We start from the raw sequence: 72089 nt of genomic DNA, 5'->3' as shown, positions 1-72089 counted from the left end.
TGGATTAATGGTGATAAATTATGGTTATTATTGTGCTTATTGTTGTAGGAGTCATTCAAGATCATCATAGCCATCACTTACTTGTTGGGTTGTAATTAGAAGTTTCCTTTCAAATGCTCACATGATATATATGTATATAAGACATGTTTATTGAAGTTTAGCTCCTTCCATTGTTATATTATTGATTTATGTATTGTTATTTGTCATGAACCAAGAATACCATTGAATTCTTTGATAAGGAGCTAATACTCTATTGTTGCCTACCAAGTATTTGTTGAAATGCCTCAATGAAATTTCCCATGATCAAAGCCAACTGATAGTTAATTCATGCATGTCATTGGCCAATTTAATGATTATGATTATCTCTCACAAATTTGATATATATTTGTAGAACCCGATTTCAGTACACGTATAACCCATGCATTTATTTAAATTATTAAAGCATTTAATTAATTTTAAAGAAGTTTAGTCATGCATATTATTTAAATGCATTATTTTTAATTTAATTACGTTTATGCAATGCACGTTAAAATATATTTTTCGAGTTTCATGTTTCAGGCGATTATTCGAGGCGGGATTGAGGAAAAGACCCGGGGACGATTTTTGGCAATTTTAAAAGTGGTATTTTATTTTTAGTTGAGTTTGGGGGTATTTTAAATAATTTAGTGAGTTTTAGTATTTTGAGCCTAAACATTTAATTAGTGATTTTTAAACTTTTAAAGTCTAGTATGGTGTGTGAAATTTTAACTAAAGAGCTTTATTTAAAAGTTAAGTGTGAGTTAGTGTTTTGGATTAGTAGACTATTATTTTAATTAAACAAAAGTTAGTCTCCTAATATTTTAAAACACACGCTACACACACAAATTACACACTTTTACACACACCTGTAGCGCACAAAACACACACACAAGTCTCAATTCAAGTTTCATTATTTTGAGAGAAAGAAAACCTAGGGTTCTTAGCCTAGAGCAGCCGCCCCCTTCCCCCTCAAATTCCAGCAGATTTCGGTCAATATTATTGCAAGAAAACGGTGCCACGTTCGTCCCGGATCAAGCCCCTCTCTATCTCCGCTTCGGTGACGCCGTTTCGGTAACGTTTGATATCATAAGGCACGTATATTCTGTTCTTGCTGTATCGATCAAGTCATATTATGTGTTGCGTTGATTTTTATGCGTAAAAGTTATGTATCATGTTAGTAGTTTGAGCGGATTATAGATCGGATCAATTTCGAGGGTAAAATTTTAGATCTAAAACTCGTTTTTGCTGTCTTTTCAAATACTGCGAATTTTCTGTTCATATTTTGGGAAAACTTTCAACGGCAAAAACGTAGAACTTTTCGATACCTTCGATTTGATATAAAGTACGAGATTTTTGGACGAAAAATGAGAGAGTTATGATATTTTTCGTGTGACTGCTCAAACTGTAATTTTAAGAAAAGTTTGGTATCATTGTATTTTTGAAGTTTTATGTTGCAGGCTTCGTTGGAAATCGACGGGCGATCGTTGCTGCGTATAAGTATGTTAGTATTGAGGTTTGTTGTATTTTTCATGGTTTTCGTTGGACGTCGTTAGGCGTTTGAATCGGTTTAAAGTCGTAGGAAATCGATTGATGTCAATTGCATAATTGGTGTTGCATTGTGTTGTATAGTGGGCGTCGTATTTTTGAGGTGTTTGTATAAGTTTGATGCAATGTTATAGTGTCCTAAGAAGGGTCTTAAAGTGTTGAACCATTATATTCAAGTGTCAACTTGGGTGTGTAGACAGTGTATAAGATTTCTCGCAGGTTTCGACGTACAGTGGCCACACGGACCCGGACACGGACCTGAGCACGGGGTCCGTGCCGTTACTTTTCACTTAGTGCGTCTAGGCAGTACGTACACGGACCCCCACCCGGACCCTCTCACGGGGTCCGTGTCTTCATGTTTCAGTCGATGCCTTCTTCCAGAGCCTACACGGACCCCCATCCGGACCCAAGCACGGGGTCCGTGCCCCTTCTTGTTCACGGCACGTATGATACAGTAGGTAGACGGACCAGTACACGGACCCGGGCTAGGGGTCCGTGTACACACTGTTTGGGGAGAATATTATTTTTGGTTCCAAGGTTTGATGTCATGGGTTAGTGCAAGGATTGTTAAGGTCATGTCATGGGAGATTATAGAAGGTCCTAAGATATGATGGAGCTCGAGAGTAAGCATCATTTCTCTACGTTTAAGTTATGCAAGTTAAGATTGAAATTCATGTTAGTATGTCGCAGCGACGGCCCCAGTCGAAGTCCAACGAATCCCACAGCGCCAAGTAAGTATGTATGACGTGCAAGAAAGTATTTTAAGCTTTGAGGTATGCTAATTGTCTTGTGACCAACGAAAGTTAAGGATTGGAAAGCGTTAAATCATGAACGGGGACCAATCCGCCCGTTAAATTATGAACGGGTTAGATCGTGGTTGTGAAGCGTTAAATTATGAACGTGGATCAACTGGCCTGTTAAATCATGAACAGGGATCTTATGTATGCGACAGTGGATACGTCCCTGTCAGCCCAGTACTGTGGTGAGTCTGATCAGGCGTTTATCATGTTAAGGGTCACTTGCTTTGAAACATCCTCCACGTAAAATTATGCAGTTAAGTATGTTGAAGTATGAAAGCATGTTTAAGAAAAGTTTATGTTCATGGCACGTCGTAGTATGTATGTTCAAGTTCAAGCTTATTTCAAGTTGAAGTTTATGCAAGTCCAATTTAAAGTTATGTATGTCCTATTTTAAAGAAGCATGCGATTTTTATTATGTAGTACTCGTTACTTCCAGTTTATACGTGTTGAGTCTTTAGACTCACTAGACTTGATCGATGCAGGTGAGTACGATGCGCAGGAGACAGGAGGTGGCGACCAAGGGGCAGGCTTGGGCTGAGTGGCAGGCTAAACCCGAGGACCGCGAGCTTATGTTTATGCAAACTTTTAAACTACTCTGATGTTTTGTTTTTTTTATGTGAGACGTTTTGAGACAGCATTCTTTTAGCAAACGTTTATTGGATGATGGAATATTTTAACGATATTTATGTGAATGTTGGGTGACGTCCGTACAAACGTTTTATTTGAATAAAATTTTTAATTTTTCCGCAAATTCCAAGTAGTTAAGTACGGTTCGTTACAGTTGGTATCAGAGCGGTGTTCTTGTAAAGGGTTACGCCTACTGCCAGTCGCAAGAAGCTCTCGAAGTCACACCTCAAGTCTGTAAGTTTTAAAAGTTTTGAGTTATGCTATGTACTATGCATTAAGTCATGATTTCAGCATGTATATGTTTTAAGTTCAAATTACGTGCATCTTTTGTCATTGGTATTATAATCATGCATGTTGGGTTTACGTGTTGGGTAAATTATGTTAAACAGTATGCCTCCTAGACGTGAGATTAACCGGGAAGATAGGGAGGAGGACAGAGAGCCTCGAGGCGAGGAGAGAGCCAATCCTCCACCACCTCCACCACCCGACATGCAGGCCCAGATGATGGCCGGAATGACTCAGTTCTTTGCCCAGTTTATGGGTAACCAGACAGTGGCTGATGCAGGGGCGAGACCCAGAGCTGAGGCTGTCTATGAGAGATTCAGCAGGATGCACCCAGACAAATTCTCAGGGACGACGGACCCATTGATAGCAGAGGGATGGGTTAAATCCATCGAAGTAATCTTCGATTTCATGGAGTTGCAGGATACTGATCGAGTGAGGTGCGCTATCTTTCTACTTCATGGGAGTGCAAGAGTTTGGTGGGAGAGCGCATCCGTGATAGTTAACCTACAGACTCTCACGTGGAATGGGTTCAAGGAGGTGTTCTACTCCAAGTACTTCACTGAGGAAGTGCGTACAAAACTGATTGGAGAGTTCATGACACTACGACAGGGAGATAGCAGCGTAGCTGATTATGTGCAGAAGTTTGAGAAGGGTTGCCAATTTATGCCCTTGATCGCCAATGATGCTCAGGCCAAGGTGAGACACTTTCTCCTTGGGATGCGGCCGATCTTGCGCCGTGACGTGAAGGTGGTAGGGCCTATGACCTATGAGGTCGCAGTAGCGAGGGCGTTGGAGGCAGAGCAGGACATGAGGGAGATTGAGAAGGACCGCCTGGGCAAGAGGCCCTTTCAGGCACCGCAACAGCAGCAACAGTATCAGCAGCGGCCACCATTTAAGAAACCTTACCAGGGGCAGCCTGGAAAGAAACCTCACCATGGCCCACAGAAGGGCAAGGGTCCGATGCAACAGCAGGGGGCGCCTCAGAAGCCCGCCGCTTACCCAGTGTGTCCTAAATGCAACCGCCAACATCCAGGACCATGCTTGTATGGATCAGGCAAGTGCTTCAAGTGTGGTGCAACCGACCACATGCTTAAGGAGTGTCCGCAGTGGAAGCAACCAACCCAAGGGAGGGTTTTTGCCATGCATGCTCAGGAGGCAGATCCAGACACGACTTTACTGACCGGTAAACTTTTCTACCTAAGCTCAGTAGTATTTTGCCTTGCATGTGGAATTTTACTTGGGATTATTAGGATGCTAGTGTTGTTAGGATATATTTGGGTCATTATCTTGTTAGCATTTTGGGAATGACATAGGACATTGAATTTTATTATGCGTAAGGTTAACGTTAGTATTTTGGATATAAGTCGTGTTGTGCTAACGTATCTCAGGGAACATTTTTATAAAGAGATTAGCTACCACTGCACTGATAGATTCAGGAGCCACTCACTCCTTTATATCAGAGACCTTTGCTAATCACCTGGACATCAAGTCCATCGGTCTAGACTTGAACTTCTCAGTGACAGTCCCATCAGGGGAAGAGTTGTTAGCTACCAGTGTGATCAGGGATATCGATCTAGAACTACAGGGCCACCTAGTGTATGCAGATTTGATCGTTTTGCCGATGCCAGAGTTCGATATCATTTTGGGTATGGACTGGCTGACTAAGAACAGAGTTCTAATCGATTTTCAGAAGAGGTCAGTGTTGGTCAGACCGCTCGGTATGGAGCAGTTTTTATTCGAGCCGGTTAGATGGAGAAGTTTTCCTCGTATGATTTCGTGCATGCAGGCGAGGAAATTACTTTCAAAGGGATGTCAGGCTTTCTTGGCCAGTGTTATAGCAGCGCCTGACGTGCCCACTCCTTCTATTTCGGAAGTGCCAGTAGTCAGTGAATTTCCAGGCGTCTTCCCAGACGACGTCGCAGGCCTTCCAACAGATCGAGAGGTGGAGTTTGCCATTGACCTCATGCCAGGTACAGTGCCCATCTCTAAGGCACCGTACAGATTAGCTCCAGCAGAGATGCTAGAACTCAAACAGCAGATTCAAGAACTCTTAGACAAGGAGTTTATCCGCCCGAGCTTCTCACCGTGGGGCGCACCAGTACTCTTTGTGAAAAAGAAGGATGGGAGCATGAGACTGTGCATCGATTACCGTGAGTTGAACAAGGTAACGATCAAGAATAAGTACCCGTTGCCTAGGATCGAAGATTTGTTCGATCAGTTGCAGGGAGCTGTCGTGTTCTCCAAAATCGATCTTCGATCAGGGTATCACCAACTGAGAGTAAAGGATGCAGATGTGCATAAGACAGCTTTCAGGACCAGATACGGGCATTACGAGTTCTTAGTGATGCCGTTTGGATTGACCAATGCTCCAGCTATTTTCATGGATCTCATGAACCGAGTATTCCAGCCGTTCCTCGATCAGTTCGTCATAGTGTTCATTGACGATATCCTCATATACTCGAAGAGCCATGAGGAGCACGACCAGCACTTGAGGACAGTTTTGCAGACTTTGCAGAGCCGTAAGTTGTATGCAAAATTCAGTAAGTGCGAGTTCTGGTTGCAGAAAGTCGCGTTTTTGGGGCATATAGTGTCTAGTAGAGGGATTGAAGTGGATCCAGCCAAAGTGGCAGCTGTCAAGGAATGGGTAGAGCCAAAGAATGCATCAGAGATCCGCAGCTTTTTGGGTTTAGCGGGTTACTACCGTAAGTTTATTCGGGGATTTTCGTCTATAGCAGTGCCACTCACTTCACTAACCAAGAAAAATGCTAAATTTGTGTGGAGTGATGAATGTCAGAAGAGCTTCGACACCTTGAAGCAAGCTCTCATTTCAGCACCGGTGTTAGCCATGCCATCAGGGCAAGGGGACTATGTGTTATACACCGATGCATCTAAACTCGGTTTAGGAGCAGTGTTGATGCAGCAGGGTAGAGTTATAGCTTATGCTTCCAGACAGTTAAAGGTGCATGAGAAGAACTACCCGACTCACGATTTGGAATTAGCCGCAGTTGTCTTTGCATTGAAGATTTGGAGACATTACTTATACGGCGAGAAGTGTCAGATTTTCACCGATCACAAAAGTCTCAAATATTTCTTCACGCAGAAAGAGCTGAATATGAGACAGAGACGGTGGTTAGAACTTGTGAAAGACTATGATTGCGAGATTAGCTACCATCCGGGAAAAGCTAACGTCGTAGCAGACGCTTTGAGCAGAAAAGTGGCAGTCATAGCACAATTGTCAGTTCAGAGACCTCTTCAGTCTGAGATTCAGCGGTTTGGTCTAGAGGTTTATCATAAGGGCAGAGCTCCTAGACTGTCTAATCTGACAGTCAAATCTGACTTACTAGACCGCATCCGAGCAGGACAGTCTTCAGATGAGCAACTACAGAAATGGAGACTGAAGGACGAAGCTAAGGGCAGTGTTTTGTACACAGTGTCAGATGGTATCGTGAGATACAGAGGCAGGATGTGGGTGCCTAGTGTTGATTCGATCAGACAGGATATTCTGACAGAGGCGCACGCATCTCCGTATTCTATTCACCCAGGAGGTACCAAGATGTACAAAGACCTGCAGATTCTGTATTGGTGGCCAGGGATGAAGAGAGACATCCGCAGATTTGTATCTGAGTGCCTCACATGTCAGCAGGTAAAGGCAGAGCATCAGAGGCCAGCAGGTTTGCTTAAGCCCCTCCCTATCCCAGAGTGGAAATGGGAGAACATCACTATGGATTTCGTCGTTGGGTTACCTAAGTCAGTCAGAGGTTTTAATTCTATTTGGGTTATAGTGGACCGACTCACTAAGTCAGCGCACTTTCTGCCAGTGAAGACGACTTTCTCCATAACGCAGTATGCGGAGCTTTATATTAAGGAGATAGTCCGTTTGCATGGTTTCCCAGTTTCGATTGTGTCCGACAGGGACCCAAGGTTTACATCGTCCTTCTGGAAGAGCTTGCATGCTGCCATGGGGACGAAGCTACTGTTTAGTACGGCTTTTCACCCGCAGACAGACGGTCAGTCTGAGCGAGTGATCCAGATTCTGGAGGATTTGCTAAGAGCCTGTATGATTGATTTTCAAGGAACTTGGGAGTCTAGACTACCTCTAGTGGAGTTCACATACAACAACAGCTTCCAAGCATCTATTGGTATGGCTCCCTATGAAGCGTTGTATGGTCGGAAGTGCAGATCGCCAGTTCATTGGGACGAAGTTGGTGAGAGAACAGATCTAGGCCCAGAGATAGTTCAGCAGACTGCAGAAGTGGTGGTCAAGATTCGTGACAGAATGAAGACCGCCCAAAGCCGTCAGAAGAGCTACGCCGATAAGAGGAGGAGAGATCTTAAGTTTGCCGTTGGGGACCACGTTTTCGTCAAGATAGCACCCATGAAGGGTGTTATGAGATTTGGGAAAAGAGGCAAGTTGAGTCCGAGGTTTATTGGACCGTTCGAGATTCTTGACAGAGTTGGGACATTAGCCTATCGTGTAGCCCTTCCGCCGAATCTGGCCGGGGTACACAATGTGTTCCACGTCTCGATGCTAAGGAAATATTTGGCTAACCCTTCGCACATTCTGAGTTATGAGCCTTTGCAGCTTGCTCCAGATTTGTCTTATGAGGAGAGACCGACTCAAATTCTCGACAGTCAGGAGCGCAGGCTCCGGAACAAAGTGACTAAGCTAGTCAAAGTTCAGTGGCTGAACCAATCAGTGGAAGAGGCCACTTGGGAGTCAGAGGCAGATATGAGACTTCGCTACCCGGAGTTGTTCGGTAAGACTTAATTTCGAGGACGAAATTTATATAAGTGGGGGAGGAACTGTAGAACCCGATTTCAGTACACGTATAACCCATGCATTTATTTAAATTATTAAAGCATTTAATTAATTTTAAAGAAGTTTAGTCATGCATATTATTTAAATGCATTATTTTTAATTTAATTACGTTTATGCAATGCACGTTAAAATATATTTTTCGAGTTTCATGTTTCAGGCGATTATTCGAGGCGGGATTGAGGAAAAGACCCGGGGACGATTTTTGGCAATTTTAAAAGTGGTATTTTATTTTTAGTTGAGTTTGGGGGTATTTTAAATAATTTAGTGAGTTTTAGTATTTTGAGCCTAAACATTTAATTAGTGATTTTTAAACTTTTAAAGTCTAGTATGGTGTGTGAAATTTTAACTAAAGAGCTTTATTTAAAAGTTAAGTGTGAGTTAGTGTTTTGGATTAGTAGACTATTATTTTAATTAAACAAAAGTTAGTCTCCTAATATTTTAAAACACACGCTACACACACAAATTACACACTTTTACACACACCTGTAGCGCACAAAACACACACACAAGTCTCAATTCAAGTTTCATTATTTTGAGAGAAAGAAAACCTAGGGTTCTTAGCCTAGAGCAGCCGCCCCCTTCCCCCTCAAATTCCAGCAGATTTCGGTCAATATTATTGCAAGAAAACGGTGCCACGTTCGTCCCGGATCAAGCCCCTCTCTATCTCCGCTTCGGTGACGCCGTTTCGGTAACGTTTGATATCATAAGGCACGTATATTCTGTTCTTGCTGTATCGATCAAGTCATATTATGTGTTGCGTTGATTTTTATGCGTAAAAGTTATGTATCATGTTAGTAGTTTGAGCGGATTATAGATCGGATCAATTTCGAGGGTAAAATTTTAGATCTAAAACTCGTTTTTGCTGTCTTTTCAAATACTGCGAATTTTCTGTTCATATTTTGGGAAAACTTTCAACGGCAAAAACGTAGAACTTTTCGATACCTTCGATTTGATATAAAGTACGAGATTTTTGGACGAAAAATGAGAGAGTTATGATATTTTTCGTGTGACTGCTCAAACTGTAATTTTAAGAAAAGTTTGGTATCATTGTATTTTTGAAGTTTTATGTTGCAGGCTTCGTTGGAAATCGACGGGCGATCGTTGCTGCGTATAAGTATGTTAGTATTGAGGTTTGTTGTATTTTTCATGGTTTTCGTTGGACGTCGTTAGGCGTTTGAATCGGTTTAAAGTCGTAGGAAATCGATTGATGTCAATTGCATAATTGGTGTTGCATTGTGTTGTATAGTGGGCGTCGTATTTTTGAGGTGTTTGTATAAGTTTGATGCAATGTTATAGTGTCCTAAGAAGGGTCTTAAAGTGTTGAACCATTATATTCAAGTGTCAACTTGGGTGTGTAGACAGTGTATAAGATTTCTCGCAGGTTTCGACGTACAGTGGCCACACGGACCCGGACACGGACCTGAGCACGGGGTCCGTGCCGTTACTTTTCACTTAGTGCGTCTAGGCAGTACGTACACGGACCCCCACCCGGACCCTCTCACGGGGTCCGTGTCTTCATGTTTCAGTCGATGCCTTCTTCCAGAGCCTACACGGACCCCCATCCGGACCCAAGCACGGGGTCCGTGCCCCTTCTTGTTCACGGCACGTATGATACAGTAGGTAGACGGACCAGTACACGGACCCGGGCTAGGGGTCCGTGTACACACTGTTTGGGGAGAATATTATTTTTGGTTCCAAGGTTTGATGTCATGGGTTAGTGCAAGGATTGTTAAGGTCATGTCATGGGAGATTATAGAAGGTCCTAAGATATGATGGAGCTCGAGAGTAAGCATCATTTCTCTACGTTTAAGTTATGCAAGTTAAGATTGAAATTCATGTTAGTATGTCGCAGCGACGGCCCCAGTCGAAGTCCAACGAATCCCACAGCGCCAAGTAAGTATGTATGACGTGCAAGAAAGTATTTTAAGCTTTGAGGTATGCTAATTGTCTTGTGACCAACGAAAGTTAAGGATTGGAAAGCGTTAAATCATGAACGGGGACCAATCCGCCCGTTAAATTATGAACGGGTTAGATCGTGGTTGTGAAGCGTTAAATTATGAACGTGGATCAACTGGCCTGTTAAATCATGAACAGGGATCTTATGTATGCGACAGTGGATACGTCCCTGTCAGCCCAGTACTGTGGTGAGTCTGATCAGGCGTTTATCATGTTAAGGGTCACTTGCTTTGAAACATCCTCCACGTAAAATTATGCAGTTAAGTATGTTGAAGTATGAAAGCATGTTTAAGAAAAGTTTATGTTCATGGCACGTCGTAGTATGTATGTTCAATTTCAAGCTTATTTCAAGTTGAAGTTTATGCAAGTCCAATTTAAAGTTATGTATGTCCTATTTTAAAGAAGCATGCGATTTTTATTATGTAGTACTCGTTACTTCCAGTTTATACGTGTTGAGTCTTTAGACTCACTAGACTTGATCGATGCAGGTGAGTACGATGCGCAGGAGACAGGAGGTGGCGACCAAGGGGCAGGCTTGGGCTGAGTGGCAGGCTAAACCCGAGGACCGCGAGCTTATGTTTATGCAAACTTTTAAACTACTCTGATGTTTTGTTTTTTTTATGTGAGACGTTTTGAGACAGCATTCTTTTAGCAAACGTTTATTGGATGATGGAATATTTTAACGATATTTATGTGAATGTTGGGTGACGTCCGTACAAACGTTTTATTTGAATAAAATTTTTAATTTTTCCGCAAATTCCAAGTAGTTAAGTACGGTTCGTTACAATATTTATATCAAATAGATACTATCCACAGGTCACAAAATTATCATTTCCTTTCCTTTAATTCATGCCATGAAATACCATCTATGTCGTTTTGTTATCTATTGTACATTGAAGATGAAATTATTAATTGTTCATTGCCATTGCTATAGCCTTGTTTCAAGCCAAGCCATGTCTATACATTTGTTATGTATAGCTTTCTACTTAGTTTTATCTCATTCTAATTAATGTCATGTGATGCAGGTGAAAAGAAAGATTGATAAAGATTGTCCAAGATGGAAGAAGTCATATGGTATTTAAAAAGGGGACAACTTTTGATTATGCATCTTTATTTTGGGTGATGTACATTAAGAGTCGTTGATATTTTGTATTTTGTTATAAATTAATCTTATTTTGGGTGCTGAAATTTTTATGTAAATGGTATTTAATTTCTTCCCTTTTTATTAAAAGGCTTCCGCATATGTGATTTATTTCTTTAAATTCAAATGTCATGGGAGTGGGGTGTTACAATTTGCTTGTTCCTTGCCGCCTCAAAGACAAAAGATTTCACACTAGGCGATCGAATAGTCACTGATATCTCACGAAATTCTATCGAAGCTCCATTCATTGATAACCAATCCATACCAATCATGATGTCAAATTCAGGCATAGGGAGTACGATAAGATCTTCACGAATCACATCTTTAAATAAACGAAGCTCCAGATTCTTCAAAATACTATTTTTTCTCCGGAAGGAATAGAAACTTTGATACCCAAACCCATATCCTAGGAATAATATTTAGTCGCTTGATGAAGGTTTCAGATATGAAAGAATGTGTAGCTCCTGAATCTAGCATTGCATAGGTAGCTACACCTAGAATGATTATCCTCCCGGTGATAAGAGTCGGGTCGAGCTCCTCTCGGCTTCCTCAGCATGCATAACATAAGCTCTTCCCATAGTGGGTGCATTCTTCTTTGGGCAATATGCAGCTTTGTGCCCTTCTTCCTTGCATATGAAGTATCTAAAAGATCCCCCCACATGCACTTGCCATAATGTAAACGATTTCACTCCTTGCATGGTAGCCTCTATGCAGCTTTTGGTGCTCCAGGTTGTGGTGGCTTTGGTAGCCCTAGCTTCTTTGCTTGACCTTGGGGCTTTTGCTGCCATTGAGGTCTAGGAGGTTCCATGTATGGCTTCTTATTCGGCTGAGAGTGCTGATGGTGTTGCAGTATTTTACGCTGCATCTCAAAATCAATCTCTTTCAAAGCTAGCTCGGCTTGAAATGCATTGGCAGTAGCAGCAGCATAATCCAAGGGACGCATCAGTAACACATCACAAGGTGTAGTAGGTCGTAGACCATCTCGAAAGTGCCTCATCTTCTCAGCAGTGTCCCTAGAAATAAGGGGTACAAAGTGACAACCACTATCAAACATCCTCACAAACTCAGCCACAGTAGTGTCTCTCTGACGGAGAGTCATAAATTCCCTCTTCAATCGTCTTCGGACGTCAGCAGTGAAGTACTTCTCATAGAATATATTCTTGAATTGCTCCCAAGTAAATGTAGCGAGATTAATACCATGCTTAGCTCATTCCCACCATGAAGAAGCATCATCCCTAAGCATATAAGTAGCACACCTCACGCGATCAACATCTCCCATATCCAAATAGCGAAAGTGCACCTCAAGTGCTCGAATCCAAGCCTCAGCAACAAATTGGTTGGTGCTGCCAGAAAATTCCTTCGGACCTCGGAACTGATCATAAATGTCGTGTTGTATCATAGGAGCCTGGTGAAACTTTCGCTCAAAGAAACGAGCCATGCCCTCATGCGTACGCGTAGCAGCATCCCCATTAGGATGCGGGGGTGCATTAATGTGACGTCTCGAAAATTTGAGGTCCACATGAACCACGTGCGTTCAAGTTATTAAATTCCTTATGTATTTTATTAAATGATTTTAATGCATGTTTATTTTATTAATCGGTGTTTTAATTCATGATTTATGAATTTTCATTATTTTAAATTATTATGCGTTTAGTGGGTACACGTTAAAATGTTTTCTTGAGTTTCTTGGTTCAGGCGATTATTCGAGGCGGGATAGCGCAAAAGACCCGGTGACGATTGTTGGCAATTTAAATGTGGTATTTTATTTTAAGTCAAGTAAGGGGCATTTTAAATGATTTATTTAGTTTAAGCATTTTTAAAGCCTAATTTAATTATTAGGTAAATTTATGATTTTAAACTTTTAAAATGTATCACTTGTGCATTTCATTTTAAATTAAGGAATTTTATTCAAGATTTATAGGGATTGATATGTTTAATTAATCTAATAATTTAGTTAGTATTTTAAGTAGCCACCTAATTAGCCTTTCATTTTTAATTAGTATTGTGAATGAATAATTAAGCAAAAATCATTCCCTAATCTATTTGTTGACTCACGCACACACACCTACACACACATGTATAACACAACACACACCACACAATTTCCTATCATCATTTTAAAAGAAAATAGGGTTCTTCGAGATGGTAGCAGCCGCCCCTCCTCTTCGAATTCTCCAGCAACTTTTCTTTAATTTCATTGCAAGAAAATAGTGCCACGTTCGTCCCGATCAACCTTGATTCTATCTCCGCTTCGGTGTCGTCGTTCGATAACGTTTAAGATTCAAAAGGCACGTATATTCTTTTCTTTCTGCATCGATCTTGTCATATTATGTGTTTTGTTATTTTTATGCGTAAAAATTCATGTGTGACATTCGTCGTTTGAGCGGAAAATTGTTTGAATGCGTTTTGAAATACTTTTTAGATCTGAAATCTCGTAACTTACTGTTCTGTTGAAAACTGAGATTTGTCCGTCAGGATTTTGAGAAAACTTTCAACTAGAAAATTGTAGAACTTTTTTATGCCTTCGATTTGATATAAAATTCGAGATTTTTGGATGAAAATTGAGTGAGTTATGGCACTTTTCGTGGGACTGCTCAAACTGCGACTTTTACGAAAATTGTGTTCTTGAAGTTTCTATGTTGCAGGCTTCGTTGGGGATCGACGGGTGATCGTTGCTACAACTAGGTATGATTAGTATGATGTTGGGATGTTAATTGATACGTCGTTTAGTGTCGATAGGCACTCGAATGCATTAGAAGTCATAGGAATTCGAATTGTGTTGTTGGTTGTGGATTGTTACTCTTGGGGATATTTTTAATGTTCACTTGGGTTTGACCTAATGCCTTAGTGTTCTAAGAAGTGTCTCGTGGTGTCTATTCGTAGTCCGTACGATTGAGTTTAGGTGTTAAGCATATCAGGTTCAGAATTTTCACGTGTTGGCACATCCCGCAGGTACACGGACTCGGGGACGGACCCTGGCACGGGGTCCGTGCCTTTGTTTCTTTTCGGTGTATTTTTCCAGAGTCTACACGGACCCCCACACGGACCTTGACACGGGGTCCGTGTCCACCCTTCTTTTCGAGCCCTTTTCACCCGAGCCTACACGGACCCCTACACGGATGTAGGCACGGGATCCGTGTCCTTCATATTTTGGGATAAATATTATAACATGTTTGAGGTTTGATGTCATGGTTTAGTGCAAGGATTTATCAAGGTCGTGTCATGGGAAATTTTAGAATGTCCTAAGTAGTGGTCGAACTCGAGAGTAAGTATGATTTCTACGTTAAGTTATGCAGGATAAGTATGCAAATTCATGTTAGTATGTGCAGCAACGGCCCCAGTCGAAGTCCAACGAATCCCTCAACGCCGAGTAAGTATGTTGACGTGCAAAAGAAAATATTTTAAGTTTTTGAGGTATGCTAATTGTCTCGTGACCAAATTATGAATGGGTTTGAAAGTCGGTGAACGTGGCCAAGGACCTCTCCACCCCGTTAAATTATGAACGGGTTAGATCGTGGTTGGAAAGCGTTAAATTATGAACGGGGACCAACCAGCCCGTTAAATTATGAACGGGGATCTCATGTATGTGGCAGTGGATACGTCCCTGTCAGCCCAGTACTGTGGTTTGTCTGATCAGGCGTTTATTATGTATGGGTCACTTGCTTTGAAACATCCTCTACGCAAAATGAAGTCATGTATGTTCATGTATGTTTAAGTATGATCAAGTATGTAAGCATGTTTATGAAAGCTTTCAAGTTATGGCATGTCTATGTACGTACGCAAGTTCAAGTTCATTTCAAATCCAAGCTTCATGTATGTATGTTCTACTTTAAAGTGGCATGCAATTTTATTATATAGTACTTGCTATTTCAAGTTTATACGTGTTGAGTCTTTAGACTCACTAGACTTGATCGATGCAGGTGAGTATGTTGATGAGGAGACAGGAGGTGGCGACCAAAGGGCAGGCTTGGACTGAGCGGGAGGCTGATAAACATAAAATTTGTACATTAATTAAATGTTTTATAATATAAATTTATAGTTTTTGTTTTATTAAATGTTTAAATATTATATGTTTTATAATAAATTGTATAAAATATAAGTTGTTGTGTAATTATAAGTTTTTACTATTTTTTACAGGTTCGATAAAGCAAGAATAACCTTGGCATTGCAAATGGGATTAAGATGATTCTTGAACCTGTAGAAAGTTGATTATAAGATCTACAATATTGTTGCCAAGCATGAGATACAAATCCTCTCACAAGTGGGATCAAATTAAGCAACAATTAAAGTTACCAAAGGAGTGGCAGTTTTACCATGCTCTAGTATTTTGACCATATCTCTCAAATTACTTGGTCAAATATTCTGAAAAAAATACCACAACTAGACAACTCAATTATCCACATGTTTCATTTTATTTGAAGAAGCAAATTCGGAGAAGAAGATTTTCAAAAGTGATGTGTAATAATATTAATTTCTTGGAACACCAATGATGACTTATGTGTAAAAAATAATATTTTATTTGTGGTTGTCTCCCCAAATTTAGCTATAAATAGGGGTGCATTGTAATGTATTGAGATATCCCTCATTCTATGAACAAATCTTTGAGTTCATAATATTTCTCTCTATATTTTTCTTTTATTTCTTCATTTAAATATAATTAGCATGTTAATTTCATATTCAAAGTTTTACACTTTGAATAATGAATAGCTAACTTCCTAAAGTTGAGATGATAAGGTGAAGCTCTTGGCATGATAATAAGGTTATTATAAGGTAAGAATCTATGTTTTATATTATTTAATCATTATTTATTGTTTATGTTATATTTATTTCTTTAAGCATTTTTATACCCTACTTATAAGTGGGAGTTTTGATTTATTGTTGCTATATGTTACACTAAATTCTTGGAACCATTTAAATGTTAGTTTGGTATTACCAACCATTTAAAGTGGATGCCTTGAGTTATTATATATAAATATATTATAATATTAAATTCTTGGAACCATTTAAATGTTAGTTTGGTTTTACCAACCATTTAACTTGAATTCCTTGATTTATTATATATGAATATATCATAATATTAATTTATTGGTACCATTTAAATGTTTGTTTGGTTTTACCAACCATTTAAAGTGGGAACCTTGATTTAGTGTTTACAAATATATATAGCACAATAAATACTTGACCACATTTATAAGTTTTGGTATATATTATATACTTATAAGATAATAATTTATAACATAATATAAATATGATTATTTAATATATTGGAACCATTTTATTAAGTGGATTTCAATATTGTTCGTTAATGTTAACTTTATTAAAATACCAAGAGTGGATCCTTTAATCTCAACTACTTAAATTAAAATTTGAAAAAAAATTACCAATTAAAGATTCAAACAACTAAAGAAAAAAATAAATAAAAAGACATTGTAGTGGACTTGTAATTACCTTAGCTTCCTCGTGGATACGATATTCGGACTCATCAAATTATATTACTTGTGGACAACCTGCTCTTGGGAGTGCAACAATCAAAGTCGCAACAAGTTTTTGGCGCCGTTGCCGGGGAAGTATAATTTAATTTCAAGTCTATTTAATTTTGTTTATAGTTTATTTTTATTTATTTTAATATTTATTGCTTTCGTATGTTTTTATTCTTTTGCATTTGCATTTGCATGAGCATTTGGTCACGTACACTTAGTGGTCGACTCATTCGAAATAACCCTTTATTTTTACAAAACATGGCGGAAGAACTCATCCAAGAAAATGAAGATGAAATTCAATCTCAACATGATCATGATAGACGAAAAACACTTAGAGATCACATGAATCCTACACGTACTAGTGCACCTTCATGTCTAGTTTTTCCCCCTGATGCATCTCATTTCAATTTTAAGCCTGGTATTATCCAACTTTTACCCAACTTTCATGGCTTAGATTCTGAAAATCCATACATGCATCTCATAGAACAAATTCTTTCAAAAGGCAAATCATCACTTTCACTCAAAAACAAGGAGAAACTTTTTATCAGTGTTGGGATAGATACAAAGAATTGCTTAATCTTTGTCCACATCATGGTCTTGAAATTTGGAGAGTTGTTTCTCAATTTTATGAAGGCTTAACACCTAAAGATAGGCAAATGGTTGAATTTATGTGTAATGGAACATTTGAAGATAAAGATCCAAACGAGGCAATTGAGTATCTCGATTCATTAGCTGAAAATGCTCAAAATTGGGACACTATAGGTACAATCGAACCCTCAAAGATTCAATCTCCTACATCTGGTGGAGGTATGTACACTCTGAAAGATGAACATGATCTTCAAGCTAGATTTACCTCTTTGGCAAGAAAAGTTGAGGCACTTGAATTGAAAAAGAATGGTCAATTAAAATCTGTTCAAGAAATTGTGTGTCACATCTGTGATACAAGTGATCATTTTACAAAAGATTGTCCCACTTTGCCCTCTTTTAAAGAATGTCTCCATGAACAAACCAATGTTTTGAACAATTTCAAAAGGCCAAATTTTGAACCATTTTCTCAAAATTACAATCCAGGTTGGCGAAATCATCCAAATTTTAGTTGGAGGAATGATAATGCTGCACAATTTTCACAACCACATTTCCAAAATCAACAAAATTTTCAAAATTATGCACCTTATGTTCCTCCACCTAAAAGAAATTTGGAAGATACATTGAATTCTTTCATTGCAAAGCAAGAGTCTATCAATACTCAAACTGCCCAAACCATGACAGATTTGAAAGATACTCTTGCTAAATTTGCATCTGCACTTAATGTTCATGAGAAAGGTAAATTTCCTTCACAATCTCTGCCTAATCCCAAGGATCATCATTCACAAACTGGAACTTCTGGAACTCAACCGATGGATCAGGTAAAATCTGTTATTACCCTTCGAAGTGGTAAGGTTGTGGAAAAATCCATTCTTGAACCTTGTGAAGATGATGATAAATCAACTTCACAGGGTAAGGAAGTGGAACCCATAACTTCCGAAGAGGAGGTTCAACAGACAGTGTCACCACCATTCCCTCATGCATTGAAAAATACAAAAAAATCAAATTTGAATTCTGATATATATGTTATTTTTAAACAAGTAAAAGTTAATATTCCTTTATTAGATGCAATAAAACAGGTACCATCATATGCCAAATTTTTGAAAGACTTGTGCACTGTGAAAAGAAAATTGAATGTGAAAAAGAAAGCATTTTTAGCAGAACAAGTAAGTGCAATCATTCAAAATAATAATGCTTTGAAATACAAAGACCCTGGTTGTCCTACTATTTCTTGTATTATTGGAGAACGAAAGATTAAAAAAGCCTTGCTTGATCTTGGAGCTAGTGTGAATTTACTTCCATATTCAGTTTATCAAGAACTCAATCTAGGCGAGTTAAAAGCTACTTCGGTAACACTTTTACTTGCCGATAGATCTGTTAAAGTGCCAAGAGGTATGGTAGAAGACGTGTTGGTCCAAGTTGATAACTTTGTATATCTTGTCGATTTCATAGTTTTAGATACACAACCTATCGAAGCTTGTAATGCAATTCCTGTAATTTTGGGTCGTCCATTTTTAGCAACTTCTAATGCTCTTATAAATGGCAGGAATGGAATAATGAAGTTGTCATTTGGTAAAATGACCTTGGAGCTCAATGTTTTTAATCTTTGTAAGCAACCACATGACAAAGGAGATGAAAGTGAAGATGAAAATCTTATTGAAACTCTTGTGGAAGAAAACATTCAAGAAAGGAGTACTCGTGATCAATTAGATATTTGTTCAATTGAAACTGTTAAAGAAAATATTGAAATTGATCTTGATGATTTTATCAGATATCACTCGTTAACAGGATCAGAGAAAGAATTTGATGCAAAATATGAGAACAAAGACGAACCACCAATATTGGAGTTAAAACCCTTGCCAGAAGAATTGAAGTATGCATTTCTTGGAGAAGATGAAACATATCCAGTGGTAATTTCTTCCAAACTAGAAAGTGATCAAGAAGGTAAATTAGTTGATATGCTTAAAAGACATAAAAATGCAATTGGTTGGACACTAAAAGATCTCAAGGGCATTAATCCACTAATTTGCACTCACAAAATTCACTTAGAAGAAAATGCAAAAACATCTCAACAACCACAAAGGAGATTAAATCCACACATGAAAGATGTTGTGAAAACTGAAGTTCTCAAACTACTTGATGTTGGGATTATCTACCCTATTTCTGATAATAAGTGGGTAAGCCCAACACAAGTAGTTCCAAAAAAATCTGGCATCACAGTGATAAAAAATGAAAAAGGTGAATTGTTAACAAGTCGAGTCCCATCTAGTTGGCGGATGTGTATTGATTATAGAAAATTAAATGATGCCACTAGAAAAGATCATTTTCCATTACCATTTTTGGATCAAATTTTAGAAAGAGTAGCAGATCATCCATACTACTGTTTTCTTGATGGATATTCAGGTTATTATCAAATTCCCATTGCACTCGAAGATCAAGATAAAACTACATTCACATGTCCTTTTGGAACATTTGCATTTAGAAGGATGTCATTTGGATTATGCAATTCCCCTGCAACATTTCAAAGATGTATGCTAAGCATTTTTTGCGACATGGTTGAAAATTGTTTGGAAATTTTCATGGATGATTTAACTGTCTTTGGGAATACATTTGATAATTGTCTTGAAAATTTGGAAAAAGTTTTAAAAAGATGCGAGGAAAAAGGTCTTATTTTAAATTGGGAAAAATGTCATTACATGATTACTTCTGGAATTGTTTCGGGACATGTCGTGTCATCTCATGGAATTGAAGTTGATAAAGCAAAAGTTGATGTCATTGCCAATTTACCCCCTCCAAAAACCATTAAAGAAATTCGCTCATTTTTGGGATATGCTGGATTTTATAGGAGGTTTATAAAGGACTTTAGTTTAATCTCTAAACCCATTTGTAACCTCTTAACAAAAGACACTGCATTTGAGTGGACTCAAGAATGTCAAAATGCTTTTGATAAAATCATTCGACATTTAACATCAGCTCCTATCATGCAACCTCCTGATTGGTCTTTACCATTTGAAATCATGTGCGACGAGAGTGATTATGCAGTCGGTGCAGTACTGGGTCAAAGAAGAAACGGTAAGCCTTATGTGATATATTATGCAAGTAGAACTTTAAACAATGCTCAAATGAATTACTCCACAACTGAAAAAGAACTACTTGCTGTAATATTTGCATTAGATAAATTTCGTTCTTATTTGATTGGATCAACGACTATTGTGTTTACTGATCATTCTGCTATTAGATATTTGTTGACGAAACAGGATGCAAAGCCACGACTGATACGATGGATTTTGTTGCTCCAAGAATTTGACATTGTGATCAAAGATAAAAAAGAAACCGAGAATGTCGTAGCCGATCATTTATCGAGACTAGTAACATGATCATCTTTTGAAATGACACCAATTAACGATAATTTTCCTGATGAACATCTATTTTCAGTTACTACTACACCTTGGTTTGCTAACATAGTAAATTTTCTTGTGACAGGAAAAATGCCACCGCAATGGAGTTCCCAAGATAAGAGAAAATTTTTGAATGAGGTAAAAAACTTTTATTGGGATGATCCGTATCTGTTCAAGTACTGTCCAGATCAAATTTTTCGACATTGCATACCCGACAATGAGGTAAGTAGTGTCATTAAATTTTGTCATTAAGAAGCATGCGGAGGACATTTTTCTTCAAAGAAAACGGCTGCAAAAATTTTGCAGTGTGGATTTTATTGGCCCACTTTGTTTAAAGATACCCACGAAATCTGCAAGATCTGTGAAAATTGTCAAAAATTGGGTGCAATTTCAAAAATAAACATGATGCCTTTGAATCCTATCATTGAAATTGATATCTTTGACTGTTGGGGAATTGATTTTATGAGACCTTTTCCACCGTCGTTTGGATACTTGTATATTTTAGTTGCAGTTGATTATGTTTCCAAATGGATAGAGGCAATTCCATGTCGAACAAATGATCATAAAATCGTCATCAAATTTTTGAAAGAAAATATTTTTAGTAGATTTGGAATTCCTCGAGCTATGATAAGTGATGGGGGAACTCACTTTGTTAATAAACCATTTGCTTCATTAATGAAAAAATATTGTATTACTCACAAAGTAACAACTCCTTATCATCCTCAAACAAATGGACAAGTCGAATTAGCTAATAGGGAGATAAAGCAAATTTTGGAAAAAACTGTTAACTCAAATAGAAAAGATTGGTCTCTGCGACTTAATGAGGCACTGTGGGCATATTGAACAGCTTTTAAAACATCATTGAATATGTCTCCCTATAGGTTGGTTTATGGAAAACATTGTCATTTGCCTGTGGAATTGGAACATAAAGCTTATTGGGCGATCAAAACTTTAAATTAAATCATGGATGATGCCAACAAATTGCGTAAATTGCAACTTAATGAACTTGATGAACTCAGAAATGATGCATATGAGAATTCAAGGATTTATAAAGCAAAAATCAAATCATTTCATGATAAAACAATTCTTAGAAAATCTTTTGAGATTGGTAAAAAATTTTGCTTTATAATTCTCGACTTCACATATTCCTAGGAAAATTACGATCAAGATGGACAGGCCCATATGTTGTAAAGCATGTGTATCCTTATGGAGCTGTGGATATTGAAAATCCTAAAAATGGTGATGTTTTTAAAGTGAATGGACAAAGGCTTAAACCATTTTTGGAAAATGAAATCTTTCAAGAAGAGTTTATTTCCCTTTCTGATCCTTAAATTTTTATGTTGCATTTAATTTTGTTTGTTTTTATTTCAGGTTTCCTTAATCTTTTTATTTTCCCGGTTAAATGGCGGATAACGGTACTCCGTGACTCTCATAGTCGGTTAAATCAGTTTCCCACAATTTCTTATACAAAAATAAAAAAAAATCATTTCTTTTCTTTTCAAAATGGATGAAATTCTCTCAAAAATTTGTAAATATTTTCCCTCTGTTTCTGAAAATGTTCTAAGAAAAATTTATGCTGGAAGGTGTGAAAGATTGAGATTGCTAATGCAAAAAGGAATTCCAGAAGATATTCGTCTTGTAATTGAAGCTAAGGTCCGATTAGGAGGAGAAGTTCCACAATCATTGCTCATTTAGTATTTGCCTGGATTAGGAAAAAGCACTTATGCGAAAAAACGAAGGGCCAAAAGTTTAGGGGTTTGTCATAAGTGTGCAAGATGGACTTGTGACAAACGATGCAGATCTTTGGGATGTGTTTCCAATAACAGAGAAGATAAAATTGATTTCATTAGGAATGGGCTGAGTAAGGAGTCTTTAGATAACATCTTATTGACTCTTGAGACGCATTCTAGTGGACATGTGCATATTGAACTTCTCCGTTTATGGAAACAATTTCAAGATGAGCGTCATAGTCTTGGGAATCTGACTAAAAAGGACCCTGTTTGCCAATTTATAAGAAAATTGGATGGGAAGCATATCCTCGACTCATAGAAGGCGTTGAAGCCGTTTCTGGACGTAAAACCAGAGGAAAATTGTTAGCCACAATCACACTACTGTTTATAAGCATGTGTGTCATTATTTTTTTACTATTTATTCTGTTTACAGCTGTGACCCATAGTTTTGTCATGATAACATATTACCCCTATAAAATCTCTCATCTTTCTTTCTATTTTCGTAGACAAAAAAAAAAGAAAGTAAAAACATGGCTGGATCCTCTGCACAAACATTGAAAAATATTTGTGTATTTTGTGGGTCGAGTCCTGGAAAAAATGAAGTGTTTGTAGAAGCAGCGAATAATCTTGGAAAGATATTGGCTGAGAGAAAAATTCACTTGGTATATGGGGGATGTAATATTGGGTTAATAGGATCTGTTTCAACATCTGCTCATCTTGGAGGTAGTCAGGTTTTGGGTATTATTCCTATAGCTTTAGCTGAAGGAAATATTACAGGTGTTACGATTGGGGAGGAATTAAAAGTTTCTTCTATGTATGAAAGAATCAATCAAGTTATTGAAAATTCTGATGCTTTTATCGCACTACCAGGTGGCTTTGGTACATTGGAAGAAATTTTTCACACTGTTTCTTGGCCACAACTTAATATCCATAATAAACCTGTGGGCTTGTTGAATATCAATAATTATTATGACAGTTTGTTGACATTTCTTGATAAAGCTGTGGAACAGAATTTCATTTCAGAAAATTCACGACGGATGCTCATTTGTGCTTCGACTGCCGATCAATTAATCGATGATTTGGAAGCTTTTGTTCATAAGCCTGATCCGATGATAACAAAGATCAATTGGTCGCAATCAAGCAGTAAGAAAAGGAAGTTGGATCATTGATTCAAAAGTCGTGGATTGGTTTGCATTTGTTTCAGTTTGTTATCTTCAATAAAATTCCAAGTGATATCTCTTTCATTATGTACTCTTTATTAATAGCTATTTTGACATTAGGGACAATGTCATATTCTGATTGGGGGGAGAACACATTTAAAAAAAAACAAATTTTTAAAAAAAATTAAATATTATTTTAAAATAAAACCATGTTTATTGTTTGTACCTTAGTAATTTTTGCAAAAATGTCATACATTACATATTTGAAAGATTTAAATTAGAACATGCATTAATCTATTTAAGAATGTTTAAATTTTTATTTGAAAAAAGGTCATTTTTAATATTCTGATCAATATAAAAATATGATTTATGAAATCTTTTTGAGTGATTAACCATTGTGATAAAATTAGGTATTAAAGTATATGGCCCAAGATATACCTTATAAGAGTGCCTAAAATTTTTGAACTCACACATATTTTGTGAGTGAGTGGAGAGGATTGAGAAAACAGCTTGCGAGACTTTATTGATCAACGGAGAGGCTATCAATTGTTTAGATCTTGAGTTCTTATTTTCAAAAAAAAAAAATTAATATTTCCTGAAAAAAAAAAGCGAAGAAAAAAAAAAGAAAGAAAGATGTTAAAGATTTATGTAATTTAAGTTATATGCTGCGACCCATTTTTCTCTCATAAAAATACAAATAAAAAAAAGAAAGAGAGAGAAATACATTGTACAAATTAAATAAATATGTGGTCAAGAAGCATAAACTTAGTTTGATTCCATGATGTAAAAAAAAATCAGGAAAAAAATATATATAATAAGAACAACTGGATTGTAAATCAATGGATTTCCTATCTTTTGATTAGTTTGGCTCGTTTGTCTGTCTGCATTCTGTAAACCATTTTTCTGAGCATTTATCTGTATTCCAACTCCATGAGAGAAATCGTTGCCATAAATTGAAACATTTATTAACCTGTGAGGATATGGAGTTGAGACTCTTACTAGGAATTTCTGAAAGCCGTGTACATTTAACTACCTGAAATAAGCTTTGAATTAATCATCTCAAATTATTTCATAAATTATAATTATGATGATCCTGATATAACTTTGATAGTTTTCAAATTTAATTTAAACACTTAGATAGTTCTGATTACATTTCTATTTAAATTAATCAATATGTTTTGTATTGCTATTAACGCTTAAATTGCTAGGGACTAGCAATAAGCTGGTTGGGAGTTGTGATAAACATAAAAATTGTACATTAATTAAATGTTTTATAATATAAATATATAGTTTTTGTTTTATTAAATGTTTAAATATTATATGTTTTATAATAAATTGTATAAAATATAAGTTGTTGTGTAATTATAGGTTTTTACTATTTTTTACAGGTTCGATAAAACAAGAATAACCTTGGCATTGCCAATGAGATTAAGATGATTCTTGGACCTGTAGAAAGTTGATTATAAGATCTACAATATTGTTGCCAAGCATGAGATAAAAATCCTCTCACAAGTGGGATCAAATTAAGCAACAATTAAAGTTACCAAAGGAGTGGTAGTTTTACCATGTTCTAGTATTTTGACCATATCTCTCAAATTACTTGGTCAAATATTCTGAAAAAAATACCACAACTAGACAACTCAATTATCCACATGTTTCATTTTATGTGAAGAAGCAAATTTGGAGAAGAAGATTTTCAAAAGTGATGTGTAATATAATATTAATTTCTTGGAACACCAATGAAGACTTATGTGTAAAAAATAATATTTTATTTGTGGTTGTCTCCCCAAATTTGGCTATAAATAGGGGTGCATTGTAATGTATTGAGATATCCCTCATTCTATGAACAAATCTTTGAGTTCATAATATTTCTCTCTATATTTTTCTTTTATTTCTTCATTTAAATATAATTAGCATGTTAATTTCATATTCAAAGTTTTACACTTTGAATAATGAATAGCTAACTTCCTAAAGTTGAGATGATAAGGTGAAGCTCTTGGCATGATAATAAGGTTATTATAAGGTAAGAATCTATGTTTTATATTATTTAATCATTATTTATTGTTTATGTTATATTTATTTCTTTAAGCATTTTTATACCCTACTTATAAGTGGGAGTTTTGATTTATTGTTGCTATATGTTACACTAAATTCTTGGAACCATTTAAATGTTAGTTTGGTATTACCAACCATTTAAAGTGGATGTCTTGAGTTATTATATATAAATATATTATAATATTAAATTCTTGGAACCATTTAAATGTTAGTTTGGTTTTACCAACCATTTAACTTGGATTCTTTGATTTATTATATATGAATATATCATAATATTAATTTATTGGTACCATTTAAATGTTTGTTTGGTTTTACCAACCATTTAAAGTGGGAACCTTGATTTAGTGTTTACAAATATATATAGCCCAATAAATACTTGACCACATTTATAAGTTTTGGTATATATTATATACTTATAAGATAATAATTTATAACATAATATAAATATGATTATTTAATATATTGGAACCATTTTATTAAGTGGATTTCAATATTGTTCGTTAATGTTAACTTTATTAAAATACCAAGAGTGGATCCTTTAATCTCAACTACTTAAATTAAAATTTGAAAAAAAAATTACCAATTAAAGATTCAAACAACTAAAAGAAAAAAAATAAATAAAAAGACATTGTAGTGGACTTGTAATTACCTTAGCTTCCTCGTGGATACGATATTCGGACTCATCGAATTATATTACTTGTGGACAACCTGTTCTTGGGAGTGCAACAATCAAAGTCGCAACAGAGGCTAACCCGAGGACCGCAAAGTTTATGTTTTTACGCAAGTGTTAATTTTACTCTGATTTCTTGTTTCGAGGGAAATACTTTGAGCACACCTTTCATGAGAAAACTTTATTTAAGCTATTTTGAGCAACCATGTCTTATGGGGGACTTGGTTGAGTTATTTTATGGCAGACATTGAAAGCATTTTTACAATCAAGAAATTTTTTAATTTTTCGTATGAAAAGTACGGTACAGTTGGTATCAGAGCGGTGTTCTTGTAAAGGGTTATGCCTACTACTAGTTGCAAGAAGCTCAAGAAGTCCCACCTCGAGTCTGTAAGTTTTAAAGTTTTAAATTCTTTCATGTAGTAAGCATCAAGTCATGATTTCAGCATGTGCATGTTTTAATTCTATCACCTGTATGTTTACATGACATACGTTTTAGAGTACAGGTAAACGCCTGTTGTTATGATTTGAGATTGGATCTTTAAAGTTTTATGGCGTGTTACGACCTGAAATGTGAAATTATGTGACTTTCATGCATGTTGGTTTTGTGGAATTGGACATGAGTAAGAAAATTTTTTTTGGGCGTTTGGAAAAGTTGGAAATGATTTGTCTATATTAATTTTTGGTTAGTAGTACTGATGTTATACTTGTGGGTCATAAGTTAAACTTGACAATTATGAATGCTTTTGGGACTTGTAGATTTTCTAAGAAATTATCGATGGTTCGTCGTTGTTAGTTTAGTTAAATTTTTGAGGATTTTATGTAAGGATTAATGATTCGAAGACTACAACGATCTTTGGAAGTAGGAAGACGTAGGATTCATGTAAGATACACGCTCTACCTAGTTAGATTTAAGGATTGAATTGCATGAATTGAGGATTTTAAGGAGCTAAGTGCAAAACAAAATTCTAAGGGATTATTTCGAACTTACCAAATGTTGGGATTTAATTTTGAGTTCGAGAATTTTAAGGTTAGGGGGGTTAAAACGAAAATTTATGGGGACAAAAATGCAAATTTCGAAGAGTTGTTGGGCCAAAAATATAAAATTTGAGAACTTTAAGGGCCAAATTGCAAAGTCCGAATTTTTGAGGAACACTTGGGATTTTAAGTATTTATAGAAATGTAAGACGGGTTATGGAAATTAAATTTTGAGTTTATTAAACTTAAGGCTATTGAACCTTATGATACGAGAAACCTATAAAATGAAACTGAGAACTCCGAGGACTTATGAGTAATTGTGGAATTTTCGAGATTTAGGAAAAATTCGATAATTTTCGAGGAAATTAAGTATTAATTTTGTAATTTTTTTAGAAATTTGGAGACTAGGTTATCAGTAAGTGAGATCGAACAGTTTAAAAGATCAAAATTACCGATGATTTAAGCTCGAAGGGATCATTAGAACCTTGAAGTATATGGGTTATAATATTATAAGAAATGATAATCAAGGGAATTGTAAGATGAATCGACATTGGGTTCGAAAAGTTAAGCGCTAGTGAATTAATGTTGCGGCAAATTTAAAATTCAGGGTGATAACGATTTGAGGTAAAGTTGATCGGTTAGCTAAGTTATAAGAGTAGACATTGAGTTAGCGAAATTTTTTATTTTGGGAACTTAAGTTGATGTGTCATAAGTTTTAGTCATGATTGTAACAGTTAAGCTTGTACCTTTGTTGGATTTTGATTTTTCTAGAAGGTTGGGTATGGTTGATGATTAGGTTATTTGATAGACGACGCATGTAAGAATTGAGGTAGACATCTTGTCTTGGGAAATTTTTGTAGGTTATTAAGAAACTTGAGAATAAGTGAATATGTGTATCGGAATTATGTTATCCAAAACTATTTGGACTGCGTAAGATTGAATTTAAAATTTTTGAGATATTTGCTCATACGGAATTTTTGGGTGAAATAAAAACAAAGGGAATTAGTGGTGTTCAACATAAGTTATCAATAAATGAATATTAAGATTTTTATTGGGTAAGAAATCTACAAGCTTGATATGGGGATTCTAGACTATGAGTTATAAGTGAAGTTGATTCATTAGATTTAGTCCATTATTAATAAAGGAAGTTTATTAAGTTTTATACGCTAAAATTAATTGAGTATTGGGGATACATCAAGTGGGAAATTCGTTCCAATGAGGAAGGCTCAAGTGTCTTAGGCTTTAACTATATTGTAATCATGAAGAAAATAGTTTAAGCTTGTGATTGATGCTAGAAAGTTATTATTATTTAAGGAGAGGATCGATATTATATATTTTGGGGTTTTACGGATTTTTGTTACTCGAAATTAAAGATTGGCAACCATTTTATATTTGGGACGTACTTGTAAATAGCTAAGTTACGTAAGTTTGGTGTCGTAAGGAAAGATCCGATTCAAGGATTGTAGGTCAATTATTATGGGGTTAAGATAAGGTTTAACTTTTAAGTGTATTGCCGAGGATAGAAGTTGATCAGTAACCTTTGGTGCTAAGAGTTCATAAGTTGAACTGCATAAATGCTAATGTAATAGGTCGTTGACATTACAGGTATAGTATAAAGAAGGCAAGATACGATAAGTTTGAACCTCCATTTCTAATATTGGGAACGACGAGAAAAGTCAGAATTCGATGTCGTAGTAAAGTAAACTAAGTTATCATAAGTCGTTTTAAGTTGTGATTCACAAACAAGGTTTTTGATAGGCAATCTAATTAGGAATGAAGAAACGTACGGACTGCCTAGGACTTAATTTTTTTTCTTTTCAGAGTAGCGCAGTGGTAGCGTGGATTGTTGTGATAATAGAATTAAGAATCTAATTTTTGGATTATCAAGGATAAGCGAATTTCGAGGACGAAATTCAACTTAAGGGGGATAGATTGTGACGTCTCGAAAATTTGAGGTCCACATGAACTACGTGCGTGCAAGTTATTAAATTCCTTATGTATTTTATTAAATGATTTTAATGCATGTTTATTTTATTAATCGGTGTTTTAATTCATGATTTATGAATTTTCATTATTTTAAATTATTATGCGTTTAGTGGGTACACGTTAAAAAGTTTTCTTGAGTTTCTTGATTCAGGCGATTATTCGAGCCGGGATAGCGCAAAAGACCCGGTGACGATTGTTGGCAATTTAAATGTGGTATTTTATTTTAAGTCAAGGAAGGGGCATTTTAAATGATTGATTTAGTTTAAGCATTTTTAAAGCCTAATTTAATTATTAGGTAAATTTATGATTTTAAACTTTTAAAATGTAACACTTGTGCATTTCATTTTAAATTAAGGAATTTTATTCAAGATTTATAGGGATTGATATGTTTAATTAATCTAATAATTTAGTTAGTATTTTAAGTAGCCACCTAATTAGCCTTTCATTTTTAATTAGTATTGTGAATGAATAATTAAGCAAAAATCATTCCATAATCTATTTGTTGACTCACACACACACACCTACACACACACATGTATAACAAAACACACACCACACAATTTCCTATCATCATTTTAAAAGAAAATAGGTGTAGAACCCGTATATCAGTCTACGTATAAGCCATGCATAATTCTAGATTTTTTTAAATTTAAATTTACTTCATTGCATGATTATTTTAATGCATTTCTTTGAAGTTAATGATTTTATTATTTCAGTGCAGTAGTTTGATTTTTAGCATTTCAGTTATTTCAGTGAGGCCGAACTGGAGTGGGAGTTCTGAGATAGAATTTAAGATTTGAGAAATATTTCCAGAAGTTATTTAAGCTAGCAAGTAAGTTCATTTAAGTTAGTAAGAAGGTTTGAGGATTTAATTTAAGTTGCTTGAGGTGATTAAGAAATAAGCTCATTTAAGTTACTTAATTAAGGGATTAGTTCACTAAATTAATTAAAGGATTAGTGAGGCTTTTAAGGGTTATTAATTTAGTGAATAAACAACATTTTTTTTCCTTCATTTTGATGTGTAAATTTCGGCCACCCCCTTGCCTAGACAACACCTTGCCAACTCATCAAACTTTGACCCCTTCTTGATATTTAATTAGTAGGATAATCCCTCCAATTTATTTAGCACCATTTAATTAATTAAGAGCTTATCCTAGTCTAAATTACCAAGGTAGAATTTGGCCACTTGAATTCTAGAATCATCCAACATATCATAGCAACCATAATTCAAATTTCAAAACTAGTAGACTTGGTCTTGCTTGTTCCCCATTATATGGCAACCACTCCCTCACTCCCCTAACCAATATTATCCTCCCCTTCCCACCGAAACCTGAAAGGAGAATTCAGAGTGTTTTGAGTAGGAGAAAACGTGGGTTTAATAGCCAAAAGAAGACAGAAAAATAGAGAAAATAAAAACAAGAGAAGCGCTCCACCTCCTCCGTGCCGCGTCGTCGTCGTTTCGTTCGTTTTCTTTCTAAACGAAACCAGGCATGTCTAGATTTCTTTCAAACCTCAATCAAGTCATATTATCAACTATTTTTCAGTACATGATCATGTTTTATCATGCAAAAACCAAGATACACCAAACAATTTTCAGAAAAGCAATACATGCAGATTTCGAAATTTCTTGTGCAGTTCGCGGCCACTTCTTGTGTTGTGGTTTCAGGAGGATGGATCGGTTCCAGGCTCCCAAGGCGACATCTATACATGTTCTAGCATGGATTAGGATCACTTTAGTCCAATGTTTCAGTCCCCATGCTTGCTTGAGTTTCGAATTGACAGCAACACTCCATCGGTGCCATTTTTGAGTCTCAAAGTTTCGATTTTTGCCGTCATGAGAAAGGATCGGATCATGGATGCCCTAGGGGCCTATATCCATGGTTAGATCACTTCTCTAGCATGTCTAAGACGTGACTAAGTCGTCCTTTTTGGTGGCTTGGTCCATGGCTCATCGGTTTTTAATCAAAACAACAAGAACAGCCCCCTCCCCTCTCGGCCCCTTCGGTTGGACAGCACTTGTGCTTCGAGTTGGTTGGTTTGGTGTGGATCTTGGTTGGCCTATGGCCCTTAGCCATGGTTCATACCATGCCCTTGGATGTCTAGATCGTGACATGGTCAATCAAATGGCCACTGGAACGACACGAGACATCGATCAAAGCAAGACACTACACACGCATGCACGCAAGTCTCGGTTGGACCCTTCGAGTGGGTGCTGGAATGATTCGAGTTGTGGCTGGCCTAGGGCCCTTAGCCATGGTTAAAATCATTCCTTGGGATGTTGATAAGGGTCTCTGGTCGGTGGTTCACGCCCCCAATGGCCGGTAGTCTCGAAAACAACACAAGATACGCGATTGTACAGCTGCTGGAAATTTACAGCAATTGGCTGTGTCGGTTCGGAGGCTCGTTCGAGTTCTCGGTTGGATTTTAGCCTATGGCCTTGGACTGGACAGTGCCCCTTTGAGTTGGGAAGGTCACGTTTTTGACCGTTCATGATTCGGATCATTTTTGAGGTCGTACAAGAATTTACGATGCGATGTGCCAAATTGACTCTCGAAAGAGCGTTTCATGTTTTGGCCTCCATTTCACCTAGATTTCGACCCTCATCATTTTAGAAGCATTAATTCAGTATTTTAAGCGTATTTTAATCATGACTATATGTCGGTTCAGTGTTGGTTCAGGTTGGTTCGGATTCATGATTAAATACGAAGTCATTAGGCGTCATAGTCGCATTTTTTGAACTTAAATTGCATAGTTGGACAAGTATAAGCTATTGCATATTTTTCATGACATATTTAGGTTGCAGCGAGCCTGGGAACAATCCAATCCAGTTGGTAAAATTACATGATTTCTCATTATGCCATTTAATTATATTACGTGCATTAAATTAGAAAATACTTATTTTTGAGATTTATGCGATATTGCTTGTGGTCAATTCACTATTATGGGAGCATTATTTTATACGGTCGCCAGTGACCACTCAGTTCAGTTTGGTACCACCCGGTCGCCAGTGACCGGCCAGCTCAGTTCAGTTTTATACTCCCCGGTAGCTAGTTACCGATCAGTTCAGTTCAGTGCAGGGGCCACAGGCGTAGACCATAATCTCAACAGAAAACTTTTACCAGTTATTTCAGTACAGGGCTCCAAGGAGCAAACCTTTTTTACTATGATTTTCAGTTCAGCCATGTACGTATTTTAATGGCTCAGTACGAGTTATTTTCAGTATGCCTCATGACATGATATTTTATCCCAAGCACATTTTACTTCAGTATTTACTCGTTACCTACGATATTTGCATGCTGAGTCTTTAGGCTCACTAGACTTGATTGTTGTAGGTACTGATGAGGCCAGGGCCGAGGGCGGGGACCAGTGAGCCAACTTGGGTCGGCAGTAGTGGCACCCGAGGACCTTAGTTTCAGCATTTGCCACTTTTTATGCTCAGACATTTTATCAGCTATTGAATATTTTTACATTGTTATTTTCGGCAAACTTTATTTTTTTCCGCTGCTATATTTTAAACATTAAACATTGAGTTATCAGTTCATTTTATGAATGAGGCACTCCATTTATTTTTAAAAAGAAAATTTTTAATTTTCCTGCAAATTTTCAAGTAAGGAGTTTTAGGGCCTTTATAGTTGGTATCAGAGCGGTGGTTCTGTATAGGGTTACACTACTACTGACCACGAGAAGCTCACGAAGCCACGCCTTCGGTCTATAAGTTTTACATTTCAGCATTTTATTTAAAGCAGGAATTATTTTGACAGCATGCTTCCATGAAATAATTTCGACCAGATTTTCAGTATTTCAGTGTTCATTTAAAATAAATTATGGAATTATGCATGTTAGTTATGTATGGGTTATGTTGGTACAGTATGCCCCCTAGACGTCAAGTAGGACGCCCGAGAGGTGGTGGCGAGCACCGTCGCGAGGACGATGACGATCAGAGACAAGAGAGGCAGACACCTCCTCCTCCTCCACCTCCACCACCGCCCCCACCTGACATGAGTGCCCAGATGCTAGCTGGGATGACACAGTTCTTCGTACAGTTTGCGGGGAACAATGATGTGGTGACTAGGCCGACAGGGCCAGAGGCTGTTTACGAGCGATTCATGAAAATGCGTCCAAAGGAGTTTTCTGGGACGTCTGACCCCATGATTGCCGAGGGATGGATCAAATCCCTCGAGGTCATCTTCGAGTTTATGGAGCTGGGAGACGCAGACCGAGTCCGATGTGCCACCTATCTGTTCACTGGAGACGCCCGCTTATGGTGGGAAGGAGCGTCGGTAGCCCTGACCTTGGCTATACTTTCATGGACACGCTTTACGGAAGTTTTCTACTCTAAGTATTTTGTGGAGGAAGTTCACACCAGGTTGACCACCGAGTTCATGAGTATGAGACAGGGGGATATGACGGTTAGGGAGTTCATCTGTAAGTTCGAGAGGGGCTGCCACTTTGTGCCCCTGATCGCGAATGATGCCAAGGCCAAGTTGATGCAATTCCTGGTGGGTTTACGGCCGATCTTGCGCCGGGATGTTAGGGTGTCTGACCCTGCTACTTATGAGATTGTTGTCTCCAAAGCCCTAGCCGCAGAGCAGGACCTGCGGGATATCGAGAGGGATCGCCAGGGCAAGCGCCCAGTCCAGGCACCCCACCGCCCTCCTCCTCATCAGCATCAGCAGCAGAACAAGAGGCCTTTTCACGGACCGCCGAGAAACAGAGGCCAGCAGCAGCAGCAGCAGCGGGGACGCCCAGCCCTGAGGACTTATGAGCACCCAGTCTGTCCCAGGTGCTCACGTCGCCATCCTGGGGCATGTATGTCTGGCTCAGGAAAGTGTTTTATGTTTGGCAGTCCAGACCACATGTTGCTGCAGTGCCCCCAGAGGAATCTGCCTACTCAAGGCAGAGTTTTTGCTCTCCATGCCACGGAAACAAACCCGGAGATTATGTTATTGACAGGTACCTTTAAGCTTTAAGTTATCATTTTAATTTCCGTGTTTTGGGAATCGGGATTTAGATTTGAACTTAGAACCGCGATAGGATTGCATGCTCTACTCAGTATCATTTTGGGGATTTAAGTTAGAAGAACTTTGACCTTTGCATGTCTATAAGTTTAGTTCTTGTAGCTATTGGATCCAACTTAGAACTCCGATCTTTCAGGGAGAATTTTCATATCTGGTTCCTCTACCAAGGCCTTGATAGATTCAGGGGCCACTCACTCGTTTATTTCGGAGTTCTTTGCAAATTTTCTCAAGATCAAGACCATTGGGCTAGACATAGCCTTTTCAGTAGTATTGCCGTCAGGCGAGGAGATGGCAGCTACCAATGTTATCCGAGATATAGATATGGAGCTGCACGGTAACCTTTTTTATGCGGATCTGATCGTGCTACCGATGCCAGAATTTGACATCATCCTAGGGATGGACTGGCTATTGAGGAACATAGTGTTGATAGACTTCCAGCGCATATCTGTTCTCGTCCGACCGCCTGGGATGGAGCAATTCTTATTTGAGCCGGACATGTACTTTCTTTTACCGCGCATTATTCCATATGTTCAGGCTAGGAAGCTCAGGCATAGAGGGTGTCGGGCATTTCTAGCGACCTTTTTATCTATCCCCGAGGAACCCAACCAGTCAGCCTCAGATGTTCCGATCGTCAGATATTTCTTAGACTTTTTTCCCGAAGACGTCTCTGGTATGCCACCCGAGAGAGAGGTGGAGTTTTCCATTGAGCTTATGCCAGGTACGGCTTCGATATCCAAAGCACCGTACCGATTAGCATCGACAGAGATGGCATAACTTAAGAAGCAGATTCAGGAACTTCTCGACAAGGAGTTCATTCGTTCGAGCTTTTCACCATGCGGCGCGCCTGTATTATTTGTGAAGAAGAAGGATGGCTCGATGAGGCTTTGCATTGACTATCGGGAGTTGAACAGGGTTACAGTGAAGAATAAATACCCACTGTCGAGGATTGAGGATTTGTTTGACCAGTTGCAGGGAGCTTCGATTTTCTCTAAGATAGATCTGCGTTCCGGTTATCACCAGTTGAGGGTGAGAGATGCAGATGTTTCCAAGACAGCTTTCAGGACTCGTTATGGTCACTACGAGTTCCTTGTGATGCCGTTCGGTCTGACGAATGCGCCCGCGATCTTCATGGATCTCATGAATCGCGTATTTCAGCCGTATCTTGATCAGTTTGTGATAGTGTTCATAGATGACATTCTCGTCTACTCCAAGAGTCGGGAGGAGCACAGCAGACATCTGACCACAGTGTTGCAGACATTGCAGAAGCACAAACTATTCACAAAGTTCAGTAAATGCGAATTATGGTAAGAGAAGGTGGCGTTCTTAGGCCACATTGTTTCTAGCAGTGGTATTGAGGTAGACCCAGCAAAAGTTGTAGCAGTCAGAGATTGGGTTGTGCCTCAGAATGCATCCGATATCCGCAGTTTTCTTGGGCTAGCAGGATATTACAGAAAGTTCATTCAGGGCTTATCCTCCATTGTCGTTCCACTCACCGCACTGAACAAGAAAAATGTGAAGTTTGTGTGGAGCGATGACTGTCAGAAGAGCTTCGATACTTTGAAGCAAGCTCTTATTTCAGCACCAGTTTTGGCCACACCGTCAGGACCCGGCGAGTTTGTTCTGTATACCGATGCTTCGAAGCTCGGTCTTGACGCAGTATTGATGCAGCATGGGAGAGTGATAACATATGCTTCTCGATAGCTGAAAATCCACGAGAAGAACTACCCCACCCATGATCTAGAGTTGGCCGCAGTAGTTTTTGCCTTGAAGATTTGGAGGCACTATTTGTATGGGGAGAAGTGCCAGATCTTTACCGACCACAAGAGCCTCAAGTATTTCTTTACGCAGAAGGAGCTGAACATGCGTCAGAGGCGTTGGTTGGAGCTTGTGAAAGACTACGATTGTGACATTAGCTACCACCCGGGTAAAGCTAATGTAGTTGCGGATGCATTGAGCAGAAAAGTCGCTGTGATGGCCCATTTGACGATTCAGAAACCTCTTCAGTTTGAGATGCAGAGGTTTGATCTTGAGACTTATCCTCGAGGTAGAGTTCCTCGTCTATCTACCCTGACCATTCAGTCTTCCCTTATGGACCGTATTCGCAGTGGACAGTCAGCAGATGAGCAATTGGCACAGTGGAAGAAGAGAGATGAAGCCAAGGGCAGTGTCTTGTATACAGTCAGCGACGGTATTGTGAGATACCGAAACATGATATGGGTTCCTAGCAGTGATTCTATCCGAGCAGACATCTTATCAGAGGCCCACATGTCTCCGTACTCCATTCACCCTGGGAGTACGAAGATGTACAGAGATCTGCAGCTATTGTATTGGTGGCCTGATATGAAGAAGGACATCAGACGATTTGTGTCCGAGTGTCTGACCTGTCAGTTAGTGAAGGCCGAGCATCAGAGACCAGCAGGTTTGCTCAAGCCTCTCCCTATTCCTGAGTGGAAGTGGGAGAACATTACAATGGATTTTGTGACCGGATTGCCGAAGTCAGCCAGGGGATCGAATGCTATTTGGGTGATTGTAGATCGTCTTACCAAATCAGCGCACTTCTTGCCTATTAAGAAGACATTCACCATGATTCAGTATGCAGAGCTGTATAACCGGGAGATAGTCCGACTTCATGGTGTTCCAGTTTTGATCGTATCCGACAGAGATCCCAGATTTACTTCCTCATTTTGGAAGAGTTTGCATTCGACTTTGGGTACGAAGTTGCTGTTCAGCACAGCTTTCCATCCGTAGACAGATGGGCAGTCGGAGCGAGTTATTCAGACTTTGGAGGATCTTCTTCGCGTTTGCGTCATTGATTTCTCTGGGAGTTGGGAGTTGAACTTATCATTGGTAGAGTTCACCTATAACAACAGCTTCCAGTCTTCTATTTGTATGGCTCCGTATGAAGCACTGTATGGCCGCAAGTAGATCTCCGGTTCATTGGGATGAAGTAGGAGAGAGAGCAGAGTTGGGGCCAGAGATTGTTCAGCAGGCAGCAGATTTAGTAGTCAAGATCCGTGATAGGATGAGGAATGCTCAGAGCCGACAGAAGAGTTATGCCGATCAGCGAAGGAGAGATTTAGAGTTTGCAGTGGGCGATCATGTCTTTGTGAAAGTGGCACCTATGAAGGGTGTCATGCGATTTGGGAAGAAAGGGTAGCTCAGTCCGAGATTCATTGGACCGTTTGAGATCCTTGACAGAGTTGGGACGCTAGCTTATTGTGTAGCTCTTCTGCCGAATCTGGCCGGAGTACACAATGTGTTCCACGTCTCCATGTTGAGGAAGTATATGGAAAATCCTTCGCATGTGATGAATTTCGAGCCGTTGCAGCTTACTCCGAACTTGTCTTATGAGGAGAGACCAGTGCAAATCCTAGACCGGCAGGAGAAGAAACTTCGGAACAAGTTGGTTAAGCGAGTCAAAGTCAAATGGCTCAACCATTCAGAGGAGGAAGCTACACAGGAGTCTGAGCCGGAGATGAGAGATCGTTACCCTGAGTTATTCAGTGAGTTCTAATTTCGAGGACGAAATTTCTTTTAAGGGGGGAAGGATTGTAGAACCCGTAAATCAGTCTACGTATAAGCCATGCATAATTCTAGATTTTTTTAAATTTAAATTTACTTATTTGCATGATTATTTTAATGCATTTCTTTGAAGTTAATTATTTTATTATTTCAGTGCAGTAGTTTGATTTTTAGCATTTCAGTTATTTCAGTGAGGCCGGACTGGAGTGGGAGTTTTGAGATAGAATTTAAGATTTGAGAAATATTTCCAGAAGTTATTTAAGCTAGCAAGTAAGTTCATTTAAGTTAGTAAGAAGGTTTGAGGATTTAATTTAAGTTGCTTGAGGTGATTAAGAAATAAGCTCATTGAAGTTACTTAATTAAGGGATAAATTCACTAAATTAATTAAAGGATTTGTAAAGGCCCTGAAACTCCTTGCTTGAAAATTTGCGGAAAATTAAAAATTTTCTTTTTTAAAAATAAATGAAATGCCTCATTCATAAAAATCAACTGATAACTCAAGTTCAATGTTTAAAATATAGCAGCGGAAGAAAATAAAGTTTGCCAAAAATGACAATTTAAAAATATCCAACGACTGATAAAATTGTTTGCGGAATAAAAATAACAAATGCTGGACTGAGGTCCTCGGGTGCCACTACTGCCGACCCAAGCTGGCTCACTGGTCCCCGCCCTCGGCCTTGGCCTCAGCAGTACCTACAACAATCAAGTGTAGTGAGCCTAAAGACTCAGCATGCATATATCGCAGGTAACGAGTAAAATCTGAAGTAAAATATGCATGGGATAAAATATCATGTCATGAGGCATGCTGAAAATAATCTGTACTGAGCAATTATAATACGTGCATAACTGAACTGATAATCACAGTAAAAATGTTTGCTCCTTGGAGCCCTGTACTGAAATAAATGGTAAAATTTTTCTGTTGAGATTATGGTCTACGCCTGTGGCCCCTGCACTAAGCTGAACTGATCGGTAACTGGCTACCGGGGAGTCTGAAACTGAACTGAGCTGGCCGGTCACTGGCAACCGGGTGGTACCAAACTGAAATGAGCGGTCACTGGCGACCGTATAAAATAATACTCCCACATAGTGAATGAACCACAAGCCATATCGCATAAATCTAAAAAATAATCATTTTCTATTTAATGCATGTAAAATAATTAACTGTCATAAAGAAAATTCCTGTATATTTTACCAACTGGATTGGATTGGATCGTCCCCAGGCTCGCTGCAACCTAACTGTGCTATGAAAAATATGCAATAGCTTAAACATGACCAACTACGCAATTTACGTTCAAAAGATGCGACTATGATGCCTAATGACTTCGCATTTAATCATGACTCCGAACCAACCTGAACCGGCACTGAACCGACATAAAGTCATCATTAAAATATGCTTAAAATACCGAAGTAATGCACCTATAAAGATGATGGTCGAAATCTAGGTGAAATGGAGGCCAAAATATGAAACGCTCTTTCGAGAGTCAATTTGGCACATCGCACCGTAAATTCTCGTACGACCTCAAAAATGATCCGAATCACGAACGGTCAAAAACATGACCTTCCTAACTCAATGGGGCACTGTCCAGTCCAAGGCCATAGTCTAAAAGCCGACCGAGAACTCAAACAAGCCTCCGAACCGACACAGCAACTTGCCGTAAAATTCCAGCAACTGTACAATCGTGTATCTTGTGTTGTTTTCGAGACTACCGGCCATTGGGGCATGAACCACCGACCAGAGACTTTTTCCAACATCCCAAGGAGTGATTTGAACCATGGCTAAGGGCCCTATGCCAGCCACAATCCGCGTCACACCAAAACTCAACCGAAACTCCAACTGAGAACCAACGTGCATGCGTGTGTAGTGTTTTGCCTTGATCGATGTTTTGCGTCGTTCCAGTGGCCATTTGGTTGACCATGGCCCGATCTAGACATCTAGGAGCATGATATGAACCGTGGCTAAGGGCCAAATACCAACCAAGATCCATACCAAGCAACAAAAGAAACGAAACCATATGCTGAAAAATGGAAGGGGCCGAAGGGTTATAAGGGCTGTTTTGATGTTTTCATTAAAAACCGATGAGCCATGGACCAAGCCACCAAAAGGGCAACTTAGTCACGTCTTAGACATGCTAGGGGAGTGATCTAACCATGGCTATAGGCCCTTGGGGCAGCCAAGATCAGATCCTTCCTCCTTGCCATCAAAACTGAATTTCGAAACTCATAATGGACCAAATGAGAAGTTGCTGTCCATTTCTGAATTTCCAGAAACCAGGGGCTTGAACGAACGGACCAATCTGATCCTAATACCTCCTATTACGTGTACATGTGTCGCCTTGGGATCCTGGAGTCGAACCAATCACCTGAAACTCACAAACCAAGAAAAACGTGAAGCTTGCCAAGGAATATCAAAAATTCTGCATGTGTTGTTTCAAAATGTTTTGACATGGATCTCGATTTTTGCTTGAATAAACATGATCATGTACTGAAAAATAAATGATAATATGACTTGATTGAGGTTTGAAAGAATCTAGACATGCCTGGTTATCGTTTCGAAATAAAACGAACGAAAACGACGACGACGCGGCATGGAGGAGTGGAACGCTTCTCTACCTTTCCTTGTTCTCGATTTCTCCTACCTTCCTAGCTATGGAATCCACGGTTTATAATCTGAAAAGGGGCTGCTGAATGGTGCTGATTTCGGTGGGGAGGGAGAGGATTGAGTGGTTAGTAGAGTGAGGGAAGTGGGTGCAAGATATAAGGAAGAATCAAGACCAAGTCCACTCTCATTTGAATTTTGAATTCTTGTTGCTATCAAATGATCACTTGGGTGCTTCTAGAGTGTGATGACCGATCATCCATGCCAACTTAGACTAGGATAAGCTCTTTAATTAATTAAATGGTGTTAAACAAATTGGAGGGATTATCCTACTAATTAAATATCAAGGAGGGGTCAAGGTTTGATGAGTTGGCAAAGAGTTTGTCTAAACAATAAGGGGTGACCGAAATTTCACTAATAAAAATAAGTGGGAAGTGTTGTTTATTTACTAACTTAATAACCCTTAAAAGCCTCACTAATCTCTTAAATAATTTAGTGAATAAAACCCTTAATTATGCAACTTAAATGGGCTTATTTCTTAATCACCTCAAGTAATTAAATTAAATCCTCAAACCTCCTTTTTTAACTTAATTGAACTTACTTACTAGCTAAATTAACTTCTAGAAATATTTCTCGAATCTTAAATTCTATCTCAAAACTCCAACTCCAGTCCGGCCTCACTGAAATAACTGAAATGATAAAAATCAAACTAATGCATGAAATAATAAAATAATTAACTTCAAAGAAATGCATTTAAAATAATCATGCAATGAAGTCAATTAAATTTTAAAAATCTAGAATTATGCATGGATTATACGTAGACTGATTTACGGGTTCTACAGGATTAGTGAGGCTTTTAAGGGTTATTAATTTAGTGAATAAACTACATTTTTTTTCCTTCATTTTGATGTGTAAATTTCGGCCACCCCCTTGCCTAGACAACACATTGCCAACTCATCAAACTTTGACCCCTTCTTGATATTTAATTAGTAGGATAATCCCTCCAATTTATTTAGCACCATTTAATTAATTAAGAGCTTATCCTAATCTAAATTACCAAGGTAGAATTCGGCCACTTGCATTCTAGAATCATCCAACATATCATAGCAACCATAATTCAAATTTCAAAACTAGTAGACTTGGTCTTGCTTGTTCCCCATTATATGGCAACCACTCCCTCACTCCCCTAACCAATAATATCCTCCCCTTCCCACCGAAACCTGAAAGGAGAATTCAGAGTGTTTTGAGTAGGAGAAAACATGGGTTTCATAGACAAAAGAAGAGAGAAAAATAGAGAAAAGAAAAAAAAAGAGAAGCGCTCCACCTCCTCCGTGCCGCGTCGTCGTCGTTTCGTTCGTTTTCTTTCGAAACGAAACCAGGCATGTCTAGATTTCTTTCAAACCTCAATCAAGTCATATTATCAACTATTTCTCAGTACATGATCATGTTTTATCATGCAAAAACCAAGATACACCTAAGAATTTTCAGAAAAACAATACATGCAGATTTCGAAATTTCTTGTGCAGTTCATGGTCACTTCTTGTGTTGTGGTTTCAGGTGGATGGATCGGTTCCAGGCTCCCAAGGCGACATCTATACATGTTCTAGCATGGATTAGGATCACTTTAGTCCAATGTTTCAGTCCCCATGCTTGCTTGAATTTCGAATTGACGGCAACACTCCATCGGTGCCATTTTTGAGTCTCAAAGTTTCGATTTTTGCTGTCAAGAGAAAGGATCGGATCATGGTTGCCCTAGGGGCCTATAGCCATGGTTAGATCACTTCTCTAGCATGTCTAAGACGTGACTAAGTCGCCCTTTTTGGTGGCTTGGTCCATGGCTCATCGGTTTTTAATCAAAACAACAAGAACAACCCCCTCCCCTCTCGGCCCCTTCGGTTGGACAGCACTTGTGCTTCGAGTTGGTTGGTTTGGTGTGGATCTTGGTTGGCCTATGGCCCTTAGCCACGGTTCATACAATGCCCTTGGATGTCTAGATCGTGACATGGTCAATCAAATGGCCACTGGAACGACAAGAGACATCGATCAAAGCAAGACACTACACACGCATGCACGCAAGTCTCGATTGGACCCTTCGAGTGGGTGCTGGAATGATTCGAGTTGTGGCTGGCCTAGGGGCCTTAGCCATGGTTCAAATCATTCCTTGGGATTTTGATAAGAGTCTCTGGTCGGTGGTTCACGCCCCCAATGGCCGGTAGTCTCGAAAACAACACAAGATACGCGATTGTACAGCTGCTGGAAATTTACAGCAAGTGGCTGTGTCGGTTCGGAGTCTCGTTCGAGTTCTCGGTTGTCTTTTAGCCTATGGCCTTAGACTGGACAGTGCATTTGAGTTGGGAAGGTCACATTTTTGACCGTTCGTGATTCGGATCATTTTTGAGGTCGTACGAGAATTTACGGTGCGATGTGCCAAATTGACTCTCGAAAAAGCGTTTCATGTTTTGGCCTCAATTTCACTTAGATTTCGACCCTCATCATTTTAGAAGCATTACTTCAGTATTTTAAGCGTATTTTAATCATGACTATACATCGGTTCAGTGTTGGTTCAGGTTGGTTCGGAGTCATGATTAAATACGAAGTCATTAGGCGTCATAGTCGCATTTAAATTGCATAGTTGGACAAGTATAAGCTATTGCATATTTTTCATGACATATTTAGGTTACAGGGAGCCTGGGAACGATCCAATCCAGTTGGTAAAATTACATGATTTCTCATTATGCCATTTAATTATATTACGTGCATTAAATTAGAAAATACTTATTTTTGAGATTTATACGGTCGCCAGTAACCGCTCAGTTCAGTTTGGTACCACCCGGTCGCCAGTGACCGGCCAGCTCAGTTCAGTTTTATACTCCCCGGTAGCCAGTTACCGATCAGTTCAGTTCAGTGCAGGGGCCACAGGCGTAGACCATAATCTCAACAGAAAATTTTTACCAGTTATTTCAGTACAGGGCTCCAAGGAGCAAACCCTTTTTACTATGATTTTCAGTTCAGCCATGCACGTATTTTAATTGCTCAGTACGAGTTATTTTCAGTATGCCTCATGACATGATATTTTATCCCAAGCACATTTTACTTCAGTATTTACTCGTTACCTACGATATTTGCATGCTGAGTCTTTAGGCTCACTAGACTTGATTGTTGTAGGTACTGATGAGGCCAGGGCCGAGGGCGGGGACCAGTGAGCCAGCTTGGGTCGGCAGTAGTGGCACCCGAGGACCTCAGTTTCAGCATTTGCCACTTTTTATGCTCAGACATTTTATCAGCTGTTGAATATTTTTACATTATTATTTTCGGCAAACTTATTTTTTTCCACTACTATATTTTAAACATTGAACTTGAGTTATCAGTTCATTTTATGAATGAGGCACTCCATTTATTTTTAAAAAGAAAATTTTTAATTTTCCGCAAATTTTCAAGTAAGGAGTTTTAGGGCCTTTATAATAGGGTTCTTCGAGATGGTAGCAGCCGCCCCTCCCCTTCGAATTCTCCAGCAACTTTTCTTTAATTTCATTGCAAGAAAATAGCGCCACGTTCGTCCCGGATCAACCTCGCTTCTATCTCCGCTTCGGTGTCGTCGTTCGGTAACGTTTAAGATTCAAAAGGCACGTATATTCTGTTCTTTCTGCATCGATCTTGTCATATTATGTGTTTTGTTAGTTTTATGCGTAAAAATTCATGTGTGACATTCGTCGTTTGAGCGAAAAATGGTTTGAATGCGTTTTGAAATACTTTTTAGATCTGAAATCTCGTAACTTACTGTTCTGTTGAAAACTGAGATTTGTCCGTCAGGATTTTGAGAAAACTTTCAACTAGAAAATTGTAGAACTTTTTGATGCCTTCGATTTGATATAAAGTCGAGATTTTTGGATGAAAATTGAGTGAGTTATGGCACTTTTCGTGGGACTGCTCAAACTGCGACTTTTACGAAAATTGTGTTCTTGAAGTTTCTATGTTGCAGGCTTCGTTGGGGATCGACGGGTGATCGTTGCTACACCTAGGTATGATTAGTATGATGTTGGGATGTTAATTGATGCATCGTTTAGTGTCGATAGGCACTCGAATGCATTAGAAGTCGTAGGAATCCGAATTGTGTTGTTGGTTGTGGATTGTTACTCTTGGGGTTATTTTTAATGTTCACTTGGGTTTGACCTAATGCCTTAGTGTTCTAAGAAGTGTCTCGTGGTGTCTATTCGTAGTCCGTACGATTGAGTTTAGGTGTTAGGCATATCAGGTTCAGAATTTTCACGTGTTGGCACGTCCCGCAGGTACACGGACTCGGGGACGGACCCTGGCACGGGGTCCGTGCCTTTGTTTCTTTTCGATGTATTTTTCCAAAGTCTACACGGACTTTGACACGGGGTCCGTGTCCACTCTTCTTTTCGAGCCCTTTTCACCCGAGCCTACACGGACCCCTACACGGATGTAGGCACGGGGTCCGTGTCCTTCATATTTTGGGAAAAATATTATGACATGTTTGAGGTTTGATGTCATGGTTTAGTGCAAGGATTTATCAAGGTCGTGTCATGGGAAATTTTAGAATGTCCTAAGTAGTGATCGAACTCGAGAGTAAGTATGATTTCTACGTTAAGTTATGCAGGTTAAGTATGAAAATTCATGTTAGTATGTGCAGCAACGGCCCAGTCGAAGTCCAACGAATCCCTCAACGCCGAGTAAGTATGTTGACGTGCAAAAGAAAATATTTTAAGTTTTTGAGGTATGCTAATTGTCTCTTGACAAAATTATGAATGGGTTTGGAAGTCGGTGAACGTGGCCGAGGACCTCTCCACCCCTTTAAATTATGAACGGGTTAGATCGTGGTTGGAAAGCGTTAAATTATGAACGGAGACCAACCAGCCCGTTAAATTATGAACGGGGATATCATGTATGTGGCAGTGGATACGTCCCTGTCAGCCCAGTACTGTGGTTTGTCTGGTCAGGCGTTTATTATGTATGGGTCACTTGCTTTGAATCATCCTCTACGCAAAATGAAGTCATGTATGTTCATGTATGTTTAAGTATGATCAAGTATGTAAGCATGTTTATAAAAGCTTTCAAGTTATGGCATGTCTATGTACGTACGCAAGTTCAAGTTCATTTCAAATCCAAGCTTCATGTATGTATGTTCTATTTTAAAGTGGCATGCGATTTTATTATGTAGTACTTGCTATTTCCAGTTTATACGTGTTGAGTCTTTAGACTCACTAGACTTGATCGATGCAGGTGAGTATGTTGATGAGGAGACAGGTGGTGGCGACCAAGGGGCAGGCTTGGACTGAGCGGGAGGCTAACCCGAGGACCGCAAAGTTTATGTTTTTACGCAAATGTTAATTTTACTCAGATTTCTTGTTTCGAGGGAAATACTTTGAGCACACCTTTCGTGAGAAAACTTTATTTAAGCTATTTTGAGCAACCATGTCTTATGGGGGACTTGGTTGAGTTATTTTATGGCAGACATTGAAAGCATTTTTACATTCAAGAAAATTTTTAAATTTTCCGCAAATTTTGAGTATGAAAAGTACGGTACGTTACAATTAACATGACGATCCTCAAAATTAAAGGCTTGCCCATCGGCAACAGGTGCGCGTCTAGGAGGCATTATATCTGAACGTTTTCAAAATTCTAACGTAACCAACATGCATTTAAATATAAGTTTTCTAATCATGCAGAATATACTAACCCATTTTAGCAATTTTAAGCATATAAAACATAAATTCTCATAAACTATTAAACATGTGACATAAACATATAATTCATGTAATCATGCAGGTTTCATCATAAAAATCATATAAAGCATTTAAACTTACAGATTTGAGGCTTGAAGACTGAGCTTCCCGGCATTGACGGAGGCACAACCTTTGCAAGAACCTGGCTCTGATACCTACTGAAACATCCACTACTAGTTTTCTTATAAAGTACAATATATTTTTTCTTTTCTAATTTTTACTGAATTAAAAATATATATATTCATTTTTAAATATAACTTGCACCATTTTTAAAATAAACAACCAACTATATTTGAAAATTCAAAAGAAATAGTTCAAATCATAAAATTGTCAAACGTTTGGAAATCCTAACTTAGCAATAAAGCTAAAACTAACAACCTCTCAAAAAACCACTCAAAGCATAGTAAAAGTCATAAAAATCTTTAACATAAAATTAAAATCATAAATCATAATCATAATTCAGAAAATATAGCGATGTTCCTCGGGTTATGTGTATCTTCAGTCCAGTAAGATCAACCATCAAGCCCTCTACTAGCATCAACATCATAATCACATGCATCAATAACACCTAGTGATCCAAAGACTCACCAAATCATATTCTTGATAACAAATAATACGTGTACAATCACATGCAACATCGAAAATACTTTTACTTAACATATTTTTCATGAAATGCATAAACATAAACCTTTTCATAGCATCATCAACAAATTCCATATAATCATAAACATATTCATATTCATCATATACGTATACTTTTTTCTTTTACGTTGAATTCAGATCATTAATTGTGACTTTCGTATTCTTATTAGGGGTCGATGGATTCATCTACATGTAACCACAGTACTGGACGACGGGGACATCAACGACACTCTCACCCGTCAACCAAGCCTTGGCCTTATTAACATATCGTCGTATTCGTATTAGTCACAATTACTTCACTTCATTCAACATTTCATATTTTCATCACTTTATAAAATTCATGCATATGATAATCATTTTCTTTAAAACCAAGCATGCAACATATCATTTCGCGTTAATGTTTAATCATAAAATTCAATAAGAATTTTAAAAAATCATTTTAACATATAAAACAGTATTCAAGACAATGTCATGACGTTTACTAATTTTCAGGTGTAAAATGACCGTTTTACCTTTAGACGTAAAATTTTCACGATTTTCACTTTTTCTTACTTTCGTTGACTCTAGACCATCCCAAATAATTCTTTAAGCTTAAATTAAATTTATCATATTTTTATTTAGCTTAAATTCGATGCTTTATAAGTATTAATTCACGGAGCGTTTAATTCCCGAATTAATTCAAACTCTAATATAAAATTTCCAATTATTAAACATAGACTTTTAATTACTTAATCTACCCTTGTGACCCATGGACCACCCCCGTGGACCCACGGTTCAAGCCTTGAACATTTAAACCAAATTTTCGAACCCTAAGCTAAAGCCCTCGAGCCATCTGACGTTTTGCATTAGCCGCACCCAAGCCCTTCACAGACCCTCTATGGACCCTACTGGACCCCTAGAACTCGACCCTAGCACGAGCCGAAGCCACCCCTATCAGAAGAAATATGTGCCCAAGACTCCTTTGTGCACTACGACTCTTGCAACTCGCCTAGGACCCTTGCCCTCGAGCCAATCCCGAGCCCGGCCCCTTGTGAACCCTCTGAGGACCCTAGAGACCCAGCCTAGCCCAGCCCTAACCACCATGGCCGAGCCACATGCCTAAGCGCACAGCAGCCCCTCGTGGTATGGCCTCGGGTAGAGTCCTAGCTTGCTAGGTCTCCTTCCCAGCAAATGTGCTTGAGTCCTAGCATGGCTAGGACTCCTCTCCTGGCCCAACCATGTCTCAGCCAAGCCTAATCGAGCCAAAGCCAAGCCATGCATGGTTTAACCCTTTAACCCGATCACCTTGATCCAAAACGTGAAATAAACAATTCCAGCTTGTTCCTAGTTCCTGTGCAGCCTAACTCATCGTGTAAAAATGACCCATAAACAATCCTTAATCATGGCAGCCCTTTCATGTAAATAATTATCAAGTTTTGGATCAAAAATCATGCTTTAAAACACATGTTTTGCACAAAAACGAAATAAATAAAAGAGGTGCTTGTTTTTCATGAAACTAATAATCAAATACATATTTAGGGTGTGATAGATGAGAAAGGAAAGAATTATAGCGTGCCTTTGCGTATTTTACGCACGAAATTCCATTCACGATGCGAAGAACGGCGACGAAAAACCCTTGGTTGAAACACCTTGGAAAAACCAAAGCCTTGCCTTGAAAATATTTTGTGTGCCATGTGATTTGAAGACGCTAGGAGTCTTGTGTACTTTGAGGAGAAGGGGGCGTGTATATTTAAATAAAAGGGTAGGGTTTTGGGCTTTATTTTTTGTAAATAGTTAATGTGCAAGCTTGGGCCCATTAGTATGATATAATGGGCCCAATAAACCCAATTATGCATTTAAAAATTATTTCGTTTCGGAAATTTCGTGAAATTATTAGCCGAGTTATCAAAATATTCGTATTTTTTGTTGAAAATTGAATACCAATAAAAATTATATATCAGTGTATAAATTAACCACAAAACTCCTTATTTTAAAAATAATAAAAAGCATCAACCTTATTTTAAATAAATAAAAATATTATGTAATAAAAACATTTTCCATCTTTCAGTCATCTGTCTTTGTTCCTCGATCGCAACTCGAATAACATTTAAAAATACATTTTAATGCATTCTAGTAGGAAACTACTTTAAAATCATATAAACATATCAGTGTGATAAATTTAGCAATTAAAAGCAATTAATTAGCTTTTTCAATTTTCCCTAAATTTGCATGCAGTTGGATTACGTTGTCTAAATTTTAGACCTTACACATCAGATGGCGAGGTTGGGTATAGTTTCGAAATACGTAGGAGCAAATGCATTGTAGTCGGGGATTCACAGTTCGCCTCCGAGTGAAGATATCCTATGTAATCTGATGAGTTAATAGTGCAAAGAGTCTCTGACCAGAGCAATAAATGTGTTTAAGAGAAAGTTGTTTTCCTAGTTTCACATACCATTACACTATTAGGACTCAAATATAAATCGCATCACTATCGAAATTATATGCAATTCTTGATTACCAATGGTTGTAGATTCTATCGAGATATATGTGCTGAAGAGACCTTACTATACGCTAACCATGAATAAAGGTTCTTGCAGGCACTATCAATGACACCTAGAGGATCATGGGACGATGCTACTAGACGCTCTTACCAAGATCCGATGAGTGCAATCAGAAATGAATTCTTACATTCTTGATCAAGGTGATGATGAAAAAAAATGGGGCTAACTAGGTTAAGCCCGAATAAAAATAAATGTTATTCTGAATCACATGGAATTGTGAACCAACGGCTAGCTGTATCCCTGAACCATTGAGGGTCACACATGTATCGGATTCTGTGTTCCCGTTGAGATAGTCAAATTTCAAGGAATTGTAATTTGGTGACTATAGTTTGATGGAGATTAAACATGAAGCTTATAAAAGAGTTTATTAGCTGATTCTATAGGATGAAAAAAAATGGAAGTTAGTATGATTGCTAAATAAGAAATGAGAGTGGAAGTGGTCGTTTTATGAAGAAGTTCACTAAAACTGACTTCTGCCCAATATGGTAAGTGAAAATTTTGATCTTTGAAATTTTCAGTTTTCATTGTATGAACAAGATTTGTATCCTTAATACATCGGCGCTCTCGGATCGTCGATATGAGTTATAATGAGTTCGGAATAATTTATTTAGTGAATTGAGTATTTATTGACTAAATGATTGTACTAGTAGTAGTGACTACTAACATGTACAAATTCACAAAAAATGTTCTAGAGGATTCTAGAATTAAATTAACCAAGGAGTTAATTTATAAATGAAATAACGGTTATCTAATTTAATGTACATATACATGTATATATTTTATATGGTGATATAAAATATGTGTATATATATATATATATATATCATTATCAAAAGTTGATTAATATATTATATTAATATTATGGGAATTTAACAAAATGAGATTAGAGTCCTAACAAAGGCTAGGATTCCTTGTGGGTGAGGGACTTCTAATTAATTTAGGAATCTCACTCCATAAATACATCATAAGAGGGCATAATTCAAGTGATTTTTTTTCCATAAAATTTATAAAATTGCTTCTCAATTGAAAGGTAAACTGACGGCCACCAAGTTGAATTGGAAGAAAATCAAATCATGTAATTCTTGGATTATTGACTTAAGTAGTTTCCATAATAAATGATTAAGAATCAGTTTAGATTCTAACTAAAGAATCTCTTGGCCAACCCTTTTTTTAAAAAACTTCGGCGACATTGAAGAAGTAAAGACAAATTTGGCCGCAAATTTCGTCCTTGTGATGCACCAAGTCGTCGCTACACCGACTCCGGATTTGGGAAATTCGGACGTCTCAATCTCAACAAAAAAATAGTTTGGATTTTCTAGTGCAAACCAAGCGGGAAGACATTCTTCGATGGTGGACTTAATTAGGCAATCAAAGGAGAATAATCGTTCGTAGGGATATATAACAAGGGCTATATCTGCTTAAACACCAGAATAGTTAGGAGTCCATTGTTGAGAACGCGAATGTATAATTCTAAACGCCTTATGACTGTTTTGGACACATGGTGTCCACGCAAAAAATTTAAACTTTCGCTGCGTCTTGGGTGCGAGAATACGAGGTCCTCTAACAGTAGTATCTGAGCCAGGTTATTATCAATCGTGAGTTCTAATTAAATTGTGTTGAGTTTATTATTTCTATCTTCTTAAGAATTTTTAAGAAAAAAACCATTGAAAATTATTTTTTAAAAAAATATTTAAAATAAATAAAAAAATTGGGTGTGCCCGGAACAGTTCCGGGCAGACGCTCGTACACCGGCCGCGCGTTGTGCACACAATGCGTGTGTGCACCGTGCGCATGGATGGGATGCCTGTCCGCGTCGCCAGCGCTCTATCGGATCGGGCAGCGGGCAAGAGGTGTTGAGGATTTTATATAAGCAATAGCGATTCGAAGACTACGACAATCTTTAGGATTATAAATGTACAATTTGAGGATTTTAAGTATCTATGAAAATAAAAGATTAATTATGAGAATTTATTTAGGATGCATGCTCTACATAGTTGGATTTAAGGATTGAATTGCAGGAATTGAAAATTTTAAAGACCTAATTGTAATTACTAATAATTTGAGGACCTAAGTGCAAAACAAAATTCTAAGGGACTATTTTCGAAGTTACAAATTTTTGGGATTAAATTTTGAGTTCGAGAATTTAAAAGTTGAATGAGGTAAAGATTGAAAATTTTATGGGGACAATAATGCAAATTTCGAAATCTTGGGCTTGAAAATTTAAGCGTTGGTGATATAACGTCGGGGCAAATTAAGAATTTAAAGCGACGACAAGTTAAAGTAAAAATTTATCGGTTAGCTAAGTTATAAGAGTAAACATTGAGTTTGCGAATTTTTTTTGGGAATTTAAGTTTGATGTGTCGTAAGTTTTAACCAGGATCTTAACAGTTAGAATTATACCTTTGGGGGAATTTGATTTTTCTAGAAAGTTGAGTATGATGGATGGTTAGGTTACTCGATAGACGCATGTAAGAATTGAATTAGACACCTTATCTTGAGGAATTTTGAAAGTCATTAACAAATTTGGGACTAAGCGGATATATGGACTGGAGTTATACTATCTAATATTATTTGGGTTGCATAAGCTTGAATTTAGAGATTTATAAGATAGGTGTTCATACATAAGTTTTGGGTGAAATAAAAACAAAAAGATAATTAGAGGCGTTCAACATAGAGTACCAATGAACTAACATTAAGATTTTAATTGAGTAAGAAATCCGAAATCTTGATATGGGAATTTTAGAACTCTATGGGTGATATGAGCGAAGTTGAATTATTAGAGTAAGTTTATCGCTAACATGAGATATCTTATTAAGTTTTATACACTAGACTTAATTAAGCATTGATGATACTTAAGAATGCGACATTTGTTTCAATGAGGAAAGTCCAGAGTCTTAGGCCTCAACTATATTGTAATTGGAAAGAAAATGGTTTAAGCATATAATTGAGACTTGAAGGCCTTTAAAATATTGGTAGAAGGTCGATGTTGTATAATTAGGTTTTATGGATTAACGTTATTTGAGGTTTAAGATTTGCAACAATTTTATATTTGGGGTATACTCGTAAATAGTTAAGTTATATAAGTTTGGGCTGTAAGATAAAGAATCGATTCAAGGATCTTAGACTAATTTTGTTATGGAGCTGAGATAAGATTTAACTTTTAAGTGTATCAGCGAGGATAGAAGTTGGTCAGTAACATTTGGTGCTAAGAGTCTTTAAGTTGAACGGCGTAAATGCTAATGTAATAGGTCGTTGAACATTACGAGTATAGTATAAGGAAGGTAAGACATTGTAAGTTTGAACCACCAATTCTAATATTGGGAACGATGATAAAAGTCAGAATTCGAGGTCATAGTAAAGAAAAGCTAAGTTATCATAAGTCGTTTTAAGTTGCGATTTTCAAATGAGATTTTTGGTAGGCAATCTAATTAGGATTGAAGAAACGTAAGGACAGCCTATGACTTAATTTTTATCAGAGTAGCGCAGCGGTAGCGTGGATTGTTGGGATAATAGAATAAAGAATTTGAACTTTTGGATTATCGAGGATTAGCGAATTTCGGGGACGAAATTCAATTTAAGGGGGGAAGATTGTAACGACCTGAAATTCAGATTACGTATAAACCATGCATAATCGCTACTATTTAAGTTAAAAATGAATTTTCATGAATATAGGAAGTGTTTTAATTGTTTTAACAGGAAGATGCATAGTTTTATCTTTTCAAGATAAATACGCGAGGCCGGACCGGAGTTTGGAGTTTAGAGATAAGATTAATAATAAGAAAGATATTCCTAAATTTAATTCAAATCATGGAATAAGTTAATTTAAAGAAATAGAATGTTTTAGGATTTATTAAATTAATGGGAGCTGTGGGGACCCGAACTTAATTCAATTCTTAATCACTTTCTTGGGAATAATTAATCAATTAAAAATAAACAGGGTCTAATTTTTTTTAAAAAAATACAAGAGTACACATCATATGAAATAAGTCTTATCTCATTTATAAGATCACTATTCAGATCTAAGTACAAGTCCTGTACAAACATAAACCATCGTAAATACTGTTTCTTCACATTATCTCAGGTGATGTAACAGATGTACTCCTAAGTCCGGATCTCCACGCTAACTGTCTTCTCTCATCCTCTTCTTGACCCTGATCCAGCCCCACCTGTTGTCATGCACACATACAAAACAAGACAACAGCCGGATCGCTCCGGTGAGAATAAATCCCAGTATAAACAATGTATACATGCGATCATATAAAAACATATATAAAGGCATATAAGAATTATTCATATCATGTATCAAATCAGAAACATAAATCAATATCAAGCAATGAATCACACTCAGACTCAGACTCGACTCTAACAACGCGTCGTCTCAGACTCGACTCAACTCTAACCTAGGGATCCCGGTGTCTGGATATTAATAATTATATCGAATCTCAGTCGGTAGGAATGAATCAATCCCTAACGGCATCAATATAATTCATATATCCAGTGTCTGGGCGAAACAGCCACAGAATTGACGAATCACTCAAGAATTAAGCGAATCAGCCAGTAACTAGACGAATCAGTCAGTAATTAAGCGAATCAGCCAAAGTTTAGACGAATCAGTCAATAACTAGACGAATCAGCCAATAACTAGACGAATCAGCCGGTGACTAGGCGAATCAGCCACAGACTAAACAACTCAGTAGTCAATACATGCAATGGCTATAAATCAATAGTCTACAAACATAAATCTCATCAATTACACATATCAATGAAATAAACTAAGTATGTGATTTAGGGAAACTCGAGTCAAACCTCACTCGAGTTGTGCAATCACAACACAACATTAATTTATACCTTTCTTTCTGATATTCTGACTCTGTCAAAGTCTCGAACTCAAAGCCTGTCAATACTCAATCTGACAATAACAATATCGAGGGTACAATATCAATACACCACTCAATCTATACTGGATATAATCAGAATTCAATCAAATTCTGTTTCAACGGCATAACATCATAATCTCAATATATCCAGCAATACCATATCAGTCAGATATCAATTCTAACGTCTTATATACGATGTCTGCCATGCCAAGAACATCATATATGATTCATATCAGATTCTGACAATACCATAATGTCAAAACATATAAAAACATAGTAAAACTTAAGTCCAGTTGTAGCCTACGTCGATAGGAACTCAGTACCGAAGTCAGATTCAAAATTGGACGGACGAATCTTTCACAAAAGGCGTATATATATATATACACGTACCTTTTTCGATTCTTCTTTCCTCCATTTTCTGAAGAATTTGTGCATATATATATATATATACACGTTGCATGCAAGAGGCCAAATGTCAAATTCTTGTTTCGCATGCCTCGCGCATATGCGCGTCACATCCCCGCGCATATGCGCGAGACTTACGGCCTCGGCGTTCCGCACTCGCGCATATGCGCACATCCAATCGGCGCATATGCGCCCAACTCTCTGGACCTATCGCGCATGTGCGTGCTTCAAGTCGCGCATGTGCGCGCAAGGTTCGATCTTGGCTCTTTAGCGTCCGCACAGCTCGCGCATATGCGCGCCTACATTTCGCGCATATGCGCGAGACCTTCGGTCTTCGCACAAAACTCGGGTTTTCTTCCGTCTTTTCGATCTAATCATATCCGTCTGTAATTGCATCTCAATTATCCATAATTCATGGCAGATTACAATAATCGAAATCTCGGGCCTTACATAAGTTGTTAAATAAATTCTTTTAGATTCAATATTTAATTAAAGCTTAAATAAAAAAAAAATATGTAAATAAATGTAGGATAAATTAATCTAAGTATAATATATTCAAGAAATTTAACATAGCATTTAAATACTTAAATTTTTAAACTATGCAATGTAGTGCAAAAATTTATTATAAATAATGTGTTATTCACTCAAATATATAATTGGTGTATTAAACCCTAAACATTTAAATACAAGAATTAATCAAGGTCATACCATGAAAAATGGTGGATGAATTTCGGTCCATGCCTAAACAAATTCAAATTGTTACTAATACCCCATTCAAACCATCCTCAATGACCTTTAAGATGGATTTAATTCCTCACATTTAAATTCAATAGTTATTAGAAAATTCAAATACTATGGTACACATTAATCTTACTCAAGCCACTACCCTAGCAAATCAATGTGAATACACAATAAAAATAAGAGCAAAACCGTAGACTAGCATAGGAAGGAGAAGCAATTCAAAAGCTATTCCACTCCTTCACATGTAACTCCCACTTTAATGCACATTATGATCCTTTAACACCACTTATAACATTCCTCTTACTTACCCACATGACCTACACCCACATGCTTGAAAAATCAGTAGGAAAACAGCTGAGAAAATCGTGTATTAGCAACAAGAATGGAAGAGTAAACCAAATACAGCAAGGTGGAAGAAACAATTAAAATTCTCACTTGTAACTCCTAACTAAATGCACTTCAAGACTCCATTAACACCTCTTATATCATGCACCTTCATCCCTAACATCAACTACACCCTTACCTTCGAAATATTAGAAAGAACAAGCTGCTGAATTCGAAAGAAACACAGCAGAAACAAGAAGGATAAGCCAACTCCGATCCCGTAGCATCGTATTGTCGTTTTGATTTGTTTTTCTTCAAAACAAATTCCAGGCATGTATATATGGTTTCTTTCCTCTTCAATCAAGTCCTATAGATATTTTAAAACATTACATACTCAGGATTTATGAAGCAAAAACGAAATTTTGACAGCAAAACTTCCGAAAAATCTGTACAGCTCTTCGACTTGGCTTGTTGCTTCACGGCTGTTGTGTTTTCTGTTGGTTTCAGGATGATGTTCGGTTCCAGGCTTCCATGGCTGTTCCTAAGCATTAATTATAATGTGTTACAATCTTTTTGGCTCAATTGTTTCGGTCCATACACCCAAGAACAAAGAAATGACAGCAAGTTCATCTTATGTGCAGAAATCAACCTTGGTTGTTGTCATTGAGTTGTTTAAGTGGGGAGTTCGAACATTGGCTGTCCTAGGACCGTAGCCATGGTTAGAACCCTTCCTTAACATGTCTAGGAGGTGATCAAATCATTTTTTTAAAGCTGGGTTCATAGATCCATAAAAATTTACCAAAACAATACAAGTTCAATTCGGCTACCCTCTTTTGTTGTGTGAGTACACTTCGGTTTTGGTGTGTTGTATGGATTATGGTTGGCTCCTAGCCCATAGCCATGGTTCATACAATACTCCATCATGTCTAGATTGAGCCATGGTTGATAAAATGGCCACTGGAACGACCCACGACAGTAAAACAACTCAATACATTCCACTGCACAGATTTGATGCTCTCGGTTGATACTTTCTGTTGTCCTAGGTGTTTGCTTGGGTTGTGGTTGGCTTTTAGCCCTTAACCATGGTCCAAGCCATGCCTTAGGATGTTGGTAAGAGTATTTGGGGCGGTTCAAGCCCTTGGTCACAAAATTTCAGAATTTCACCTCAAATACCCAAGCTGCTCCTACTGCACGTTTGACAGCAACTTTGGGTCACGTTTTTGGTGCTTGTTTGAGTTCTATGTTGGCTTTTAGCCCATGGCCTTGGACTGGACAGTACCTTAATGAGTTAGGAAAGTCATGTTTTTGGCCGTTTGTGATTTAATCGAGTTTAGAGGTCGTACGAGAATTTACGGTGAAAGGTGCCAAAATGACTATCGAAAGAGTGTTTTATGTTTTTGGATTCCTTTCACCTATTTTCGTGTTTTATAGTTATTAGGCATATTTTTCAGTATGTTTGAGGTATTTTAATCACGGTTAAACGTCGGTTTAATGTTGGTTCGGGTTGGTACGAAGCCATGGTTGAAAATCAAGTTATTGGCTCTAATCGTCTCGTTTTTGGTTCTATTGTTAAGTTTTTGTCAAGATTAAGATTTATTGCATGTGTCACATATTAGTAGTAAGTCGCAGCAAGCCTGGGAACGATCCAACTCATCCGGTAAAAATAAGGTTATAATTATATTACGTGCATAAAAATAAAAAATGTTTATTTTTGAGATATATGTTATATGTCTTGTGGCCACCTTAGGCTTATGGGTTTGGAAGTCGGTAGGCGCAACCGAGGACCTCTCCGCCCGGTGACTTACGACCGGTTTATGATTATGTATGGGTACGGACATCCAGTCCAAGGGCTGTGATTGATCTCTACCGCCCAGTATACTGTGGTTTAGTCTGATCAGGCACTTATGCTATGTTATGGGTCACTTGCTTAGAAACATTATCTCTACCAGAAAAATTATGATATGTTATGACAGAGCTCTATTGAGCAAAGCTTTTACGTATGAATTTTCTGATATGCACGTAGTTATAAATTCATGATACGATTTTCACCGTACGCTCTATGATACTTTATTTTTATGATGCATGCGATTTTATGTTATATTTACTTGTTATTCACGATATATACATGTTGAGTCTTTAGACTCACTAGACTTGATTGTTGTAGGTATTGACGAGGTCGAGACCGCGGGCGGAGACCAGTGAACGATCTTGGGACAGCAGTAGTAAACCCGAGGACCTTATGATTTAATTTATGCACCTTTTATTATTCAAACTCAGTTTTAATACGTTGGATTATTTTTAAGTTAATGTTTACGTTGGATTATTTTTAAATTGTTGGTTGAAAACAATATTTTCTTCCGCTGTTATTTTAAATTTAAAATTATTTACATGTTTATTTTAATTAAATAAGACAAGATAAATATTTATTTAGAAATTTTTTAATAATTCCGCAAAATTATGAATACGAAATACGGGCCTTTACAATACCAGTGGCAATGGATTCAGTATCGATTCCATTAGAGGATCAGATTTTCATTTCTCAGATAATGAAGGGATTGGAGCTTCGGTTTCAGAGGAATGCGGCACAAGCAGATTTGATTGTGCTACCTTTGCCGGAGTTCGATATCATTTTGGGTATGGACTAGCTATCCTTGAACAGAGCTGTCATAGTCTTTCAAAAGAGGTTAGTTTTGTCCAACCGCCCAGCGGTAAGCCGTTTATATTTGGGGCAGGCATAGCAGATACCTAACATCATTTCATGCATGTGTGCGAGGAAGCTTATGAAGAGAGGCTGCCAGACATTTTTTGCCAGTATTGTGACAGTGTCAGAGCCAATCGGTCAGAGGCTAGAGGACGGTGATGTGGTCAGAGATTTCCACAGTTTTTTCCATGACGATGTATCAGGCATTCCACTGGACAGAGAGGTGGACTTTTCTATCGAGCTCATTCCAGGTACCGTGACAATTTCTAAGATGCCCTATCATCTAACACCTACAGAGATGAAAGAACTAGAAGATGAGATACATGACTTGCTAGATATGGGTTTCATTCGCCATAACTTTTCTCCATGGGGTGCACCGGTTGTTGGGACATCGTATTCTCGCACCCAAGACGCAGCGGAAGTTAAAAATTTTGTTCTTGCACGTAGTGTGTTTAAAAACATTCATAGGGCGTTTAGGATTACAGCTTTGCATTTTAGATGTAGTATTCCAAACTATTCCGGTGTTTAGGCAGATATAGCGCTTCTTGTATTTCCATACGAACGGCTCTTCTCCTTTGATCGCCTAATTAGGTCCACGATCAGAAACTTTGTTCCTTGCTTCAATTGCACTAGAAATCACAAAAGATTTTTGCGTTGAGACTGTAGCATTCGAATTTCAAAATTCCGGAGACGAAGCGGCGCGGCGGTGGAAGAAACTTGAGGCCAAATTTTTCCCTTAAATTTCCAAGAGATGGCCAAGAGTTAGCTTTCAAAAGGTGGGAAGATTTTGTTAATTTTTGCTTATTGATTCTCAATCAATAATTAACCAATAATTAATGATTCTTAATCATTAATTAAGCAAATCCAATTTGCTTTTTGGCCAAAATTTCTTCCCCAAATCAATGAAGTGGCCATGACTTTGGAACCAAGGGAGGAGAGGTTTTGGAGTGGTTTTTGTGTGCAATTTTTCATCCTCCAACAATGAGCCCTAATGGTGTATTTATAGAGTGAGACTCTTAATCTAATTAGGAGTCCATCTCCCACAAGGATTCTAATAATTTTGTTGGGGATCGATGTAGAGTTTAGAGGGAGGGAGGTGAATAAAATCTTTTCCTTTGATGATAGCTTTTGCAAAGGGTGCTAGAATCCTGTTAGAGCTGTTCTTGTTCGAGTGTAAGTAGATCAATGTAGTGCGGAAACGATCCGATGGAGTAGGGTGAAAACAGTAATAATAGTAGGCAATAAAACAGTAGTTGTTTCTGGAAGTTCGAAAATAAAATCTTCTACGTCTCCCCTTCTTCTGTTTCCAGAAGGTATCACTAAAAGGCTTTGGATATTACAGTACAACACTTGTACACACCCATTTCAGTAGGGCTTATCTTTTGCCTACTGAAACTCTTAGTAACTAAACACAAAATGATTCAGTATAACGAAGTTCTAGAAAAGACTCTTTTCCAGTTTACAAACACTTATCGAAATATAGTAAAGTGTTTTGCTTGAAGAGATGAAGAAGCAGCAGTAAAAAATGATCTCCAAAGATCAGATGCATAATATGAAGCCTGCACTGTTTTTCTGCAATTTTGAGCTTAGAAAATGGTGATTGATTCGCGGTTGCTCAAAGTAGCGTTGGATAGATAAAAATGATCAGCGATGATCTCTAAGTGGTTTTGATCCATATATATAGATAACTTGAATCCAACGTCTATAATAAAAAACGGCTCTTTTGATTTCTGAAAGAAACGGCTTTATTCCTTAAATGGATCCTGCAAAAAGCTTTCAACACAATCAGTCTTGTTACTTTTTAAAATGGGTAAAGCGAATTAAATGACTTAGTACAACATTTAATGGTGCAATAAATATTTGTACTCGATAAAGTAACTGTAACTTTTAAGACTAGTTCCGTTAGCATAGAAGACGTCAAGTTATTCTAATTCCAGACTAGGTTCTGCTTCTTGTTATCTAAGTTCTGAAAACTTAGTCCTGCTTTTATATTGTCTACTGATTTTAACTTATAGCATGCTGGTTTTGATTCTTATCGCTACAATTAATTTAGGTCTTAACAATTTTTCCCTTTGTGGTGATGCCAAAACCTGGATGTTAGCAAAGATAGATAACGACAATATAAAACAACAAAATATATTAAGATACTTAAGCAACAAAAGTTTTAATTATCAGTGCCAATGTCTCTGAAAATAATTTCAACATACTGATCATCAACATTTAGATCTCTTCTGGCAGAGGATTCTGATAAGTCTCCAGTTCTTCTATCTTCTGGTTGTCTTCCTTCTGGTTGTATTTCTCCCCCCCTTTTTGGCATCAGCGACCATGACTTGAGCAATTAAGTAGTCCATACGCCCAGAGTGATTCATTATTCCATTGTTGAGCATCTCCAGATTTGGTGTATGATGAGATACTTGTTCACTTAGAGTATTAAGAGAATGAGATTGAGACTCAATATTGGCATCCATTAACTCCATTGTAGTAGAAACTGAACGAATAACATCATCAAGGTCGGTGAGTCGTTGGAGAATGTCAGTTTGTCCGAGCATGATAGCACCTTGACTTCTGGAAACAGCCTGTCTAAAAATAGCTGTTTCAGCATGCATTTTGTTAACAGATTCCATCGTGCGAAATATCTCTTTAGAAATAAGGTCTCGGAAAAACTGTGCGCCACTCACTTCTGCGGCATGTTCACGCGATATTTGCTTTAACATCTTCGATAGATTGTTGAGATTTATTTGCAGAGCTTCTATCTCAAATTCCATGTTAAAGATTTCTGGTTCCAGAGATGGAATTCTGGTGAGCATACGCTGCCTGATTTCGGCAACATGGGCAATATGAGCAGCAGAGTCAGAGATAGATACAACCAATGCTGTAGAGGCTGGAAATTGTAGTGGAGCAGTAGGAGAGATCGTGTCTAGCAGAGCAGTATAAGGACCAGGTTCAGCAGAGATTTCTTCTAGAGTAGTCGAGAGAGTATGTGCTGCAATAGCTTCCTCAGCAGAAGATGGAGTAGAAGAAGTGACTTTAAGAGCATCGATTTGTTCAGAAGCGACATTCTCGTCGTGGTGAACATTTTCAGTTGTTTCCAGTGGTTGCTCCGACGGGGTGAGTTCAGATAATCCATGCAGGATAGCTGTCATTTCTGCTTGATGTTCAGCAAAAAATTTCTCAAGATTTGTTAATGGATGATCATTTGAAGCTTCCATGGGTTGGGATTCGTGTGAAGGTTCTGAGGGGAACACATCCTGATTTGATTGTGGTGAAGCAGCAGTAGGAACAATAGATTGAATGACCTCATCCACCGAGGCCAGTTTTTGAACAGAGATAAAATACCATGATCGGGTAGGCAGTTCTGGTAGTGCAACAGTACTTGAGACCTTTGCGTTTACGGGAGCTGTGGTCCTTTCCTCAACTGGCTGTATCTGCAAAAGTTCAGGAGCCATGCCTAACCTGTATGAAAGAGGCTTAGCAAAAGTCTGCTCTTGAGTGTGAATCTGTTCAATCAACAAATTCAATTTATCAGTGATAATCTTGATAATATCCTGATCATGAGAAGCAGTAGGACTTATTGGATCAAAACTAGAATTTAGGGTTGAAAACACAGAGTCCATTTCCTTATGCCATAATTGATCAAGGATGTAGTTTTTTTCGATTCATTGCCTCAATGACATTTATGGTTTTGTAGTAGCAAAAACTTTCTTCTCATGCTTCATCATATGTCCCAATACGTTTTCAGTACGTAAATAAGTGAGAGGATGAAAAACTCTCATCTTCAGCAATTCATCAAAAAATAACAAATTTCCCTTGGCAGATTTTTCAATTTCCTGAAGGTGGAGCTCAATGCCAGTTTGTACTGTGTTTTTGGTGTGTTGAAGTTGGGGTTCTTCAAATAAATTCCCTTTTCCTTTTTACAGTAGGAGAAGGTAGCACAGATCGAGTAGTGGAGGATCTGGCTAGTGAATCTCGAAAAACAACTCCAGTAGCAGGTCTGAGAATAGACACTGAAGTTGATGTTGATGAAACAATAGCATCTACTTGTGCGATGACAGAGGGGGCAGCAGTTGGTTGTGAAACAACAATAGTGACTACTGGATCCGAAACAGACTTGTGTTTGGGAGAGTTGACAACTGGAAATACTTGTCTCAACGGGACAATATCCAAATCAGCAATGACTGTTGTTTTCTTGATGCGTATGGTAGTTCTGGGCTTCTTCTTGCTCAGAGTTGCTACTGGAATAAAATCTTTAGTACGTGCAGCTGATTCTTCAGATACAGTCTTCTCTAAATCATTTAAGACAATTACTCTTTTTCTTTTGATTTTCTTTTAAACAGGTTCGCCTTCGGCGAGGGAATCCTCAATCTCCTTTTTCATTTAAACAAATTCAGCCACAGTTGGCTTAGGTCGTATAGCAAGTATGTTATCGACGTCTGCAATAGTTACAAAAGAAGAATCATGTTCAGTGGTGAAAGGAAAACTAGCATCCTTCAACATCTGGCTAATTTGAACAGCAAAACCAGTGTTTTTTCGTGAGATCATTCTCTCATGATTTTGAATAGAAACCAACTCCAATCTACCTTAATATCAGAAATGATTGCTACCATCACCTGAACTTTTTCTTTGGTTAAACGATCAAAAGTACCGGCTTTCACAAGAAGTGTCTTCGCCACAATATTCGCGAGTACTTGGTACTTCATTTTCAGAAGCTTCTTGAAACAAGAGGGAGAGAGTTCCTATCCAGAAGCTAAGAAGGTAGAGAGGGCAATGGACATTTCTTCCTTCATAAGTCCTAACAGATCAGAGGTGCCTGAGATTGGAAGAAAGAAAGTTGAACCAAGCAGTGTAGCATCAATAGAATTAGATGCGTCCCCTTGGGAATTGTAGTGACCCGTTCCAGAATCACCTACTAATCAAAAACTAAGCATGCAATTAACCTAATAAACAATAATCAGAGATAACAGCGGAAAAAGTCAACAACTATACCGATTATACAACCCAATCGAAGTCTAGAATAACTCAAAATAAAATATCCAATACAACCATATCGAATCAAAACAATACCGATAAACTAAACCAACCAGATACTCAACGTCCTCCTCCTGCTCCTACTGAGCTGTCCAACCTGAGGCCTGCCCCGAGGGAATGGGGTGTCCAAGAATAAACAAAACCGAGGACGTGAGCGATAAGAACGCCCAGTACAAAAGTATGAGTATACAGACCTATATGAAATGCACATGCTATGATCATGATACCGGGGTAGTCAAGAAACAGGAGTCACAAAAGGATCTCAACAATGCTCAGTCTAGAGGCGCCAAGTGGATAGTGCCGCGCGGTCCAACCTCTGGGTCACTACATCCACTACAAGACAGACGTGGACCTAAAATGTCCCGGACCACCGAAGCCCTCCCGACCCGTCGGCCACTGTGTACTCTCGGTGTCCATGCGTCCACAAGACAGGGCTGAGCGGCCCCAAGATATAGCTTATCTCGAAAGAGATACAGCTCAACAGTAAAGGCTATCTCGAAGAAGAATACGGCTCAACATGAAATGCAACGTGCAGTAATAACCGTGACATAATAGCATGCATCATATGACATATATCAATGCACCACATAATCATGCAACACATATATGAATGTATACTCAACCAGGATATCTCGGATAGTACTTTCGTACCTCTATCACAGCAATCCTAATCCACTGGAACAACCAGACAACAGGTCTAATCCAAGCCTATTCATCAAGTGAAAACCATCACTAAACTTATCTACCAGACTTAACTAGATAATCCTGAGATAAATACTGATAAAATTCCAAACCTTCGTCCGTCGCTAGCCCGCTGATGCCGCTAGCTCCCAACTAGAGCACAGCTCTGCTACAAGACCAGCAGCTCCCCGCTAGTGCCCAAATCTCGGAACAAGACTAGAACCTGTCAGAAAAGACTGAAATGCTATGGAACTCTCTGAATTGGCGAGTCAAAATGAGGAAATCCGACCACTATTTATAGGCCATGTTCGGATCCTCCGAACACCACTTCGGAACGTCCGAACGCTACGTGTCCACTGGCTCTTGACAGCTCATGATCGGATCCTCCGATCATACACTTCGGACCGTCCGAACATGCACGTGTCCAGCTGCTCTTGACACCTCATGATCGGATCCACCGAACCCACTTCGGACCTTCCGAACTCCCACGTGTCGATCAACTCTTGACACCTAATGATCGGATCCACCGAACTCACTTCGGACCTTCCGAACTCTTCGGTGCTTCCGAACCATCTTCGGACCTTCCGATCATGATTAATCACCATTAATCCGTTAATTACCCAATTTGGAATTCGGGCTACTACATTCTCCCCCCCTTAAAAAGATTTCGTCCTCGAAATCTAGGCAAGAGAATAAAACACCATTGTAATACACTGCAAATATTCTTCATTACAACTGTATAACAATTACATCTCAGGCTGATCCTGGTTCAGCGCAAAAACCTGACCTTGGGCACCAGGTCGAAGATTCGAACTACCCACTGCCTGACCCTGTCTCCTCTGCTGAACAGTCGTCTGGGATCCAGAACCAGATCCTGCTCCATCTCGCAACTGAGGACAATTCTTCTTGATATGACCCATCTCTCCGCACTGAAAACAAGCTCCTGCGGCTACTCGGCATTGCTCCGATGGATGGTTCTTCCCACAATGCACACAAGCATCCTTCTTCTCACCAAAGCGAACATCACCGCTAGACCTTGATCCAGATCCAGAAGAAGAAGAACCTGACTTCTTGAAAGACTGAGGTCGAGGGCTCAAAGTATGCGAAGGTCTAGAAGAAAAAATAGCCCTACCACGCTGGAGACTGATCTCTGCCTGGCGACACCGGTTCACCAACCCATCGTAAGAAGTAGGATTATCACAGACAGTGACTCGATCAAAGATCTCCTGATTAAGGCCCTGGAGGAAATGATCATACTTGGCCTCAGAACTGCCACTGATATGAGGCGCAAAGGGTAACAACTCGAAGAATTTCTGCTGATACTCATCAACAGACATACTACCCTGCTTCAGATTCAGGAGCTCAATCGTCTTGGCCTGGCGAAGGGCTGGAGGAAAGTACAGCTGCATGAACGCTGCACGGAAATCGACCCAAGTCGCTCTACCCTGCGACTGAACTATCGGCGCAGAAGTCGATCGCCACCACCTGCGAGCACGGCCCTCAAGAAGAAAACTAAGGGTCTCCATCTTCTGCTCATCGGTGCACTGGAATGCGCGGAAACAACTCTCCATGCGCTCTATCCAATCCTCAGCATCATCAGGAGTCTCTCCACCAACTAAAGGCTTAGGCCCCATCTGAATGAAACGATGCATATCGAAACGCCTAGGACCATCCCGACGATGACGATGTTCACGATGACGCCTACGATCGTCCTGGTCACCCCAACGACCTACACTTCCCTGACTACTCTCATCACCAAAGTGGTCAGCCATTGCTACAACAATAGAATAGGGAAACTAGTAAATTGGTCAACGGAAATCCCAAAACAGAATCTATATCCCAAAATCATACGCATGCTCTGATACCATAAATGTAGTGACCCGTTCCAGAATCACCTACTAATCAAAAACTAAGCATGCAATTAACCTAATAAACAATAATCAGAGATAACAGCGGAAAAAGTCAACAACTATACCGATTATACAACCCAATCGAAGTCTAGAATAACTCAAAATAAAATATCCAATACAACCATATCGAATCAAAACAATACCGATAAACTAAACCAACCAGATACTCAACGTCCTCCTCCTGCTCCTCCTGAGCTGTCCAACCTGAGGCCTGCCCCGAGGGAATGGGGTGTCCAAGAATAAACAAAACCGAGGACGTGAGCGATAAGAACGCCCATTACAAAAGTATGAGTATACAGACCTATATGAAATGCACATGCTATGATCATGATACCGGGGTAGTCAAGAAACAGGAGTCACAAAAGGATCTCAACAATGCTCAGTCTAGAGGCGCCAAGTGGATAGTGCCGCGCGGTCCAACCTCTGGGTCACTACATCCACTACAAGACAGACGTGGACCTAAAATGTCCCGGACCACCGAAGCCCTCCCGACCCGTCGGCCACTGTGTACTCTCGGTGTCCATGCGTCCACAAGACAGGGCTGAGCGGCCCCAAGATATAGCTTATCTCGAAAGAGATACAGCTCAACAGTAAAGGCTATCTCGAAGAAGAATACGGCTCAACATGAAATGCAACGTGCAGTAATAACCGTGACATAATAGCATGCATCATATGACATATATCAATGCACCACATAATCATGCAACACATATATGAATGTATACTCAACCAGGATATCTCGGATAGTACTTTCGTACCTCTATCACAGCAATCCTAATCCACTGGAACAACCAGACAACAGGTCTAATCCAAGCCTATTCATCAAGTGAAAACCATCACTAAACTTATCTACCAGACTTAACTAGATAATCCTGAGATAAATACTGATAAAATTCCAAACCTTCGTCCGTCGCTAGCCCGCTGATGCCGCTAGCTCCCAACTAGAGCACAGCTCTGCTACAAGACCAGCAGCTCCCCGCTAGTGCCCAAATCTCGGAACAAGACTAGAACCTGTCAGAAAAGACTGAAATGCTATGGAACTCTCTGAATTGGCGAGTCAAAATGAGGAAATCCGACCACTATTTATAGGCCATGTTCGGATCCTCCGAACACCACTTCGGAACGTCCGAACGCTACGTGTCCACTGGCTCTTGACAGCTCATGATCGGATCCTCCGATCATACACTTCGGACCGTCCGAACATGCACGTGTCCAGCTGCTCTTGACACCTCATGATCGGATCCACCGAACCCACTTCGGACCTTCCGAACTCCCACGTGTCGATCAACTCTTGACACCTAATGATCGGATCCACCGAACTCACTTCGGACCTTCCGAACTCTTCGGTGCTTCCGAACCATCTTCGGACCTTCCGATCATGATTAATCACCATTAATCCGTTAATTACCCAATTTGGAATTCGGGCTACTACAGGAATAAACAATAATCCCATCTTGAACAGTTTCTTTGGCAAAGAATTCCAAAAGTGGGGTCTTGTAGATAATAGCAGGTGCTTCCAGAAACTTTCGGAGTCCAGATTTCTCAATAGCTTTGAACATCTGAACAAGTCCTTCATCCTTGATGGTAAGTACTGATGAAAAGTTGACTTGATAAGCATTGAGAATGTAAGCTCCAGCCATTTCTTTGCCTGTAAAGGTAACAAATTCGAAGTAGATTATGTAATCAAGATAAAAAAAAAATATCTGTAGTTAGAGAGTAAGATTCTGGAAACGTAAACGATAAAAAGAAGTAAAATGAGCGGTTAATATTCAAAAGAAAATGTACAGCCATCAATGTAAACACAAGGACACGTGTCAATATGTTTAAGGTTGAGTAAGAGAAAAGTCATGCAGAGCATGTTAGAGAGGCACTAATGATTTCAAAATTTAAAAAGTAATAAAAAGAGCGGGTTGTCCAGTTTGTTACTGAAAAAGACCAGAAGAGGGTTTGTCGTTTTATGATAATATCTACTGGAAGTCATAAGATGCTGAAATATTTTCAGCAGATTAATACAAAAACCAGTAGACACTTGTTTTATGAAAAAGACAAACATCCTTTCTGCTTCTGACAGGGTATAAAAGTGACAGTCTGAAAAACAATATTGTTCCCCCTAAATTCATGCAATTAATAAATGCGATGATACAGTTTCTGAGGAAAAGATAGATCAATCTTGGTATTCGTGTAGTCAGATCGTCGTCTTTTCAGCTTTCTGAGACTCTATAAAAAAAATCCTGCAAATTCACGAACTAAGTCATTCAAACTTTTCATCAAATCAAAACAAATGATTACCTCAAGCGATCTCTCGGAGTTTTCTCCAGAGTTAGAATCAGCAGAGGAATTCCAAAGACAACTTCCAGCCTCTTGTAAACAGATGTTTGAAGACATCCTTTTTTAAGATATGAAGACTAGGAAGAAAATCATCGGTTTATTAATATGTACAATCAGTTAGATTGTTCATTCTTGTTAGGACTAAGCTGAGGGATAATCCCCTTCACAAACCACGATCATGCAAAGCGAGGGGATCCCAACAGTCCTTAGATAAGTTCTTCTTGAAGTACTTTGCAACATAGAAGTACTTCAAGCTGCTGATATCAACAAATGTAGTAGATAAACTCAATGTAATGTTTCTGGTTTTATTAAAGAAAAATCTCATTTTGACATGTTTGTTTATCTACTGCTTTCATTGAATGAATGATAATAAAAAAAATTGAGTAAGAAAAACTCAGTCTGTGTAATTCAGTAAAACGGTTCGGTTGACTTGAAACTCTTCAACTTCTTCACCATTAAATGCAACATGTCTATAAATAATATGATGACAAGTGTTAAGAAAACAATAATTTGATATGTCGGACTCAAGCAATTCTGATGCCTGTAGCAGCACTCATGTCTTGGTAACACTATAGACACTTCCACATCTGGAAGCTTTGAAGAAAACATAGAGGAATATGTCTGGATAAAGGTCATGTCTGTATGGTTCAAATTGCAGGAGCTGCAGAATATGTATCAGAATGGTTTGGCTTTTACTACTGCTAAGAGGGCAAGAGCAAGAAAGTACAAACGAGTGTTTCAAGTTGATCAAGTTTCTGAGCTTGCTACTGAAAGAGTTCTACTTCAGATGATGCTCTAGAATGAATGGCATCTGCTCGAGAAGATTTCCAGCATAGAGTCTTTTAAATAAATTAGGAGTCATGAGTTGAATAATTGGATTACTGAGTGGCAGGATTCTGTAGATACTGAAATGTGTAGTGTAACCTGGTTTCAATTACATTCAAGATAAAATGAAAGTATTTATCTTAAATTGCCTTTTTATTCTTCTGCAAAGAGAACAGATTTAACACAAAATTGATAATAATTAACCAGATGATAATATTAATAAAATCAAATTAAATCAATTAAGCCCAATATATTTCGAAAGTAAGAAAACTTATTTTCAGGCAGAGGTTTAGTAAAGATATCGGCTGCTTGTAAATCAGTAGAAACATATTCCAGACGAATGTCCTTCTTCTGAACATGATCTCTTATAAAATAATGTCTGATGTCGATGTGCTTCGTTCTGGAAGGAAGTACTGGATTTTGCGTGATTGCAATGGCACTGGTATTGTCACAGAAGATAGGTGATTCGGAGGCTTGAATTCCATAGTCTTTGAGTTGTTGTTGCATCCAAAGTATTTGAGAGCAGCAACTTCCAGCAGCAAGTTAATCTGCTTCTGTAGTAGACGTAGCTATGGAAGTCTGCTTTTTACTAAACCAGGAGATCAGCCTATCACCAAGGAATTGACAAAAACCACTTGTGCTTTTCCTGTCTAGTTTGCAACCTGCATAATCAGCATTTGAATATCCAATAAGATTGAAAGATGAATCATTGGGATAACAAAAGCCAACATTTTGTGTTTCCTTTAAGTAATTCAAAATACGTTTAGCAGCAATATAATGAGATTTCTTGGGTTTAGATTGAAATATTGCACAAATGCAAACATCAAATAAAATATTAGCTGTACTGACAGTAAGATACAATAGTGAGCCAATGAGACCACGATACTGAGTTTCTTCTACTGAAATTCCACTTTCATCTTTATCAAGCTTGGTGGATGAGCTCATTGGAGTGGAAGCAGCAGAGCATGCTTACATACCAAACTTTTCAGTAGCTCCTTAGTATACTTGGCTTTTATGAAAATACCAGTATCAAGTTGTTTGATCTGCAATCCTAGGAAGAATGTTAATTCTCCCATCATGCTCATTTCGAATTGATCCTGCATCAACTTAGCAAACTTTGCACATAGTTTGGGGTTAGTTGAGGGAAAAATAATGTCATCAACATAGATCTGCACTAATAGAATATGTTTATTCTCTACTGTGCCAATTGTAGAATCATGACTGATAATAAATTATGACAAAGTGTCATACCACGCTCTAGGTGCCTGTTTTAGACCATACAGGGCTTTGTGTAATTTGAATACATGATGAGGTGAAAAATGATCAATAAAACCTGGAGGCTGTTCTACGTAGACCTATTCTTGTAGTAGACCATTTAGGAAGGCACTCTTCACATCCATTTGATAAACTTTGAAATTCTTAAAAGAAGCAAAGGCCAAAAATATTCTAATAGCTTCAAGTATTGTTACTGGCAAGTAGGTTTCATCATAGTCGATTCCTTCCTCTTGTCTAAAACCTTGAGCCACCAATCTTGCTTTATTTCTAATCACAGTGCCTTCTTCATTTAGTTTTTTTCTGAATACCCACTGGGTTCCAATGACAGCTTGTTGAGATGGTCTAGTTACTAAAAACCAAACTTCGTTTCTTTTGAATTATTCAGTTCTTCTTGCATATCTTCAATCCAACTAGGATCCAGAAGAGCTTCTTCAATTTTCTTTGGTTCATCCTGAGAAATAAAAGCATCATGCATATATTCATTAATCATTTGCCTTCTGGTTCTCATGGGCGCTGCTGAATTTCAAATAACCAAAGATGGAGGATGAGATTTTCTCCAAATAAAATGGTTTAAAGGGATTTCTTCCTGGTTTGATATATTTGGATTGATCTCAACTGAGCCAGTAGCAGGTTCTTGAGTGTATTCTGCTGGTACTGGGAAATCTAATGTCTGTACTTCTGGTTCCACTATGGGAATGGCTGGTTCTGGATTTTGAATGTCTTTGATATTTGGTTCTGCATCATCTTCACCATCTAGTTCCAAGTGAATCCTGTCTAACCTGTTACTCAAATTTGACATATTAGAAATTTCAGGAACACTGTTGTCTTCATCGAAGAAAACATGAACAGATTTTTCAACATTTAGAGTTCTATTATTGAAGATTCTGAAAGCTTTGCTCACTGCAGAGTAAACAAGAAATAGTCCAGCATTTTATTATGAATCAAATCCAGTTAAATAATTTTTGCCATTATTGAGCACAAAGCATTTGCAACCAAATACATGGAAATAAGCTACATTAGGCTTACTCCCTTTCCATACCTCATAAGGAGTCTGATTATGCCTTTTTTTGGTCATTGTTCTGTTTTGCATGTAACATGCAGTGTTGATTGCTTCTGTCCAGAAGCGCTGAGAGATATATGCATCTGCTAGCATTGTTCTAGCAGCTTCTTTAAGAGTCATGTTTCTCTTCTCAGCTACTCAGTTCTGTTGAGGCGTTCTGGCACCTGAATATTCATGATGAATTCCCTGTTCATCTAAATAAAACTCAAATATTTTGTTAGTGAATTCAGTATCCCGATTACTTCTGATTTTAATAATAGAATAAGATTTTTCATTTTGAATCTTTTTCAGAAGCTTGATCAGGAGGTTACTGGTTTGATCTTTTCCAGCAAGAAATATTACCCAAGTGAATCTAGAGAAATCATCAATAACAACAACGGTGTATTTCATTCCCCCCAAGCTCATGATAGGGATTGGACCAAATAAGTTCATATGCAGTAATTCCAAACATCTTGAAGTTGATTTACTACCTTTGTTCTTGAAGCTGGATCTGATCTGTTTTCCAAGCTGACATGCAGAACAAACATGATTCTTAACCAAATTAATATCGGGCAAACCATCAACTATGTTCTGCTTCTTGAGATTATTGATTGATTAGAAATTCAGATAATTCAATCTCTTGTGCCAGAGCCAATGCTTATCAGT

Source organism: Primulina eburnea, chromosome 11 (genome assembly GCF_022965805.1).
Source record: "Primulina eburnea isolate SZY01 chromosome 11, ASM2296580v1, whole genome shotgun sequence".
Classification (NCBI taxonomy): domain Eukaryota; kingdom Viridiplantae; phylum Streptophyta; class Magnoliopsida; order Lamiales; family Gesneriaceae; genus Primulina; species Primulina eburnea.
Note: the sequence above shows the minus strand (reverse complement) of the source record.